The sequence below is a fragment of a genome, unplaced genomic scaffold (assembly GCF_019419815.1).
Source record: "Pyrus x bretschneideri cultivar Hongxiangsu unplaced genomic scaffold, Pyrus_bretschneideri_v1 Contig23, whole genome shotgun sequence".
NCBI classification, from domain to species: domain Eukaryota; kingdom Viridiplantae; phylum Streptophyta; class Magnoliopsida; order Rosales; family Rosaceae; genus Pyrus; species Pyrus x bretschneideri.
In genome coordinates, this window is record NW_025999535.1 from 5798637 (window position 1) to 5859584 (window position 60948).

Here is a 60948-nt window from a genome sequence, read left to right on the forward strand (position 1 = left end):
AATAAGCAAGAAAGGCAGGAGGAGAAGGATCAGGAGATCATGTCCCAATGTCTCGACAATGAGTAACCTAATTCAAAACATTTTTTAAGAAGTGAAAAATTGTGTCATGAGAAGAATGTTATCTACGGAAGATGAGGAAGTTCCATACACTCCAAGAGAAGATAGACCGAGTTACACTGATTTTACCCTCTAGGTTAAAATTAATTAAGTTTGTTGTAATCCTATGCTTTTTTCCCTTGTATTTGAAATAGTTTATTGGAAATAGACTTTATTGAGAAATAACGGCATATATATATGGAGGAAAAGGCCAAGAAAACATAAAGGAAAAAAAAAATATATATATATATATATATGTGTGTGTGTGTGAATGGTATTGCATTTTCCCTTGTCCTCCCTCTTCCAAACAAGTGGACTTGCACAAAAGCAGTAAGAACAATTTCATTACCTTGCCCTTGTCTTATCCTTACCCTCCTAAAACGGGTAGACTTCCTCTAAATAGAACCAATCTAACCCAGGCCAACCCAGTTCATGTTAATTCTTATAATTAATTAGTTCAAATCAAATCACTTTTATGTAACAGACGTGCCCTTCTAGTCATATATAAACGAGCCACCTAAGATGAATGAGGATCCTCTTCGGATTCAGGGGTCTTTTAATTATGTCTGTTCATCGTAAATTGTGCGGTTAGTTTTCGTCAGGTACTATTTGTATTCAATTTTAAATAAAAAGTTTAAAATAATTTCTGATCGCACGATTTACGATGAACGGACACGATTAAATAATCTTTAGGATCCTCACAAAGAGGATCCGGAAAGAATCCTCATGGACCTAAGATATCCAGAAAGTTCCTAACTGATGTTTATTATAGCCACATATATATACGTTTTCGTTTCCTAAAGAGGGAAGTAATCATAAGTTTAGTGTGACGTCTAGACCAGAAGCAAGGAGAAAAAATTGTGTAAACTAGTGTGAGCTGACGCATGCAAAACTCAATTACACGCAGCATGATTACTTGGGGACCATATGGATATTACTTTATAATTGTGGACGGAGGAACACCGAAAGTTGAAGATTTGCATGCACTGTCACTTAAACCAAACGTCGACCACAAATGCGTAGATCTCTTATGATCTATTATAAAACAAATAATAATAGTGTTCAATACTAAATCCATTCACGGTACGTAAAAGCTAATCAGAAATGATATCCGATCGAAGTTAGTTGGAGCTGAATTATGAATACATCATAGCAGAAATTTCATAATACATGTTCAGGTACGAAGTCGATGCACCAAATAAAAATTAAGTTGGTGAGTCAAAGCCTACAACAAAATGGCAATTGATCTATTAGTATAAATTCTCCACAAGCAAACCTGCCTTATAGTTATGACAAGTGTATGGTAACCATATTAAGTATAAGAGATGTAGGCCTACTACGATTTAAGTGATAAGTGAAGGAATATTAGTGTACAAATGTCACAATTGTATTGAACATTGTCCATGTCAGCTAAAAGCTGTTGGATTGGCTGAAGTTTGTTAGGAGTCAGTTAGTTTGTTAGTTGGTTGTAACGGCTAATAAGCCTTGGGTTTGCTGCTATATATAGCAGTGTGTAATCTCTCTCTCTCTCAATGAATTGAAAGCTCAACAGTTTATTCTTCTTCTTCTCTCTCTCTACTGCTAAAGTTCTCTCTCTAAAGCTTCAATCTTGATCTCTTCTTCGTCCTTCATCTTTTTATTTTTTTCATCTGTTAATATGGTATCGAGCCAGCAATTTTGTTGTGGTTCGTTGGTTTTTGGGGCTCTCTGATTGGCTTCTAGGATCTCTTCTTGGAGTTTGAAAGCTACGATTTGCATCAATGGCGGTGGGCAATTGGCGGTTGGCAGTTGGCATTTGACGATTTGAGATCTATTTTTTGGAGAATTAAAGCTTCGATCAGGTGATATGGCTCTTATGTTTCTCGATTAATCCATTTCTCAAGTATTTCTCTGTGCTATATGGAATTCTGGTTTCTGGGTTTCTGGTTGTGCTATGATAAAGTAAATCTTGTAGTGTAGTCTATGATTTTTGTGTGTCATTCAATAGTTAAAGTTTGAGGCACGAAGCCATTAGTAGTTAAAGATTTGTGGGCACGAAGCCATTGATTGATAATCTTGAAGTTCTTGTAGTTATTTGGTTGAAGGCAAGAAGCCATTTCTGTGATTTTCTGCTCTTTGTGAAGATTCGTTGGCACGAAGCTGTTTCTGAATATTTCTTGATAGTTTGAGTTTTTCTAGTTGTATAAAGATGGCATCATCATCATCAGTGAAAATAGAAGGGTTGTTGGGAATGTTAACCATAAAGTTAACTGATAAGAACTTTTCTAAGTGGGTTTTTCAATTCAAGTCTGTTATAAAAGGATATAAATTGTTTGATCACTTTGATGGCACTGCTATTTGTCCACCAAAGTTTGTTATACACACTGAGCATGGAGTTACAAGTGAAATTACAAATGCTTATCTTGAATGGGAGTCAACTAATTTGGCATTGTTAAGTTTGCTTATGGCAACATTATCTGATGAATCTAGAAAGCATGTTCTAGGATGTAAAAATGCACATGAGGCATGTATTAGTCTACAAGATAGATATGCTTCCATTTCTAAAGCAAAAGTGAACACACTTAAGAAAGAATTTCAAACTATATAAAAATGGGCTAATTCAATTGACCAATATTTGTCTAGGCTCAAGAATATTAAAGAACAGTTGCTTGCTGCTAGAGAATTTGTGTTAGGCAATGACTTTGTTGTTGCTGCTTTTTCTGGTTTACCAATGGAGTATTCAACCATAAGGATTGTCATACTTACAAAGGATACTTCAATTTCCTTAAGAGAGTTTAGGGAACAGTTGCTCTGTGCAGAAAGAGAATGAGTCTATGGTTAATAGTCTGTTAAACAATTTCTCTTGTTTGTATATGCAAGGATCTGTTAGTTCATCATTGTCATAGGGTTCTGGTATGTCACAAGACTTTGGTATGTTTCAGGGATCTTCAAGTTGTTATGATGGTATACCATTCTCTATTAGTGGTACAATTACAAGAGTTCAAAATGGTATTCCAAGCTTTCGGGTGTCATCTATGCCTTATCCACAGCAAGGTCCATATTCTGCTATTTCAAATGTTGCTCCCCAAGCATATCCTCCTATGCCATTTCCACAATAGGGTTATTCTTCATACTTGGGAAATTAATACATAGATGCTCCACCATTTCCTAAATCATCAATACCAAATTTTTCAAACAACTATGGCTTTGTTGGGCATGCTGGTCCACCAAGGCAATTTCCAAACTCTAATGCTTGGAGTTCGAATATTGGATCTAGATAATATTATGGGCCAAAGTCAAATGGGAATGGAACCTATAAGCCACCAAATGGGAGAGGTCAGACTTTTGGCAACAGACAGTCAACTGGATCGTGGCAGACTTGGGCTGGAAATACATAAGCAAGGACAAACATTGTACCTGAGTATCAAATATGTTCAAAAAGGGGACACACAACACCAAATTGCTGGAAGAGGTCAACTAATCCTAGTTCTATGGGACATGTACTAGAGTGTCAAATTTGTGGAAAAATAGGTCATAGTGCTCTAAACTATCATCATAGAAACAATTTTACATATCAAGGCTCTGCACCTGCTCCTTCCTTAAGTGTTATACAAGCTCAAGCTCCACAGTCTTTTCAAGCACTCCAAACATTTTAAGCATCACATTCTCATCTTCCCAATGATTCTTGGATAATAGATACTGGAGCATCTCATCACATGATAACTGATGTACGTTCACTGCAAAATGTCACACCTTATGAAGGCAATGATAAAATCATTATTGGCAATGGTGAAGGTTTGCCAATTACACATATTGGTTCTGCAAAATTGTGCACTGTACCAAACTCTTTAGTTTTGAGAAGTGTTTTACATGTTCTAACCATTGTTATCAGTTTACTATCAATAAAACAATTGTGTAAATACAATTATTGTTGGTTCATCTGTGATGATACAAATTTTTATGTGCAGGACAAAGTAACCGAGGTTGTAATCTACCAAGGAATGAGTAATGATTGTGAGTTGTTTCGGATACCAACAAAGCTACTTACAAAGGGTCTAGTGTCTTCAGCAAAGGAGTCTATGGGGTTGCTTGGTCCAAAAGTGAAGTCTATATTATGGCATCAAAGGTGTGGTCATCATAGCAATGAAGTACTATTTGCAATGTTGAAGAATTCTGATATAGTTAGTTCTGTTGATGATAAACAACATTTGTGTTCAGCTTGTATTTCTAGAAAAATTTCAAGATTACCATTTGTAGATGGGAAAGAGTCTTCTGTTTTTCCTTTTCAAAAGACTCATTATGATCTTTGGGGTCCTTCACGTACAAAGTTGATAGAAGGTTACAAATACTATGTGAGTTTTGTTGATGATTTTACCAGTTATATATGGATATACCCATTGATCAATAAATCAGAAGTTTTTAATGTTTTTCAGAAATTTTATAATCTTGTTCTTACTTTGTTTGGTACTAGTATTAAATGCCTGCAAACAGATGATGGGGGAGAATATGTTAGTCACAGATTTGATCAATTTCTCAAAAATAAAGGCATTGTACATATGGTATCATGTCCATATACCCCTCAACAAAATGGAATTGTGAAAACTGCAATATGTTAGCATAGACACATTGTGAAAACTACAATAACATTGCCTCAAGAGCTATGGTTTCATGCATGTGCTCATTATGTTTTCCTCATAAATAGAATGCCATGTAAGGTTTTAAGAATGTAGTCACCCTATCAACAACTATTTGGATGTAAACCACAATTGTAGGGTCTAAAAGTCTTTGGTATTGCAGTGTATCCATATATTAGACCTTATACAGAAAACAAGTTACAACCAAGAGTTTCCTTGTGTGTATTTATTGGATATGCTATAGGTTACAAGGGAGTAGTGTGTTATCACATACCATCTCACAAATTCATTATTTCTCGACATGTAATACATGATGAAGATATATTTCCATACAAGACTCCAATATCTAGTTCCAGAAATTGATAGGAGCATATTTAGGCGACTTACTTAGCTTGTTTTCGTGCATCTATGTTGTTAATTCATAGTTGTTTTAGTAGTTTAAGCCATTTTCATGTGTTTTTAGGTTCATATGGCTAAGGAAGCAAAAAGATGCATTTTGGAGCATTTTGGAGCAAAATTGGGCTTGGAATGGATAGCATATGATTGGAGCCAAAGTGTTGGACGAATTTGAAGGCCTTGTATTCATTTTGGACATAAAACAAAGGGCCTAGCCCATTCTCTCTTAAACCAACCCCAAGGCCATGCATTTCCTTCCAATTCCAAAGCCCACAATCACTTCAAAAGCCATGCAAAGAACCATCCATTCCATCAAAAACAATCCATCAATTCACATGCAAAACCACCATTAACACACATGCACCCAAACAAAGCCAACCTAGCTAACCCTACATGCATTCTTTATGCAACTCTTCATCATTCCACCATTCATTCTTTATTCCACAAACAAGTCACATGCATTTCCACCTTCCTACTTCATCATTTCACCACATTCTCCCTCTTTAACTCATTTCATTATTCATTCACTTTGCATTCATTCAATTCCACCCCACATGCACCCTTTATTCTTCATCATTGCAACCATGGCACATTTACACCAACAAAACAACTCCCATGCCATGGCCTACTCATATTCCCATTTCCTTTCCAACATCTCACATGCATTTCCACCTTCCTACTTCATCATTTCACCACATTTTCCCTTTTATTTCCACATGCAATTCTTCATCATTGCAACCACAAACACCTTAAACAAATAGCCATATACATCTCCACTTCTCCTATAAATACCCTTGCATTCATTCATTCAAAAATCATCTCATTCACAACACAACACTCCTCAAAATCATCCATTCTCCTCCCTAGCCGTGAGTCTCCCTTAGAATCCAAAAACCATTCTTCCATTTCCCCTCCATTTCATCCATTTCCATAATCCCCCAATCCATTCAACACACCAACAACATCCCTTAGTCCTTGTGCCACAATAAAGAGGAAGATAAGAGGGCCTAAACGTTCATACAATTCAAGATTGAGTTGTTGGAATGTTTAGGCGTTTCTTTGATTTCAATGTTTAATTTCAATTCTCTTTGTTTTGTACGAATAAGGAATGGAAGAGAAGAGGGCCTAAACGTTCATACAATTCAAGTTTGAGTTGTTGGAATGTTTAGGTGTTTCTTTGATTCTCTTTGTTTTGTAAGTATGAGGAACTAAACCCCCCTTGGCTAGGGGGTGATTCGAAATATATGTTTATGCTTGCAATATGATTTGAGTACTTCTAATTACGTTTCATAAGTTGTGAATTCAATTTGTTTAACTATTTGATTGATAACCTATTTATGTATGTTTATTAAGAATGAACGCTTAATTTTCATGCATGAATTTGACGCTAGAATATAAGTGAGTTTCACATAATTGTCACACACTTATATTCACAAGTAGTGAAGGTTGCTAGTCACAATCGCGTTAAGTTCAATTCTTAGCATAAGTGTCATGATGTCATAGTCACAAGTGCTTTGTCAATGCTTATAGTTTTCATTGAACGTAATGATCTTTGATTGTATCTTTATTATGATGTCATGTAAGGAACTTTTGAAGAATGCTTTGGGTTGTCGTATGCAATCATCCAATTCATTAACTTAAGGAAAACTTGACGGTTAATTTAAGCGGACCTAATTAACCCGGAGCGTTGAGAATTCATAGTTTATTGAAAAGCAATTAGAAATCGTTTTGTATGCAAGTATAACATGTGTGGAGATGAACCCCTTAGCTAGCTTCCCATCCATTCATTTCCGTCAAATCCATATTTACAATTTGTTTTGTTTCCAAGTATCCATTTTAGTTTAAATTCGTCCAAATCCAATTCCCCCCTATTTCGTTGAAGTCTTAGTCTTAATCTTTCTTATTTTTAGTTTTGCTTTCTTCAAGCATTAAATAGTGTTTTATATTGTGTTTTTACGTTTTTAAGTCAAATCCAAGTGATTAACAATCCCTCCTAATCCCCGGTCCAGAACGATCCCTACTTATACACTTCACTACAATTGACAAAAAGAGGGTTTAATTTGTGTGCGCATAAATATTCGCATCAAATTTTGGCGCCGTTGCCGGGGATTAGCAACTTTGCTAATCCCTTGGATTGTTTTATTTTCGTTTGTTTTTATTTTTCCAGATTCTTAAATTTGTTTTGTTTCTTGTTTTAGGTACTAGTTCATGACTCGGAGTTCTCATCCGATTCGTGAAAATATCCTAGAGTGATTGGGTTCTTCGTCCGGCTGCAAGACGTAAAAGAAAGCGCTACTTGGGAGGCAACCCAATACAGTAAATAAAACAAAGCTTGTTCATTGATTTTTTCGATAAATTACAATTGTATCTAAACATGGCAGAAAGATGGAGCCTTTACAAAGGTTGTGTACGTGAGGCCTCACTACGTGGCAACACTCTCGGAGCAAGAGGCATCGGAGCAGGAGGCATCGGAGCAGGAGGCATCGGAGCAAGAGGCATCGGAGCAGGAGGCATAGGAGCGGGAGGCACCGAAGATAGATCATTCAAGGCCCCAAACCTTGGTGGAACGCTGGATGACCCAGGAAAGAGGTGCCTCTGGAAGAAAGCTGCAAACCGTTGACGGTCATCAAGCTCATCAAGCTTCCTCTTCATGCCTGTTGAATAATTGTTGGCAAGCACGTGCAAACTTCGGTTCTCGTACTTAAGCTGTTTGATCTCCTGCTTAAGACTCTCCACCTCCGCCATCAAGGATTCAACCTGACGGGAGCGAGCAAGAAGGCGTTGGCCCATGTTGGACACAGAGCCAGCGCACTGAACACTCAGAGCCAGGGATTCTTGAACGGCCAACTCATCGGACCGTCCTGAAAGCAGCTGACTGTCTTTGGGAGTGAGGAGGTTCCGAGCCACTATTGTAGCCGTTGTGGGATCCGACATCACGGAGTCCTCATCTGTAAGAGGGCCATGGGAAGATAAGAAAGACGGGCACCATACCTTACCCTGACGAGACGCGACCGGGTCACTGCTTAGACTCAAATCTAAGCAAATGTTCGATGGGTTGGATGAGCTAGCCATTGTTCAAGAAGTTAAAAGAAAAGGGTTGGATGGAGGAAATCTCGACGAGCCGAAGATGATTTTTGGGAAGTCTTCAAAGTGTGCAGATAGAGGTGATCGATCACCTCTATTAAAGGATAGGCGACACAATCACCAATTCAGCATTGAAGAGACACCGCTCTTCAAAAAACCGGATTTTCTGGCGTAAAGATCGCCAGCTCTTCAGACGCAATCCAAGCTTTTCAGAAAGCGTGTGCAAATTTGTCAAAAGCTCCCAGCTTTTCAGAAGACGCGTGGAAGGCGAGAAATCAGCTGCACACTTTAGCCGACAAACGTGGGTGACAAAGCCGAAAGCTCCCGGCTTTCCAGAAAGCGAGTGCAACTTTGTCAAAAGCTCCCGGCTTTTCAGAAGACGCGTGCCACTTTGTCAAAAGCTCCCGGCTTTTCAGAAGACGCGTGGAAGACATTGCCGCATCCGTACTGCCATTTGCCATTACAATTCCTATATACATCAACATTCATGGCAAGGCATACACCCAGAAGCGCATAACTTTCCTTCTCGGCCGAAAATGTAAGCTGCAACCAACCCTCTCAAACATGCTCAGATTTCTCCTTCTCTTGAGAACACACTTTCAAACATGGATGTATCCCCCAAAGAAGATACCAAATGCCTGCAGTACGAATGAGGAAGAGGAAACGGTGGATCGAAACATGTGGATTCATTCGCTGCCTCTTCGAAAGCAAAGGTATCTCATATCATCAAGGGCGAAAGCAAAGGTACCTCATATCATGTTCTTTCCCTGTCTTTTCCTTTGTCCTTGATATTACTTGCATGGCAAAATGAAAGAAGCAATCAGCCGGCACTTGGAGTCTATCTGGACTCTATTCCCTGGTTGCTTACCTAGCTTTGCTGAGCTATCCTCTAACCCTCTTCAATACGAATTGGAGAGATTGAACAAAGAAACAGATAAGAGGAGGAAGCTCAGACCTTCGGGGGAGACCAAAGGAAGCCTGTTGCCCAGTTCAAGAGTAGCACAAAGGAAAATCAACGATGGGAGCAGTGCAGTTCAAGAGTAAGCCTGTGGAATCACAAAGATCCAAGCCTCACTGCAATCACCAAGGAGAAGATGGAACGAACACTCCATAACCAGATTTGCATCTCTAAACTCTTCTCTTTGTTAGATACATTCTGCCATGTTTAGTATGTTTAATTGCTGTTTATATGTTTGTTTGTGTTTAGTGTGGTTTTTAACATTGAGGACAATGTTTGATTTAAGTGTGGGGGAGTTACTAAAGTGTTTTGATGCAAATTCGTAGGGTTTTATCCACCATAACTTCAAATGTTGTTTCTTGCTGTTTTTAAGTGTGTTTAGTGTGTTTTGACTTAAAAATTCAAAAATCACATAAAAATTTGAAAAACATGTTTTGAAAAGCCTAAAAAGAGTGTTTTGAGTCGTTTTTGTGTCGTAGGTCACCTTCCAACACAATGATAAGGATTTGGTTTCTAATTGCATGACTGTTGAAAAGAGTTATAAACATGGAGAAAAGTTTGATTTACTCTTGGTATATGCTTGGTTATGGTTATAATGTATGACTTCACATGCAATCATAAAAGAAAAAAATTAGTTATGTAACATGCTTGAAGGAAGGAACTCAAACAAACGCTACAACCTTGAGAGACTTGAGCCTATAACGTTCTTTGGAGAGTATAATCTGTGATTTCTTGTTTTCTAAAGTTGTTGCATGATCTCATTATTCTTTGCTTGGTTACTACTTAGAAGGCGTTTCATCATATAGTTCCAAATGCTAGAACTCATGCCCATTTCATTCAAAGCATGTTATTGATTTACATAACATATTCAAGATGAAGTTGTGTAATTGCCACCATAGCCAAATAACCTCACTTCCCATATTTCGTTTATGTTGTAAGTTTTACCCCCGTTGAGCTTTGTTTAGCCTTTATTCTTTGTCAACCCACATTATCCTCACCTAGCCTAGTTTAGGACAATCCACACCTTTGTTCTTAGAAGATAGTGAGCATGACTTAAATGAATTCCTTTTGAGTTACATTATGCAAGAAAATGAGTGTGGGAGAAGGAATGCTTGTTCTTAAGTATGTTTTGAGTTTCAAAAGAAAAGAAAAATAGAAAAGAAAAGAAAGAAAGAAAAAAAAAAAAGCTTGAAAAAAATGAAAGAATGAGTGATTGAAGTAAGGGCTCAAAACACCAATTCTGGCCCTAAATTGTCTCCCTTTTGTTCCAAAGTTGAGTTTTCATTCAAAAGTGAATTCTAAGTTGATTCAATTGCCTTGCTCACTATTTCTTTAAGAACCTTTGTTTTCCATATCCCTTCTTTGTTATCCACACGCCCCAAGCCCCATTACAACCCGTGACTTCAATCTTGAGTGTTATGTATTTCAATTGTGGAGTTTGAATTTGGTATGAGCATATGGTGTCACTGGTTCTCGCGTCTAAGTAGTAGCATTCCATTCATGAGATCATATCTAAACATGCTTATTAACTCCAGAAATTGCGTTCTTTGTGATACATATATGTGAGTGTTCGTTTTCATGTTTACATCAATCTTCTCACATATGACTAGATTAGGGTGTGTAGTTAGAAATTCTGAGTGAAAATCGAGTGCATATCTTGTAAGGAATTGAGCAAATTCTCTAAGGCATGTTACTACATTCAAAACATGGTTTTAAATGCTTAATTGTGAACTAGTATGTGGTGACTATGATTAAGAATGTACTTAAGGGTAAAGATGGCTAAATTCTGTGGGAATAATAATTTTTAACTTGTCATGTGCATTGGAAATCCCTGAAACGATTGTTGGAAGGTGTAGGTTGTGTTTTACGTGTTTAGTGTCGTTTTGTTTATTTGTTTTTATTCTGTTTTGCTCGAGGACTAGCAAAAGATAAGTGTGGGGGAGTTTGATAGGAGCATATTTAGGCGACTTACTTAGCTTGTTTTCGTGCATCTATGTTGTTAATTCATAGTTGTTTTAGTAGTTTAAGCCATTTTCATGTGTTTTTAGGTTCATATGGCTAAGGAAGCAAAAAGATGCATTTTGGAGCATTTTGGAGCAAAATTGGGCTTGGAATGGATAGCATATGATTGGAGCCAAAGTGTTGGACGAATTTGAAGGCCTTGTATTCATTTTGGACATAAAACAAAGGGCCTAGCCCATTCTCTCTTAAACCAACCCCAAGGCCATGCATTTCCTTCCAATTCCAAAGCCCACAATCACTTCAAAAGCCATGCAAAGAACCATCCATTCCATCAAAAACAATCCATCAATTCACATGCAAAACCACCATTAACACACATGCACCCAAACAAAGCCAACCTAGCTAACCCTACATGCATTCTTTATGCAACTCTTCATCATTCCACCATTCATTCTTTATTCCACAAACAAGTCACATGCATTTCCACCTTCCTACTTCATCATTTCACCACATTCTCCCTCTTTAACTCATTTCATTATTCATTCACTTTGCATTCATTCAATTCCACCCCACATGCACCCTTTATTCTTCATCATTGCAACCATGGCACATTTACACCAACAAAACAACTCCCATGCCATGGCCTACTCATATTCCCATTTCCTTTCCAACATCTCACATGCATTTCCACCTTCCTACTTCATCATTTCACCACATTTTCCCTTTTATTTCCACATGCAATTCTTCATCATTGCAACCACAAACACCTTAAACAAATAGCCATATACATCTCCACTTCTCCTATAAATACCCTTGCATTCATTCATTCAAAAATCATCTCATTCACAACACAACACTCCTCAAAATCATCCATTCTCCTCCCTAGCCGTGAGTCTCCCTTAGAATCCAAAAACCATTCTTCCATTTCCCCTCCATTTCATCCATTTCCATAATCCCCCAATCCATTCAACACACCAACAACATCCCTTAGTCCTTGTGCCACAATAAAGAGGAAGATAAGAGGGCCTAAACGTTCATACAATTCAAGATTGAGTTGTTGGAATGTTTAGGCGTTTCTTTGATTTCAATGTTTAATTTCAATTCTCTTTGTTTTGTACGAATAAGGAATGGAAGAGAAGAGGGCCTAAACGTTCATACAATTCAAGTTTGAGTTGTTGGAATGTTTAGGTGTTTCTTTGATTCTCTTTGTTTTGTAAGTATGAGGAACTAAACCCCCCTTGGCTAGGGGGTGATTCGAAATATATGTTTATGCTTGCAATATGATTTGAGTACTTCTAATTACGTTTCATAAGTTGTGAATTCAATTTGTTTAACTATTTGATTGATAACCTATTTATGTATGTTTATTAAGAATGAACGCTTAATTTTCATGCATGAATTTGACGCTAGAATATAAGTGAGTTTCACATAATTGTCACACACTTATATTCACAAGTAGTGAAGGTTGCTAGTCACAATCGCGTTAAGTTCAATTCTTAGCATAAGTGTCATGATGTCATAGTCACAAGTGCTTTGTCAATGCTTATAGTTTTCATTGAACGTAATGATCTTTGATTGTATCTTTATTATGATGTCATGTAAGGAACTTTTGAAGAATGCTTTGGGTTGTCGTATGCAATCATCCAATTCATTAACTTAAGGAAAACTTGACGGTTAATTTAAGCGGACCTAATTAACCCGGAGCGTTGAGAATTCATAGTTTATTGAAAAGCAATTAGAAATCGTTTTGTATGCAAGTATAACATGTGTGGAGATGAACCCCTTAGCTAGCTTCCCATCCATTCATTTCCGTCAAATCCATATTTACAATTTGTTTTGTTTCCAAGTATCCATTTTAGTTTAAATTCGTCCAAATCCAATTCCCCCCTATTTCGTTGAAGTCTTAGTCTTAATCTTTCTTATTTTTAGTTTTGCTTTCTTCAAGCATTAAATAGTGTTTTATATTGTGTTTTTACGTTTTTAAGTCAAATCCAAGTGATTAACAATCCCTCCTAATCCCCGGTCCAGAACGATCCCTACTTATACACTTCACTACAATTGACAAAAAGAGGGTTTAATTTGTGTGCGCATAAATATTCGCATCAGAAATCAAGGCTCATGTCATGTTCAGGCATCCAAATTATCAAATGCTCCACTTGTAGTCATTTTACCAGAGCAATCTATGTCTAGAAGATCAGAATCTTAATCTGAGAATTTGAATCATAGTGTAAACATGAATATTCATGCGATGAATGACACAAGAACACATGTACAAAATAATATTTTGTATTAATTTTGGGGTTACAATCTCTTTTACAATTTGATCCTCTGATTTTATTTTCGTAAGGTGTAGATTTGTGGATGGGTTGTTGATCCAAAGGGCCGTCGGGGCTTGATCTTAGGATGAACGAGGATGAACGGATCTTCTAGGGCCTTCGGGGCTTGATCTTGATAAACAGTTGTGTGGATTTCTTCAAGGGGTTGTTGGGCTTAATCTTCATGAACGAGGATGAACGGATCTTTAAGGCCTTCGGGGCTTGATCTTGATGAACAATTGTGTGGATTTCTTCAAGGATTTGACAAAGAACAAAGAAAACTTTCTTGATCCTTCGAGATTCTTGGGAATTTGGGAAGTTGGATACTTGAAAGTTTTAGAGTTTCATAGCTTCAAGGATTTGGGGAATTCTCTTCCAATTTGGGAGTAGAGATATGCATATATGAATTGGTTCTTGAAATGGAGGAAATGGCCTGTATTTATAGAATTTTTCAGGGCTTAATTTTGAATATAATATTCAGATAAAATAAATCATTTCTGCCAGGTGTTGACACGTGTCCTATTTGATAACCCTTCTGATTTTTTATTATTTTTTCATTGAGTCACACGACATGTGTAAAATTTATGTGACACGTGAACGTTGAAATTTTAATGCATTGGTCAACATTTCTTTCACTGAAATTTCGATGTCTACAAATACCCCCACTTTAAGGCGCATCGTATACTTGTTCTTGTCACGTGTAGAAGATGTGTTTTAAAGTCCCTTAATGTAGATGTCAATCCAAGGGTCATTGAGGTTTGATCTTGATTTAGGCTGGAAATTTCTTCAAGGGCCTTCAGGGCTTAATCTTGAATTTGGCTGGAATATTTTCTGGTTTCCTTCAATTGTTGATTTTCCACATGCTTAACCTTGAACGGGGGCTTGATGGTTTTCTGGATTCCTACAAAGGTTGATTTTCCACAGGCTTCATCTTGAACTAGGCTGGACAGTTTTCTGGATTCCTCCAAAAGTTGATTTTCCGCAGGCTTATCTTGAACTGGGCTGGAAAGCTTTTTTTTTTTTTCTTTTTTTTTTTTCCTGCCAGACTTCCTTCAAAGGTTTGAATTTACTCCTATTATCTAGAGCTAAATTTGATTCAAGGGTGGTAGACATTTGATCTTGATTCGAACTTGTGATTCCTTTCAAAGGTCGTCAAGGTTTCTCGAGCTCTTCAATTAAAGCAACGATGTCGAGCTTAGATTTGACTTAGACTCCTCCATCTGGAACATGACTTCCCAGCGACTCATCCATGTTTGGCAGCTTCAGTGTAAAGAGCTAACATCATATCAACTGTCTTGAAGTATTCGCTGAGGAAATTAAAGACATGTCAACAGTTGAAGACAAGCACTCGAGAGCAATGCTAGATAAGCAACCAGGCAAAGGTTCCGGGCAATCAGTTCCAGATCGGAAGTTTGATTTCAGGTTCCGACTGATTGTTTTCTTTCTCCTTGTCTTACATGTAAGAGCAAGGGCAAATAAAAAGACAAGGAAAAAGCATGATATGAGATACCTTTGCTTTCAACCCTGATGATATGAGTACGTTTGCTTTTGAAGAAGTAGCGGATAAATCAGCACATGTTTTTGTTGCACTTGTCCCCATATGCTTCGATATATCATTTTCACTTACCTTATCTATTCTCCAGGCAGATGTAGTATCTTCTTTGGAAGTACATCAACAGTTGAAGATGAGTACTTGAGAGCAGTGCTATGTATGCAATTAGGGAAAGGGTTCTAGGCAATCGGTTCCAAATCCGAAGGTTGATTCCAAGTGCCGGCTGATTGCTCTCTTTATCCTTGCCTTGCAAGGAAGAACAAGGATAAAGAAAATGACAGTGATAAAGCCTGCTATGAGATACTCTTGCTTTCGACCCTGATGATATGAGATACTTTTGCTCTGGTGTGACTTGGTTGAAGAGGTATTTTCAGGGAGGAAGAAAACTGAGTATGTTGAGGGGTTTGGTTGTAGATGCATTCTTGGCAAGGAAGAAGAGTCAGGCATTTTGGATGTGTGCCTTGTCATGGAGGATGAAGGTTGACATATATAGGGATTTCCCACTAGCAGGTAGTGGTGCGAACGTGGCCTTGTTACCCATACTTGTCGACAATAACGTTGTAGTTGGAATAGTAAAATTCACGCGTTTTCAACTTTGTTAGAGATATTTGACAAAGTTGCACATAATATCCAAAAAGCTGAGATTGAGTTTGAAAAGTGCTGATGGACTTTATGCAGGAAAAATCCTGCTTTTGAAATTCGAAGAGTGGCGTCTTTTCGATTTTTTGAACAAATGGTTGTGTTGCCTCTCCTTTTATAGAGGTATCGATTGTATTCAAAATGCACACTTTGTAGATTGCCCACTTGTGAAAATTGTCCTTGCTGTATTTCTGAGATTTTACTCTATCCAACCTTTTTCTTACATCATTTTTGAAAATGGCTTACCCATCTAACATTTGCTTAGATTTGAGTCTTATGAGTGATGCAAACGAACCGCCTCAGGATAATATATGGCGTCCGTCCTTCTTATCTTCTAATGGCCCTCTCACAGTTGGAGACTCTGTGATGAAGGATGAAATAACGGCTACAGTAGTAGCAAGGAACCTCCTCACTCCTAGAGATAATAGGCTTCTTTCCAGACGGTCTGATGAGTTGGCCGTTCGAGACTCCCTAGCTCTCAATGTTCAGTGTGCGGGCTTTGTGTCCAATATGGGTCAACGACTACTTGCTCGAACTCACCAAGTTAAATCATTGACGGCCGAGGTGGCAAACCTTAGACGAGAGATCAAACGTCTCAATCGCGAGAATAGAGAGTTGCACATGCTTGCAAATAATTATTCAATGAGCATGAAGAGAAAGCTTGATCAGCTGCAGAAATCTGAAGGTCGGATTCAAAGTGACCATCAAAGGTTTGTAGCTGTGTTCTAGAGGCACTTTTTGCTGAGGCTTCACGTGAGCAACCTTTGTGAAGACTCTCTCTTTTCTTTTTTTTTTTCCTTTTTTTTTTTTTTTTTTTTTTTTTTTTTTTTTTTTTGTTTTGGTTGTTGTTGTTGTACATATTTATAACTTCTCAAAGATGTCGATAGACAGTCTTTATTTTATTTAGTGTATTATGCTAAATACCATAGAGCATATATTTCAATAAGATATGGTACTTCCTTTTTTTTTTTTTAGATGGTGATTGATGCACCATCTTCCCCTTACTTTCTACTTTTCAATTATTCTACTTTTTTAGGAAAACTAATGACAAAGGTTTGAAAACTTTAAGTTTTAACGATAAGGACAAAATAAAGGGTAAAGTGAATAGTATCAGGTTCGACTTTTTAGTGTAAAAATATGATTTTTCGTTAAAGTGAACAGTACCGCGGGCTTTTCGTTTAAACCCCATTTTCTTTTCCCTTCTTGACTTGCTAATGGTAGCATGAAATTGTAAGTGGCTTGACGATAGCATGGTTGTGTTCCTTGGTGGGTGCTTGAATTTGCATAAGATATCATTCCTCTTTAGAAAAATGTGAGCTCCACCTTTGAATTGGCATGGGAAACTCACGTCAAATATGTAGATGGTTTACTTTTGAAGATATGCCTTTGTTCTGCAGCTTAATCCCACCTAGAACCATTCATATAATTTATTTATTTTTTTTGGTGGGCCAACACCTTTCTTTTCTTTTTTATATATCCCCCACATGGTGCAAGGAGAAATGCAGAGGAGCTTGGAGCAACGGGAGGCTAGGCACGGAGCAAAGAGGCAAGTATATGTAAGTTGGCAAACTTTGGTTTTGTTAATCACATTCAAAGCCAGCAACCATGGAGGAGGTGCAGAAGCAGTTGGAGCTTGAGGCAAAGTGTAAGGCGTCGAGCTTCACGACTAGCTAGTCGTTTGATAGCGACCACTGAAGCTCTTCACTAATTATGATCATGGTGGCTAGAATGACGAGCTCGAGGTGGTGCAAGGCGTCGAGCTTCACGAACGGCTAGTCGTTTGATAACGATCATTGAAGTTATTCTCACCCTTAGAGATAGCAGGATGCACAGAAGCTGGAGGAAAGATACACAAAAGCTAGAGCAACGGAAGGCCAATGAGCTAAGAGCGTCGTAGAGGATAACTAAAAGATAGTGCACGGTCGCAAGGAGGTTGATGAATGAAGGAAGGCCAAAGAGCTAAGAGCGTCATCCGTGAGTCTAATGACCGCAGCCTACTCCCTTGTCTCAACTAACAGCAGTGGAAGGCAGTCCCCAAGCATCCAAGACGTAACGAAGTGACACCAACCCAAGTCACAACCTAAAGCCGAGCAACGACACCAATCTAAGTCACAATCTTTAAGTCCAATAACCGAGCTTGAAGATGGAAATCATGAATCCTGCATCACCAACCCAAGTCACAACCTTAAGCCGACGCCGTGGCACCTCGTCGATACCTTCAACTTCTCTGCATCCTTTCGCCAAAGTTTACCACGCTCGCAACGTCCTCACCAGCCAGAGCGTTGTCATGAAAGCCATTAACAAAAAGAAGCATACCAGCGCCAACCTCATATCCAACATCAACAAGCTCTATGAGGTTCTCGACCTTCGAAGTACAGCAACTGCACAAGCATTGCACAGCCATTGCACAGCCACTGCACACATGTTACACTATCTACCGTTGATGACTGGCCGAACAGCAATGGTGTAAACCAGAGACTGATGAAGCTGCTCTAGACCTTGAGTAAAAGCCTATTCAAGATGCGTGACATCTGGTGTAACAAACCCAAGCAATATGTGATGAAGAATAGGTTTAAAACTCTGCCATCCGGAGTCGGCATCTGAATCAGAATTTCAAGCTCACGTAGTACTTTGGTAACATTGTGGAGTGAGCCTCTCTGATCGTGGCACCAAAACTTCAACATATAGACCGAAGAGGGCGTTGGGAGATGTTAAAGGAGAAGGAAGTAGGGGGCGACGACAGCAACTCTTTGCGAAACCCCTTGAGGTGGAGCTTCAACTTGTCCTTGGCGGAGAAGTTGAGTCGACGAAAAAGCTCCGGAGGTGGAAAGCGATGGTGGTGGATTTGGCAGCTGAGGAAAAGAGAAGAGCAATTGCAGTGCTGCCATTCTCCTGTAAGAAATCTCCTTTGCTTTTGCTTCCTCACTTTGGCGGTTTCGAATCCGCATTCGGATGCTCTTCCAATTGGCTTTCTGTAGTTCCTCCACTGTGTAAACAGACAAGGACTCAACGACATACCGAAGCCCTCTGGAAGAAACAGCAATAGACGACCACAATTTATGTCTGAAGACGAGGTTGTGCGACTAGCTTGGACATCCACTTGCTCTGGGTGTGCGCACCATGTGTAGCAGGTGGGGTTTGGGTGGAGTGAGGAAAAAGGAGACTGGCATCACCGTCGCAACTACTTCGATTCATGGCGTCTGATCTTGGAACCTTTGGTGGTAGAGACGGGTTTGAGGTAGACAGTGAACTGAGAAGAATGAGAGAGACAGCTGGAGACGAGGAAGCTTTGGGAGAGGATTTGGACCAACTTGAAGTCAAGTAAGGATGGGCCACGGGAGTTGGGCTCATTGCTGGTGGACTCGTTGATGGTGTGAACCGTGCTGGGCCGAAGCAATTCCAAATTTATATATATATATATATATATATATATATATTTACAACCTGTATTTTTTATTATTATTATTTTCAATAAGCTGTAATTTAATTTCAGTGCAAAGAAAACTTGTATTTTTTTTTTTTTTTGTAATGAAATTGACTTTAATAAAATCCTTATTTTTTTATTTTGATGTGACTGAACTCAAAGTTGAATGTTCGAGCTACCTACATACCCTTCAAAAGAAAAGATCAAGTCATAAAGTAGTTCAGATGAGCGATGGATTGCTTTTGACAGTCTTAATAATGATTTTGATGATGATTTTGCCATACCCAGTTTATGCTCTTGTGGGCCAGGAGCATGGTGCATTTGTTTTAGGGGTAGTAAGGCTTCAAGAATATGCCATTGATGGGGCCAATCTTCAAGCAGTCTTCCGCCATGATTAAGGCATGGTTTGGTACTGAGGTGATTCTGAAAAAAGCTGGTGTCAAAGAAAGCTGGGAGCTATTTTTGTGTTTGGTAAACATTCAGCTTCAGCTTTTTTTCACAGTTTTGGGTGAAAAAAAGCCAAAAACAAGAAGTTGCAAAACCCAGCTTTGAAAAACTGGCTTTTTTTCACATCTGTTTTACATAAAAGTTTACCAAACACTATAATACTGCTTTTTTTTTTTCAAAAGCACTTTTACAAAAAAGTTTACCAAACACTCTGCTGCTTTATTTCACAGCTGCTTATTCTCACAGCATAGCAGAAGCAGCTTTTTTTCAAAGCACAGCAATACCAAACCAGCCCTAAGTAGGCGTCGTTGGTGTAGATTTCTTATATTACATAAGGTCCATCTCACTTTGATGTGAACTTTCTTTTTGTTTTGTGAGTTGTGATGATAGGCCTACGCAATGCAAGGACGAGATCTTCCACTTGAAAATAACGAGGGCGAACTTTCTTATTGAAAGCCTTGGAGAGTCTTGCTTGATAACACTCCAAGTGTTGATGAGCTTCGAGCCTTCTTTCATTCAACGCTTCCAGCTCTTGAAGACGTAACTTTGCATTCTTTTCATCAGTCAAGCCTTCTTGTATAGTCATCCTTAGTGAAAGGATTTGACTTTCGAGCGGTAGAACGGCTTCCACGCCATATACGAAAGAATAAGGCGTAGCTTAGGTAGGAGTCCTATATGTTGTCCTATATGTCCAAAGTGTTTCGCTTATTCTTTCGAGCCAGTCTTTCTTTGTTCGGCCGATCACCTTTTTTAGAAGGTTGCATAATGTTTTTTTGAATGCTTCTGCATAACCGTTGGCCGAAGCATGATACATGGAAGACTTATGCTGCTTGAACTTGTATTTCTCACAGAGTTCATCCACGAGTCGGTTGGAGAACTATTTTTCGTTGTCAGTGATAATGTACCGAGGCACACCATATCGGTGGATGATATGCTTCTTGATGAAACGGACGACAGTTTCCTTCTTGACTTCCCTTAAGGGTATAACTTTAGCCCACTTAGAGAAGTAATCTATTGCAGCTAGAATGTAAGCTTCTTCTGCAGATGACTTTGGTGCAATCGGTCTTACGACATCCAATCCCCATGCATTGAATGACCATGAAGCAACTGTATGGTGTAATGGTTCAGGCGGTTGATGTATGAAATTGGTGTGGAATTGGCAGGCTTGGCACCTTTTGGCATGTTCCAGGCAGTCTGTCACCATGCTTGGCCAGTAGTAACCCATTCTTTTGAGCTGGAAATGTAGCTTTAGTCCAGACTGATGCGCCCCGTACATACCTGAGTGTGCTTCTTCCATGGCTTGATTGGTTTCTTCCTCACCTAGGCATTTCAGGAGCACTCCTTCAAAAGAGTGTTTGGTATAGTGTTCCTTTGTATTAGAGGAAGTGAGGTTCTCGTCGACGTATTTCAGAGCGATGTCTAGGATTATCTGGAAGCCTTCCATGCTCCAAGTAAACGATCAACAACCGTATTCACTCTTCAGTGTCGATCGGAAGTACTGAGATGATGTTTGCATCATCTAGTGGCATTTCAGTGACAAGCGGGATCACCCATCTTTGGCAAACTGGCATGTCTGCAGCTTAGTATTCTCCTAGTGTCATACTCAAGGCTAGGTTAGCAAGAGTGTCTGCCATTTGATTTTCTTTTCTTGGCATATGTTCTAGTGTCACGGCTTCAAACTTTTGTAGTAGTTGAGTTACCAACTGGAAGTATGGGACGAGATCACCTTTCCTCACCTCATATTCAATTAAAAGTTGATTGATTATGAGCTTAGAGTCGCCATAAACCTCAAGGGATGTGATTTCCATGTTGATCACCATTTGGAGCCCGATGATCAGTGCTTGGTACTCAGCGACGTTATTGGAGCATAGTTCGCTTAGTTGGAAGGAATAAGGTAGTATTTGCCTTTTTGGTAACATGAATACTACTTCTGCCCCCGCTCCGTTTGCTCATGCGAATCCATCGAAGAACATCGTCTATGTCAGGAAGATGTCAATGTAGAACACTTCATCGTCAGGCAAGTCATTTAAGATTTTCCAATTAGCTGGGATTGGGTGATCGGCAAGGAAGTCTGCTAGCGCTTGTCCTTTGATGGCTTTAGCTGGGTTGTAGATGATCTCATATTGATTAAGAAGCAACATCCATTTAGCGAGTCACCCTGTCAAGACTAGTTTGGACATAACGTATTTGACCAGGTCAACTTTAGCAACCAGGTGGATGGTGTACGCATGCATGTAATGCCTGAGATTCTGGATGACGAACACCAAGGCAAGGCACATCTTTTTTATTGGGGAGTATTTCAACTCAACGCCGGTGAGAGTTCAACTGAGGTAGTAAAGCGCTAATTCTTTCTAGGATTCATTTTCTTTTGCCAAGAGTGCTCTAACTGAACTTTCCTGAGTGGTGATATACAATATAAGCGGCTAGGCACAGGTGCCCCCAGGACAGGTGGATTTGATAAATATTTTTTTATGCCTTCAAAAGCATTGTGGCATGCTTCATCCCATACGAACGAAACATTCTTCTTCATGAGTCAGCTGAACGATTGACAGCGCCCTGCAAGGTTGGAGATGAAACGCTTGATAAAGGCTAGCCATCCTTGTAGACTTTTCAGCTCGTGCATGTTTCTTGGCTCAGGCATGCTTTGAATGGCCTTGATCTTTGATTGGTCCACTTCAATGCCACGGTGCTTGACAATGAAGCCGAGGAACTTTCCAGAAGTGACGCCAAATGCACACTTTAACGGGTTCATCTTGAGGTTATATTTTCGCAGCCTTTCGAACACTATTCACAAATCCTTCAAGTGACATGATCTTTTCTTTGTCTTGACCACCACATCGTCTACGTAACATTGTACGTTTTTGTGTTACATGTCATTGAAGATTTTTTGCATTATGTGTTGATATGTAGCTCCAACGTTCTTCAAACCAAAGGGCATCACCTTGTAGCAGTAGATACCTTTTGAAGTACGGAAGGCTGTTAGTTCCTCGTCTTCGAGAGCCATATAAATTTGATTGTATCCAGAAGAGCTGTCCATGAATGACAGTGCCTCGTGGTCAATGGTTGCGTCCACCATGATTTCGATGATTGGCAAGGGGAAGTCATCCTTCGGGCAAGCATAGTTGAGGTCCTTGAAGTCTATGCGAACACTTATTTGTTTAGATTTCTTAAGGACAATGCGATGTTGGAGATCCACTTAGGGTATTACACCTCTCGAATGAAGCCTGCTTCAATTAGCTTGTCAATCTCGGCCTCAATTTGTGGGATGAGCTCGAATCAATAGCGTCTTTGAGTTTGCTTTATCGGTCGCATTCCAGGCTTGACTGCAAGATGATGCGCAATGATGATAGAGTCAAGGTCAGGCATTTCTTTGTAGGTCTAAGTAAAGACGTCTTTGTACTCTAATAGCAGTTGGTAATACTCCTCTATCTCATTCGCACTTAGTAGTGCACTTACGAAGATAGGTTTTAGTTCCTCACTTGTGCTTAAGTTGAGTTCCTTGAGATCATCCACCGTTGCTTGCCCCCCATCTTCGAGCTGTGGTGGCGCAGCAGTGACATCTTCTTCAGGGATTTCGTCTTCTTTGCTTTCTTAGATCATGATGTGGAAGACATCTTGGACCTCATCTTCAGTGATGTTCTCTTGAGCTTGTTGACATGAAGATTGTCCAGTGTGGATGATAGTGCACCTTTTTACTTTTAGTGATCCATTTATGTTAACCTTCAAGATTACTTGGCACTTCATCCTTGAAGGAATCGAGCTTCGAACGTCGCCTTTTTCTGTTAGCCCGTCGAGTTTTTATTCCTTTAGCGTTGTCTCCCTCTTTCTAGAAGGCTTCTTATTGTCTTCAAGTTTTTCCAAAGCTAACCTTTGCGGAGGAGAGCTAGCCGTGTTGTTTTGTTTCTTAGGTTTTGATAACCTTTTCAAAACAGAGCTTTGGGATGTTGGCGTATTAAGCCTCTTGAAGGCGGAGGTTCGATCTTGACCATCAATGCGATTAAGTGTCAAAATACTAGGTTTTGAACGATTCATCTTATCGAAAACTGACATCAGAGGGGTGAGTTTAGGCTCCTCTTGATCTTATTTAATGGCACGCTGATATGTTGAACGCTAGCATTTTTCGCTTTGCTTTAAATCTTCACGGGTGCATTTGGTGTGAAGCCAAGTCCAGCTTTGTTGTTGTCAACTCCATAACCATGCTCCTTCAACTTCTTTTGAGTCTTGGTGAGGTCACGGTCTTTATTGTTGACGATGTTTGCAACCTTTTTTCCAGGATTTGAAGAGGAAGCGAAGTCGCACCTAGCCTTCAACATGAGTTTATAGGTGTTTGGATCAAAACCTTCTTTGGTCTTTTTGGTTGGAAGAAAGCTTGGTTCCACCTCCTTTGGCAAAGCTTTTATGAAGCTTTATGGTGGTCTTGCAACCTTAGCATTGCCTAGCTGTGTTAGAGGCAAAACTGCATTCGTCTTGAGCAACTTTACATCATCCTTATGCCATTGTGTGTTGGCTTTGCTTGCTCCAGTTTCGAACGGCGATTGACCATTCTTTCTTCTCGACATCGGGATGTATTGGAAAATGGGTGTGTTCGGTTCTTTTGAGGGCGTCCTACTCCTTTTGGTTGTTGCAGGTTTAACAAGCTCATCATCGTTTTTGCTTGAAGATGGCACGACTTCTCCTTCTTACTTATTGGGCATGGCTTGCCAATCATATTTTTTATATGTTGATTTGCCCATGGATTTAATCTCTTTTGGAAGAGCTTTGGGCACCATGTTTTCCTCCATGTAGAACTTGGTGTCTGCGAAGTGTGATTCGGCTTCGGTGAATGGCTGGGTATCGCCTTGGATCACCTTCACTCCTCCTCGGTAGAATTTTAAGCATTGGTGGAAGGTAGATGGCACTACTTCATTCTCATAGATCCAAGGCCTTCCTAAGAGCAAGTTGTAAGAAGTTCTTGCATCAATCATGTGAAATATTGTGCTTGATTTGAGTTCACCAATGGTTATCTCCACTCGGATCATGCCCATCGCTCTTTGTCCTCCTTAATTAAAACCTTGGATTAGTAGACGGCTTAGGGATAGTTCATCCACCTTGATACCGATTGTGGTCATTGTTGACTTTGGCATGATGTTTATGGCTGATCCATTATCCACAAGCATGCAGTTGACTTTGTGCTCTCTTACGTACCCAGAGACAAAGAGATAATGGTTGTGAGGCTTGGATCCTAGCAGCAAGTCTTCATCGATGAAGTGGATTGCGTCCTAGGTAGCACAACACATGGCATACGCATATGGTTGAAGTTTCAAGCCTTCGTCCTTACTTTCTTGCACTTCATGGTTGTCAGGACTTGCCAAGACCACTGCTAGTGCTTTTTGCATCTTCTTTGGTAATCATAGCGCTCCTCGATGCTAAAGTGTGTTGGTAGACCTTCTTTAGGCGTAAGGGTCTTTTCTTCCTCAATTGCGATAACTTTACCTTTTGAGGGCTCTTCCATCTCTACTTCAACCATGTGACAGGCGACGGTAGTGCACTGTTGGAAGAAGTCCTTCGGGAAATACTTGTGCAAGGAGACAGGAATGCGTGGCTCTTGCTCTATAGGTTCCCCACTGTATGTTGACTTAGCAACTCTTACGTTTCCTTTGGGCTTCCTGTTGTTGTGGGGGCGGTGATTTCCTCCTTGTTCCACCTTTGGCTGTGTAACTTGTGGTTTTGGTTTCCTTGTCTTTTTGTAGGTCACCAATATCCATCCTTATTCATTGTCGATCAGTGCATTTTGGTCACTTACCCCCAACGATGCTTGTGCAGAAGGTGTTGTGTGGCTTGAGCATTGACGGGAGTGGTCATGCATCATTTGGAGAGGAATGAGATCAAATGATCCAAACACAATCACAGTAGTGTGCGTTGCAGCATTGTCTTCTAGGTCGAGTTCGATTCGCGTGCCATCTTCATGATGAGCTCTTTGAGGATGAAGCACTAACGGGATGACTTACAATATGATGGTACTTGCAGTACCTGGGATTGTTAATCCAATTCATCTTTTCAGGACGCTTGTATTTAGGCTGCTCGATCACATTTTTCTCTAACAGGTCATCTAGCATTGCGACCATGTCAGAGTCCAAAAAAGGGTATGTCTTCTGCTCCAGCTCCATCAAGGTGTTTTTGTACTTATCTTGGGTGTGAGAAGGCTCACCTCTCTTTATCTCCTTTGCTTTGTTCTTAGATGAGATTTTGACAGGAGCATAGGAGGTCTTGGTAGGGGTAGTGTTGATGGTAAAAGCTTCATTGGCAGGCTTCTTCCCACGATAATCCACATTCGGAGCAAACAGTTTGTCCTTCTTGAAGTCGGTGATTGGCTCTTTTTTTTCATGATGGGCGATGCCCAACTCCAAGTCATGGGCGCGGATGGCTAACTCTTCGAAGGTCCGTGGTTTGATGCCTTGAAGGATGTAGTGTAATCCCCACTGCATGCCTTGGACGCACATCTTAATCGAGGAGATCTCCGAGAGTCTGTCCTTGCAGTTAAGGTTTAGAGTGTGCCACCAGTTGATGTAGTCAACAACTGGCTCCTCCTTCCATTGCTTTGTACTTGTTAGCTCCAACAGTAGAAGTGGTTCAAGAACTCCCGCTCCAATTGCTCCCAACTTAATGGACTCATGCTCTAGATCCGTATATCAGTCGAACGCATTCCGCTTTAAAGAGCAGACAAACTATTTTGCGAGGTAGTCTCCTTTAGTCCACGCATTGTTGCAAGTTTCGACGAAATGGGTGACGTGCTTCTTTTCCCTTTCCATCAAACTGCATGAACTTTGGTGGTTGATAACCCTTCGGCATCTTCAGGGCGTCAATTTTCTTGGAGTATAGCTTCGAGTACAACACGAAGGTATGTGAGCTCCCTTCATACTGCACCTTGATGGTGTTGGCGATCATCTTTTGCAACTGCTGGATAGAGAGAGATCCTATGAGTGTCGCTACTTGGTCTGGCTCCAGCTTTTCTTTGACTTTCTCCACCAGAGGCTTCTCTTCTTCGTCAACTTCACTTTTTAGTGGATCAACCTTTGGGTCAATTTTCATGTCGTGCTACGCCTCTAGTTGGTTAAGTGCGGCGATTTGCAAGTCTTTCTCTTCCACAATCCGTGTGAGTTTTGTAATCGCTTCATTCATTTAAGCTAGCTGCTCCTCGATTGAAGTCGCTCTGGTGGTCATGGCTTGCATGGTTGTGCTGCTGCTCGAGTCGGCATCGAAGAGTAGGGACCTGGAGTACCTCCTCATTAATATGTTTTTTAATTTAATTGCAACAAAAGCCAAACCCTATTTTAGTGCTTGTAAATTTGGATCGAGAGAGGGAGCAGAGGAAGGGAAAAGACAGAAGAAATGAAAACCCACATATAAATCAGAGAAATGATAAAAAATCAAAAATAAAAAATGAAGGATTTTGGTCTCTTCCAAGAAACACCAAACCAATCACTTCAACTCCAAAAATTCATCAATCAAAAAGCAAACTTAAGCAAACCCAGTTCACAAAACCTACAAATGAAAAGGTAAAAATCGAAGAAGATGGGTGGGTTAGAGAGAGAGAGAGAGAGAGAGAGAGAGAGAGAGAGAGATCTTGCTTATATTCGAAATGTAGAGAGAGAGAGAGAGAGAGAGAGAGCTTGGATGAAGAAGATGGGTAGGTTAGAGAGAGAGCTCTTGGATGAAGAAGATGGGTGGGTTAGCTAGGGTTCTTCGAACTAGAATTGGGAGTTTGTTTCTCTCTCTCCAAAATGAGAAATGAAGGCTGAAATTTCTAGATAAAAAATTGGGGTTCTTTGAAATGTTTTATTTTTTTCTCAAGATTAAAAAATTATCCTATTTCTAGGTATTTTCAAAAAAAATATTGAAATGTAGTTTCTAGGGAGTTCCATAACAATGAGTGGCCAAAAGGAGATACAGATCTTAGGTGTACTTATCCTATTCTACAAAAAAATAAGAAGTTAAGAGCCAATGGAAGTTGTGCATATCTTAGTTCCTGTATAAAGTAATGTTTGAAAATACTCTTGTCGTTTGGGGTAAAAGCCACTTAATATGTAAGACTAGGTTATTAATTAATTTATCGTATTTGAGATCACGATACCAGACACAATTTGTTATATGTCATCTCAAATTGTGGAGTATACAATTTGTTATATGTCATCTCAAATTGTGGAGTCTACTTTAAATGGCACATGTTGAGTGTATAAATCTTATGCTGAAATAAATTAAACTTTATGTGTGTATATAAGTAGTTAGATACTTGATAGAGCAAATTATTTTTATGGTAGAATCTTAATTTTTTCATGGTATCACAACCAAATTGTTCTAAGTATGAAGCTCAATGTCTACATATCATGTGCTTCACGTATTGTGTTGTCCACATGTTAGATTTGAAATTCTCCACAATGAGTGGGGATGTTGAGAGTATGATTTCCACATCCAACAAAGAATAAACTTTGCATGTGCTAAGATGTATTGTCAATTAGAGTGGTGTTATTCACAAACCTATTTGTTCCACACACCCTTCTCAGTTTTTTATCGTTAGATCAAATAAATTGAAAGAATTAAATGACATAAATTAGTAAAATATGTATGAAAGTTAAAAAAAAAAAAATAAAATAAGTGTATAGATAGCACACCACTCTTGATTTTACGTGAAACCTCAATTCTTCTTTTTTTTTTTTTTTTTTAGAAGGCTACGATTTATATATATATATATATATATTATACAGAAATTATATTTACACATTACAAATTACTTTTCTTATACTTTGTTATTTTTTAATATTTTCTACACACCACTAACACTTGATAGAAAATATTAAAAAATTAAAAAAATGTTGGAGAAGTAATTTGAGTTGTGTGAATATAATCTTCCATTATATATATATTCATCGTAAAATGTTTAAGCAGTAGTAAATACAAAAAGCTGAGAAAAGATTCCAGCACAATTACATGCTGCCATCAGTGAACAAAACATCAAGAATGATATCTAGTGACTCTTTAAACCAGGCGCGCACACAGTGGGAGGAGAGGGCATAACGGACAAAACGATGAGCAGTCTCGTTTGCATGGCAACGCGCATGGTCAACAGTAGCTCCAGTAATCGCTCTCTCTCGATCCAAAACTTTCGGATTAGGTAACTGTCACAAGCATCTATCCAAAAGGAGACAGACCACACACAATCCACGATTCTATGGTCCTTGAAACACCATTCAGTAATAACTTTATATTATTTGAACACATAAAATTAACACATCCACAAAATATTCTTTAATATAAATGATATTTATAGTTGTATGTAAATCTTTATTGCGTAAAAAGAACATCAATATGTTTGTCGACTTGGTGAGTTTAAGCATCACCAACAATCCTACAAATGAAACAAAAGATGCACCAAAAGACGCCTTGGATTTTTAGAACGAAGACCTCTTGGTCTGGTCACCATGCATTCATGCTACGAGATGTTAACAAGATTGATAATCCTCAAGGGTCTGCTAAGTTAGGCTAGCTAGCTGCCAGCCCTTAAAGCCAACTTGGTCCAAAGTCTTTGCTTTTGTAGATCGTAATATTAGGAGCTAGAAGCATTCGTCTTTCGTTTTCTGAATAGAATATTTAAAAGAGGTAGCGAGCTAGGTCGAGCAAGACTAAGTGTGGAAAATGCATGTAGATTACATTTATATATTAAATCTGTAAATTAAATTATGTATCATCAATAAGAAATGAATACGTTTATTAACGTTTAAGTAATAATTCAATCATTAACTTTCATGTCATTTAGTTTACAAAACATGCATTATTTAATCCCACTAGAAAATCAATAAGATGAATAAATCACAACTAGTTGTCGCCTGCTTCATGATCTGACCCAAAACATCGAACCATCAAATGGGGTTTTAACGAACCAACTTTCGTTTGATTGGATTAGTGGTTATGAGTGTGCATGTTTTCCATAAGTGAAAGGTTCAGAATATGATGACCTAATGGTTGACTGAAATAATTATACCGGGCCCATTGATATCTTCAGAATAAATTGATTGATTCCTAATTACATAATCATCAACTGGTGAGTTACTGTTCTTTTGGTTAAAGATTATTTTTATGCTGTGATTTGAGTTAGGTCGATAAAGTGTCTGTTTCATTGTATTTGAGTTCGGATTATCTTCTCATCAATATAAATATGAAATGTATGCAATAAACTCGAAATATATATATATGAAAATAATTGTTTAGTAATTGTACACTACACACTGCCTCACTAGTTAATTTAACTTTCATAGTTGTCATTTTTCACACTGTAGCTATCTACTAGGTGTGTATAACTTATAAGTACTCAAATCTTGAGCCGTATAGTTCTCTTTATGCAAGCTATATTTGAGGAGTAAATTGCGATACGGATGTAGAAGATGTTTATGTTTGTCAAAGAAATATGTAAGAAGTTTATGTTCAGTTTTGAACAAGGGTGACAAGAATCCTTGACCGCATACAGAGATCTCTCCATCTTCACAACTTTTATTATATATTTTTATTGACGTGCTTTCAAACTTCTCCAAACTTCACTGTACAATGACAATGCTATGTATACATGCTACTTGTCATTCCATTTTCACATGCAGAATTTTCTTTCTGATCAGTTTTTAACTTTTTGATATATTGTTCTGTATATGTCTCATTTTGTTATTTAATTGCAAGAAATTATGAATGAATCATATATATAAGGAGTGAAAAAAGTGTTACATTTATCTGTGTAAACAAAAACAATAATTTCTCTTTCATTAGTTAATTAGATTATTAATTTAAAATGTGCATTCAAGAAAAATTTAGGAAACTTCATTTTAATCCTTAGTAAAGATGACTTTTAGACTAAAATTATGAGTAAGATCAAAATCTAATTTTAGTCCCTTGATACATTAATCACCTCATTTATTAATTATATATTTTTTTTGTTTTAATTTTTTTTTCTTTCTCTTCCTAATTTTAATGTAGTATATTTCATTTCGGCTCATTAATTCAATATAATATATTTTGGTACTAACATTTCAGTGCATACATTTTGGTACATATATTTCAGTGTATACATTTTGGTACATACATTTCGGTATATACATTTCGATACATACATTTCGGTACTAACATTTAGGTACATTAATTTAATATAATACATTACGGAACAAATATCTTGGTACATACATTTGGGTACTAACATTTACATTAATTGAGTCTTTCAAGTTTAAAGAATATTAGATTAAATGTCACATCCCGGCCCGGGACGGATCACTTCCCGGGCCCGCTCCACCACCGTAGCACGATATTGTCCGCTTTGGGCTTACCATTCCCTCACGGTTTTGTTTTTGGGAACTCACGAGCAACTTCCAAGTGGGTCACCCATCATGGGATTGCTCTAGCCCCCTTTCTCGCTTAACTTCGAAGTTCCTACGGAACCCAAAGCCAGTGAGCTCCCAAAAGGCCTCGTGCTAGGTAGGGATGGGAATATACATTTAAGGATCACTCCCCTGGGCGATGTGGGATCTTACATTAAATTAATAAATTTAAAAAAAAAAACTTTTTTTGGACAAAAAAATAAATTAAAATGTGTATATTAATAATTTTAAATATTTAAGGGGGGAGACATTGAATAAATTACACATTAATTAATCTGAATTAAGGATACGTAAAGGAACTATAATGGATATGTAATCTAATACCACATTTTTATTAAATTTTAATCTTTTTCAAGGATTAAAGTTAAATAACCCCAATCAAATTCATCCCATGAACGTAAATACATTTTATAGTATGAAATATACGATCATATCTTTTGATAAGACATAAAATCTTCCAAACAATACTGCAGACAATCAAATGGAAGGGCGGAGCCAAGTTTGGCTTGGCTGAAAACGTAAAAGCATTTTAGTAATCTACCTTCTACTTCTAAATTAGCCATATTTTTCAATTTCTTTCTTTAAAATAACTTATAAACAGTGATGTGTCCATTGTAATCTAATTCTTCGTACCAAACGAGGCCAAACATAATGAAGAAATAACAAATTGCAGCTGATTGGCTTGAAGGCTGGGAGACATGCATGCATGCATGCGTGAAACTGGTACTGCCTGGAATCTGGCTATATAAGATGTAATGTGCTCTGTAGCAGTCTACGATTTCGTCGGTGGGGGATAACGTGGTGACATGATTTTGGTGACAGCTACTAATTGTGATAATAGACATTACAAGGGAAAAGGATCTTAATGTGTCACACGCAGACTGTTAACGACTTTAATTTGGATAAAATCCAGCTGGTCAAAGTACCTCGAGGTTGAATAATATTGACATGCATTATTGTGCGAGCATGGACAGTTAGATGTTGAATATATTTCTATTATATTTGTAGTTCCAGTTGCTATTTTAAGTCATGTGATTATTTAACTAGAAATTGACAAGTTTTTTCAAAAGAACCAAAATACTTTACGGTGAATAAATTTGTGAGAATGTGAGGATCAAATCCCACGTCGGTGAGCAACCAAATTATGCAAAGACTTGTAAGAGGTTGTGCTACTTCTCACTTTATCAATTAATTTATAGTAGAACCTCAATTTGTTTCATAATATCTTCGCCAAAAAAGCTAATCGCTCGGTGATTGATCAATCTTGGTATCTACTGCTTCCTTTCTACATCTTCGAATCTTGAATCTTGATTCTCGATTCCATCTTGATTCTTCATTTTTTTTCATTTCTTCAAGGAATTATTTTCTACGCACCAAGTAGTTTGAAATATCAATATATCGTTGCTTAAAAAAAAAAAAAAAATTGAACTAATTATGGTGATCGAGCTTTTGCCACTCCATATTCGAAGGAATAAGTTCTCTATTTATCAATTTTACCCGAGCCACGTACCCTAAGTAACTCGTGTTTGTAAACAACCAAAAATGCTCTTTATAACAATCTTATGCGAAGTAGTCATTTAGTTATTTGAGAACAATTTCATACGTGTTGGAGAATAGATCACACGTTATGATAAAATATTCTTCAATTAATATATGGGAGTTTTCATCCTTCAGATGGCTTTATGATAAAACTCAACACTTAATAATAGGTAATAAAGTTGAAATAATATCAATGATATTGGTGATGGACCATACTTGAGTTACAAAGTTTATCAATACGTACACCCTAGTAGTATAATACTTTTTTTTTTTTTTGTTAATATTTAGGAACGTAATATTAGGCAGCATAATCTTGCATGCAGCTTACGTGGCCTCATTGAATAAGAGAGGTGATTATATAACATATACTTGTCCTTCTAACAAGACACGTGTCGTTGGAATGGTGAACAAGCTAGGGTGGTACCGAACCCCATTGACTTCCCAATTTGCTTCGCTTGCTTTGCTCCCTTATTGTATATTTATATACACCTTAACACTTCCCCTACAGCAACATTTCTGCTCTTTTGCTTCTCCTCTCTCTCTCTCTCTCTCTCTCTCTTCCAAACATAGATTAACTTTTTCTTGACCAACTAATATTATGGGGAAAATTCCTTGTTGTGAGACGAATGAATTGAAAAAGGGTCCATGGACTCCGGAGGAAGATCATAAACTCGTTCATTACATTCAGAAACACGGGCATGGGAGATGGCGAACCGTCCCCAAGAATGCAGGTTAGTTTTATTACAAATTAGTAATCATCACGTCTTAAATTTTCTTTCATGGTGGATTGTTCCATGTTTACTTATATATAGTTGTTTAATTATATATAGTTGAATTAAGTACAAATAATTCACTAAATTTGTGAAGTTTCCTGATCATTTATTGTTTTGTGTATAGGACTGAAAAGGTGTGGAAAGAGTTGTCGCCTTCGGTGGGCAAACTATTTAAGACCTGATATTAAGAGAGGGAGGTTCTCACTGGAAGAAGAAGAGACCATAATACAGTTACACAGTGTTTTGGGAAACAAGTACGTACATATACACTAGAAAATATCTTACTAAAATTTTGTTGTTCATGTTTTAGTTTTCCATTTTATCAAAAACATTCTACTCATGCGTGTGGTCTCATATCCTAGTGGACAAAGTTCTAGGTTTCATGTTTTGTTTCAGTCCATTGAAAAAAAATTCTTCTTTTAACTGATTTTTATCCAAAACAATTTTGAACTTTTGTTGGCATGTGGTCTCATATCCTAATGGAAAGGGTTCCGGGTTTCCACTCATGCGTCCTGAGTCAAAACTTCTCATTTTCCTAAATTTTTGTAATCGTTTCGAATCCTCCCCCACCCCTTAATAATAATAAATTTAAAATTAAAAAAACAAAAAAGAACTTTTGTCTACTCCATAAATCTTTTAATTTATAAAGATTAGGTTTGTCGCTATGTATCAAGAAGGGAGCTTAGGACATTTTATGTCATCACACTGTCAATTTAAGCTAAGCCATATTTAGATAAGTCTTGATTGAAGAGTGGACAAAAGTAGTGTACAAGTCAATGCCAATTTTTCATTTCAGTACTTAACTATAAGCTAATTAAGATGATCTCTTTCTATCTAGGTGGTCTACCATTGCTTCTCGCTTGCCAGGAAGAACAGATAATGAGATCAAGAACTATTGGAACACACACATCAGAAAGAGGCTATTAAAAATGGGGATTGATCCTGTCACTCATACTCCTCGTCTCGATCTTCTTGAACTCACCTCCCTTCTCTCATCAACCCTTTGTAACTCATCGTCAGATAATTTGCAGCTTAATATTCCGAATCTGCTCAGTATTGGACCTATAACGGATCCAGAGCTCCTCAACTTAACCGCTACGTTGTTATCAAGCCAACGCAGACCGCAATCATCGTATCCTGAATTTCCTTCAAAGAATCATGCTCAACAAAACCCACTTTCCCTTTTACAAAACAATGATCAAAACCAATTTCAATCAAACCAGCTCCCAAATATCGCCCCATTTCTAAACCAACCCCTTATCACTGATTTTGGCCACCCTTGTTCTACAAATGGAGCCGATCAGAGTAGTTTTGTTCCTATAATAACAAACCAGGTGGGCTCGTATGACTCTTACTACGAGTCAATCATTAGCCATAATATTCCAGGACAAGATTACCAGCCGGCGTGCATTTCTGATAACGTTAATAATCAAAGCTTTCAAAATATGTGTAGTTTTGGTTCGCTGCTATCAACACCTTCCTCAAGTCCGGCCACCACTACCTATGCCAATTGTTGCACAGAAGATGAGAGGGATAGTTTTTGCAGCAATATCTTAAATATGTATCATGACATTCCCAATGACTTAAACGTTACCCAACTTCTGTGAGAAAAACGTTATTAATAATTATTAGACGAGGAGGCTGTGTAGCAAGCAGGAATATTGTTCGCTCATGAGTCATGCGAATCAAAGTTTGTGTGAACTTTTTAATATTGCACTCTGATTTTAGCTAGGGCTTTGAAGTAATCTGAAATTCACGTGAATCTCATCATTTATATATTTTTGAAAAATGACTTGATACTTGATACGATGGTTAATCTTGACTTGATTTATGATGGTTTTATTATTTTGTTTTAGGCTAATTACGTCTTAGGTGACTTTTAAATGCATCACAGAATTTTAGTTCCTCACATTGCATTATAAAGTTTTAGTATCATATCAATTAGTGAAGGATGTACATTGGGACCGAGGGGGTCCCAATACCACCCAAAGTTCGGGAAATATACATGCCGGCTGGCTTGAAGTCGGGCTGCGTGAGGTTTATGACGAGGGCGAAGAGGAAGCAGAGATCAAGGGAATGGAGCATGTCAGCGATTTGAATGTTGGCAGCGATATCAGGAGGAAAGTGATTGCACGAATAAAAAAAAGTGTAGAGCTGACTATTTTAGTATTAAATAATAAGCTAAAGTTTTAAGTTATACTTAGAGTTTAAAACAATGAATCCAAGATCAACTTATTTTCTTGTTAGACCTACATTTCCTTAAAGTTCATTTTTTTTTTAAACGATAGGATAATCTACGTTAAATTTAACTAAACCACAGAAAGAAATTCAAACACATGACCTCGCATGCCCGAGCAAATGCTTTAACCGAGCCATTTATGCTAATGTTAGCTAGTGCCATTAGCCTTATTTTGGAACACTTTAAATCTTCATAAAATGTCATAGTAAATTTAGAGTGCAGGATTACAACACAAGTGATAAGTTAAAATCTCATATAATGGCGCGGATGTACGTGCGAAGAAGTTCAAGATCTTGTAGTAAACATTTAATATATATATATATATATATATAATATATAATTGTGTACCGAACAAAAACACTACTTAATGACCCAACAAAAATAAGAATGGACTTCAAGATGGTCCTTGTACATGTTACCGTTCATAAAAAAATTTCTTAAGTACAAGAACTTCAATAAATGAAGAAGAAACTTGGCTAAATCCGAATGCGGAACCTCAGCAATTGGCATGAATCTATGTAGCAAATTCAAACACCATCCCCCAGCATATTGGCAAAATTACGCAGTTTCAGCAAATTCCTGCACTGCCTCTTTTACACCTTTGAACATCTCAGGTCTCATCTTCCAGTGTCGACAAATGTGGTGTCCCTCAACTTAACTACTAAGTCTCTCAAAGAAGTAAAGGTATCCCATGTCCTTGGGAGGATTAACGGAAGCTCCAACTTTGTCATCATTGAAAATAACCCATCTGCCATCTTTCAAGATGTGAGCAACATAATGACCACATTGAGTAGATGTTCCGATGTGGCTTACAATTCCAATGAGTCTATATCCTGCATAGAGCCAAGCGACAACAGTTCTCAAAACCCTAAAATTGAACACATCGGATGTCTTCATGTAATTACTGTTTAACACGTATCACATATGCATCACATATATACATCTATCAGAGGTCTAAGATACTTACTCCCTGCTCCATCAGGCAGTCCAGCATCAATCACAGTAGATGCAGTGTCAGATGTTGTCGCATCCATGTCCGATGAAGCAGAAGCATCAGGATTGTTGAATATCCAATCCGTGGCTTTCTCGATGTCACCACCCTGTCAAATATACATAATTTAAAGATAAGCAAAGGTTACCAAAATCTTCTGTAGTTAGACAAATACACAAACAGCTGCCTATTCTAGAAATAAAAAGGAGCTCCTAAAAAGTTTTACCGATGCTTTCAGTGCCTTCCGAGCAGTGTCTTCTTGAAAACCAAATGAAATCAACATATCAACTTTTGATTGGTCAACCGCACACTGTCCCCCTTGAGAAATGGGAGCATCTATATCTGCAAATGGAAGAGTGCATCAGTATCATTTTGTTCCCTAAACATAACAGCTCACAGCTCAAAAGCTAACTCTTGCTAGAAAGATGACTACTTTCTGAGATGAAAGACATTCTGGCAAGAACCTTGTTGCATTACCTGCAGCATCCATGTGAGAAAGTAGCCAATTCATTGCCTCTTCCACTCCAGTATTTGACGTGTTAATGGCAGCTTTCTGACAGTGAAAATGATTAAAACCCATTGAAACAAGCTGGAAAACAATACTCTCGTCAGCAACAGGCTCATTTGGTTCCTCCTCTTCCCCTGAAACTGAATAGTCTAGTCAACGCATAATTCAGAGAGAAGCACAAATATCATTTTAAATTAGCCAAGCGCATGTATGCAAATACCATAAAAGACCAAAATATGCAAAAGAGACTCTCGTGGTGCTTGCACATTTTCTAAATTCAATTAGTAAAGGACATGTCTAAGGAGCATAATGCAATTACATGCTAAAAACATGATTTTAACACTTTTGTTTGGCTGCAAGTTCACAGACTTCCAAAATATGAGAGTACTTAGGTTTAATTATGATATGACAATACAAAGATCCACTGAAATGCACTACAACTTGAGTGAAAATTCCACGTAAAATGCACTTAAGGGAACATCCACGAACATATGCAGGCACCATCGAGAAGTTTTTACAATTTCTCCAAAAAATATTCAATAAGACATTGGGAAAATAAAATTGTAACACATACCGCCCTCCGGCAACAACTCTTCACCAGGTTGGAGTCCCTTGCTGCGCATGTGACTGATATCTATGATATCAGGAACATCTATATATACATCTGCAGAGACGGATAAAGAAAACAATGAGAAGCCTATAAAAAACCAGAAGTATTAATGCATAACAATTTAGGAACCCAGCAGAAAATACCAAGTTTTTTCGGCACCCAACCCACTTCCATTACAAACTTTCGCATGTGCAACACCAGATAATCAGGGAACGAAGTTAGACCTGCACTCCTGCAATGTATTAAAATAGATTTAAGGAAGAAAATATAATTTTTCAGTAGGCATCAAGATTATTCAAGACATGCTTAGTTAACAGTTCGGAAATACATGATAAAAGAACATCTTAACTTGTAGTGGAACAGAATTAACCAATTTTCCTTCCTAAACATCTTAACTTGTAGTGGAACAGAATTAACCAAAATTAGTGGACAGCTCCATCATTTTGGTTATCCAAATAACTTCAAGTCCTCCACATGCATTCTTGTCCGTCAATCAGCCTTTAGCAGACGAAAATAACATAACCTAAAAATATTTTGACACCAGCAATCAGAAAGCTTACTTCACAGCCGTTGTCTTGGCCTTCAAACCAGTGCTGTAAAAATCCTGTATCTCTTCGGGAGATGAAAAGCTTGCAAGGCATGCTTCTAGAGGAACCCTTGGACGTACAATCTCATCACCGGATCTGGAAGAACTCACATTCTTAGTTCAAAGTGTGCAAGGAGATCAAAAACGACACCATGATATTGAATTTGAAACCATATAAACTTACACTTCCTTGCCTTCCGCAATCTTTTCTGCTTTCAATTTCTGAAAGGCTTCAAGTTCTTCTGAATTTTCAAAGTAAGAAGAAAACAAGAGTATCAGCTTCTGGATCATGTTTCAGCATCAATAGTGATTAGTGACTCAAGACCATCAACAGTGGCCCAAGAAGAAACTCACCCTTATTAGTGGCAGCATGAAGTGGGATGTTTAATGAGAGAATGTAGTCAACCCTTCTATTGTAAGCAACTTTCCCAGACGAACACATAATACGATCTTCGATGCCAAACTTAAAACTCCTCGCAGGATCCACTTCAGGTCTTCCAGAATGAACTCGTTCAACTTGGTCAAGAAAATGAAGGAAGAACTCCAAGGCATCCTAAACAAAATTTGGTTTCAATTATTTACATTAAACAGCAAAAGTCATATGTGAGAGGATCAAATATTGTTCTCCCAGTTGCATATGCTTTTAATTGTTTACTGCTTTGTTAGCTGTTCATTACAATTTAAATGTTGTGGATTAGTTTCTAACAGCTAGTTTCTTAGTCGCTTCTTCTCACATGCCAAGTGTAGGCCACGTGTTATAATCGCAATGGATGAATGGTTGAGTGGCTGATATAGGATCCTGAGTAAGGAAAATATCATTATTCTTGTACCTCTTGCTCAGATATGAGATTTACGGAAATATAGAAACGTTCTCTCTGCCATTTTCTTGCTTCATCCTTTTGTCATTTACATTATAAATTCACACATGGATATTAATCGAGGTTTTAAACTTCAATTTTTTAGTAAATAAGACAATAAAAATATTAAAAAAAAAACACCACGCATCTTCTTCAAGGATAAAAAAAAACAGAGTTCTGTAAAAAATTGCAAATCTTTTGTCATAGATCATAAGAGATGGTGAATGTACCTGTTGTCTCATGGAAGAAAATTCAGGATGGCTGGCAGCTATAACCGCCTTAAACATACGAGGAGGTATCCCTTCCTGTTTCTAATATTATTTGAAGGTGGATTAAAACAAAAGAGAGACAGAACAAGTCAAAAGGAAATCTCTGAATGAAGCCTGGCATATTAAATGGGGGAAGCATGTTCTTTTTATTGATTTTTTAAAGTATAAGTAATTGAGGTAAGTATTGGGAAAGTATCGAGAAATATGCATACAACAGTCTCATCAAGATTCAATATAAAAGTGAACAGGATACAAATCACTAGCATGTTGAGTTCAAATTTACACAGCAATACCAAAACACTAACAATGAATAAGCATAGATAAGTACGGCACTTAGAATGCAGATGCTTATCGAGAGAGCTTACTAATTTTGTTGTAGGGGCAATGGCATTTGTACGATCTTTTTCCTGGACAACATATAAGAAATCTCAGCCACCATCAAGCAAACAGAAACCGTCAAATCAAATAAACCATTTTGCTAATACAAACATACCTCGGTTACAGGAACGGAGTATTTACCAGACAGCAAACCATGCGCCAGCTTTGTTCTGCCATATAACACAGAAATCTTAAGTACAAATGACCTTGCACAGAAAACCTTCCTAAACCAGTTTTTTTATGACTCAACTTAATTTTCTTAGAATGATAGGCCGAGGAAGAGGGAAAAGAACTACTTGCAGAAGTATAAAAAATAAAAATAAAAAAACAGACCTACACATGCAGACACTTGTGTTTACACCAATAATTGCAAAGCAATTAATGTCGAACACAACACTCACATTAACAAGTAACACAGCTTAGCTTTCTTAGCGTGAATAGCAACATATAGTTAACCACAATAGATGATAGAAATGCACATAGAATCAACACTAACAATCCGCTAACTACTTACAACTGCATGTTCAGGTCTACAGTGGGGTCAGCTGGTGCTTTTTCAAAAGCCATTTTCAAACTTTGATTCTTGAAGTATCTGATCAAATGTAATAACAAAATATTAACCGGTATGAAACATTTCTCTTCTAAATTGATTTGTTTTCATTGAAACTAAATAACATAAAGTGTAAACTCGCCTGGAATAGAAAGAGTGTGTTGAAAACACAACTTGCATAGTCGCTGCCATATAACAGCTGCAATAAAACAAAATGAGAAATCAAGACATTGTCAATAGATACAATGTCTTCAGAATACCAAACAGGTACCAAATATACCTGTTTCCAAGATTGACAAGTCCATTGTAACCAGGTCCAAATATCGGTTCAACCTCCTGTCCACTTTCTTGAATCCGGTTCCAGTCAAAATTGGTATTCTGGTCAAGCTCTCTTTCAGCAGTTGTCATTTCTGTCTGAAAACAAGAATGGTATCAGCTATTCTATCAAATTTAACACTGACAGAATAATATTACTAAAAGCACAGCAATCCAAATGCACAATTTCCAAGAAAACATTTGGAATGTTAAGAAATTTCAGGGAAACAAAATACTGAACTTCAAAAGCAAATCAGAAGTCAGAGATATCTGGTTTTCATTGGAACATTCACGATTGACCATGCACTTTAACCAAATGGTCCAGCAAGGGAGTGCTTTAACCAAAGGTAAGAGGAATATGTGATCAATCCCCCGTTCGGAGAGTGCTGACTCTTCTGTGCAACACAGAAATGCAACCAAAAGAGAAAACTTCAAGACCTGTTCAAAGAGCTAGAGTCCAGAAATTTTCTGTAGTTGTTACAGAACTTGATATCATTACTGTATTTAAAATCCCAACCATTAGATTACTGGCATGCAACAGATTTCTTCCTCTTAAAAGATGAACATTAGATCTTTCATACCTCATTGTATTATTAAAAATTTGACCCAGTCAAACATTTCACAAGTTTTGTTATCCTGCTAGAACATTATAATTGTCTTCAATTATATCTAAAAGATATCCCTAACACACTAAAAATTGAAATTTTCATTCATAACGGGAAATAAATTTATTCAAATGTGTATAAAAATACAATACCACATGTTTCATTTCAATCTTTGCAAGGAAAATCAACTGGTATATAATTTGACAATAACTGAATCATTTCACATTTGGTATATGAGAATGCCACATAAAGATTTAATCCAACTAATAAAAAAATAATAGTTAAACTCTCTATATTAAGAACATTTTTTAGCATATGTTAAGAATAGAGGAGCCCTGCTTGGAAAAAAAAAAAAAAATAGAGAATTAGGAGGTCCAAAACACATTTCAGAAAAGATGAAACTAACCTTCAGTAATGATGAGAAATCAATGCCAAAAAATGCCAGATGTTGTGCTAAAAGTGGGTCTAATACACTATCATCCTCTGGGTATGAGAAAACATCTGAGCTGCCACAATATGTTAGTTATCAATAGAAATCAATACATGTAACACAAACTCATTCATTTGAAATAATCAACTACTAGGTCATGTTTGCCAGGATTTGTCTGCTAAACAGCATGTTTTTCATTCATGAACATGAACCAGATAAAATTGCGTAACTTTTATGTACTTACAAACACAAGCACATGATGAATACGATAAGTAATTGCAGAGATTTTAACAACACAAGGCAGCATTACCTGCTCCTTCCAGATCAGCTGTAATTGTCCCCAGCTTTACAGCAAGAGGATAGCCTGTTTCCTTATAGTGTTCAATGGCATGGTCGTTGCCACCAGTTCCATCCCAATTTTTCCTCCCACAAAGGATCATTCCATCAGTTAGATTTAACCAAAGGTTTTCTCTTTTATCACACTTGCAACATTTCCAGCCAGATGAAGGAATAATAATACCATTGTCAATCTGTTGCAAATTCGTTGCATAAGCACTAACTTGCTTCTTCTCGGCTGTCCATGCTGCAAGTTGTTCTTTCCTCTCAGCACCCTCAGCCAATAAAATGGCATCAACTGCCAATCTTACCTGCAGAAAAAAGTCATAATTGTTCCCTATTTGCTCTCTTATTTATTCACATCAATAATGATCTAGAACAAATAGAAAGGAATGAGCACCTTCTCTGGTAATTCGACAGAAGGAAATGGAAGAGTTACATAATCAGGCAGTAGGACTATATTGTGTGTTTCTTCATATTCAGGCTCATTGTTATCAAATCCCCCATCGACACCTACAAATCATGCCACAGGTTAAAATTTGTTTCGCGACAACAGAACATCTACTACTAGTACACAGTACGATAACCATTGGGTCTTGCGGAGCAAGCAATATTAACACTAAAAACATGATGAGCCTGTATCAACCACATCAAATAATACAGATACAAATTGTAGTAGTATGTACTAAGGAAAGATCCATAAAATTTGCATCTTGTCTATTTACCTCAAAAGTTTTAATAGAAACATTTTGGCTTATATAGTTTGGAAAATAGGACTCAGCACTACTATACTAGAAATAGAGAGATAGAGCGAGCGGTTCTTCAAATTTGAATAAGATTTATTTGCAAATACTAACTTATTTGCGTGTGTTCCTCGCCAACAGACATTATTTGCTTCGATATTAACAAAGAGAGATCAGGTTCCTTTTTCTCCTTTGAAGATTATACACATTCATTTTGTTTTCAGTGAGAACTGTTAAAACTCTTACTGTTCGATGACTATACATATCCTGCATGCATTTTAGTCTAAATACTATCAGATCAGGATATGTCATCCAACATGCATAATGGTGCCTCTAAATAGCATAGATTGCAAAAATACATCATCCAAACTCAGTAATTTCCAATACCGCAAAGGCATAGATCATTTTGATTAAAATTACCTATAGCCATGAGTGTGGGTTTCTTCAAAGGCCTATCTTCAGGAACCAACACTTTTGTTTGCTTTATATGCAAATAAACTGGATTTCCGGTCTTTTCATAGTTCCAGCCCACACAATCCTTCCCAAAAGCAAGAAATGTGTTCATGTCCACAAACAAACCACCTTCTGATCTCTGAAAACAATCACGGAATAACCATTAGAGAAAACAAACCCACAAATAAAACAAATTGTATGAAATTATTTAAGCGAATTCCTGATACAACCAAGAACTTTTCAACATTTAAATGTCAAGGGAAATTGAAGCCTCTTAGCCCTTATAACTTCTTAAAAAAAAAAAAAAAAAGGGACAAAAAATCAATCACAACAACCTAAAACCAAACACTATTCATTGTATAAGAAACCAAGTAATTGAAACCCTACGAATATGTTTCATACTAAGTTATTTAGGTATTTGCTTTTATGAACATACAGAAAACTTCACCAACTATATTGAACTCGTAATTCATAGTTACTTTGCATGTATGTCAACCAAGTATCGTAAGTAAATTGCTCCCAGTTGTTCAATCATTTGATAACCAGAGTCACTTTCCTTCTGTACACCTTTCCGGCATCCAAACTATGCAAGTGGAAATTGCACCAGCAAAATACAAGGAAAAAAGAAAACGAAACAAACACAGTGATAAGCCATAAAAATCATTGAAGTGCAGCAAAAATCAAAGCAGCATTTGGAAGAAATACTCAAATTTGAAAACACTAGCTAAATCAAGGGAAAATAAAAATTAACACAAAGGGCAGTATTAGTATAGTGAGCAAATCCTGAATTCGTCGTAGCAGCTTCTAGTTGTTTCCTATACTTCCTCAGCAGCCAAACAGCACCGGCGGAGCCACATTAAGGGCTAGCTTTTGGTAGAAAATAAAATTTTACATGCAGTTTTTACTGATTTTCAAATGTAACCCACCATATATTTAGTTACGGATTTGAATTCTATTAGTTTAATTATATAATACAGTTTACAAATCATCTCTTTTTCTCACATCTTTTTTCTCATCGCTTCTTGTACATGCACAAGTTTGAATTTGTTTGAATAACGAAAATTCTTGGCTCACCTTGTGAAAATTTTCTGAAGTTAGCTGATACTGTCAAAAAATTTCTTTGTTTATAAAGATTTAAATCTTTAAGCTAGCCCATCTGGGAAAAAATTTCTAGCTCCGCCATTGCCAAACAGAAGACAAGTAAACATACTAATCCCCTGTTTGGCCGGCGAGAAAGCTCGAGAAAATTCAACAGAAGAACGAAACCAAATTCTAAAGTATCGAGCTTGGAGTAGATAAAGTGAGTGAGAGCAAAATTGGAGGGAAATTCGTTACCGGAGTGTCAAAAGAGATGCAGCATTCTTGCTTGTAGATGCGGTTGGTGGGTTCCGGGATCCGAACCCGGGAGAGATTGAATAGGAGCAGGTCCATAGGATCCAGCATCGCTCTCTCTGCAGAAACAAAGGGTTTTGAAATTGGATAGGGACGAGAGGGAGAGACAGATAGGGAGAGAATATGGTTCTTTGCCCTAAGTGCAAAGTTTCTGTATGCTTCTTGCATACAAAAACAACACTGAATATGTTTTGAAAAGTGTCATCTATTTAAACTATATTTTATAAATTATATGATTTTGTGATTGAATTTTATTTAAATCTAATTTCTAATATGATATAAAAAGTTAATTTCCTATCATTACTTTTTTGAAATTTCTTTAGTTGTCTTTTTCATCTCAAGAAGAGTTGAAAAAACAGATAATGTTAGAAAGATCAAATTTTTAAATCAAATGTCGTATCACCAATAAGAAATAACACTTAAATTGATGTTTAATTAATAATCAAATCATCTACAATCACATCATTTGGTTTGATTTAATTTGAAAAATTTAGTCTTCTTAACATTACTATAAAAGAAGTTAGCAATTTGGTAGAGAACATGGGGCTCTAGTGGTTTTTGTATTGTATCATGGGGTTTGAAGTTAGGAAGCCTACTATATATAGGCCCAACAAAATGTACTTTATTTGGGTTTAACTTGATAAAATTCTTTTTCTTCAAGTGTTACTTTAAGGATAGTGTTATTCATACATATTTTTACTTTTCACACATCCTTATTAATTTGTGGTTATTGACATTCTTCAACTCATTCATCTGACGATCAAAATTTGATAACGGTGTGTAAGAAGTAAAAATGAGTATGTGAATAAAACTTTCATACTTTAAAACCTCTTCAACCTTGACATTACAGAACAACATCATAACCAATAAAGGCACAAACACGTTAAAAAAATTAGAAAATAAAATATGAAATCGACTGTTTGGAGGCCTCGGCATAAGATAAGACTTCATACTTTTTTCATATTGCCATTTAGGTTGAACGAATCATCATGCTTGTTGAATCCCAAATCACAATTCAGTTTTTCAGTAAGTTCCTACTAAAAATTTAAATGTATTTCAGTAGCTCTCTACCGAAAATGGAAGACATTTCGGTAGATACCTGCCAAAATTTTCACCATTGCATTTGCTACGTACTCTTTGGTTGGTGCTAGGGCTGGGTTTGGTTGGCAATCGTGCCAAATTCCTTGTGCCACCTGTTAGCCACATATACATAATTACCGAAAAATCAATTTTTTCTAGTCAACCGTCTTCTTGAGGTTGCTAAAAATCTGTTCAACCAAAATTATTGGTTGGTTCGATTGATAAATGGCACAACCAGTGGTTTCCACTTCTTCCTCGCTATCTTCCAATTCCAAGGGCTCATTTTGATTTTCAGATTGAGGTGCTTGTTCGGTTGCATTGTGTGGTTCATTTTGGGTTAATCTATGTTGTGCACTAGCGGTTGATTGGCTAGACTCCATCATCCTAAACATAAGCAATGCATATACATTCAAAATCATTTATATGTACGTGTATATATAGTATCAGTAATCATGATGTTATCAATTTTGTTAACAATATTTTCTATATTTATTATGGCATGAATCATATACATATACATATATTTTTTAAACCCTAAAACTAAGGAGTCATTTATTTTCTGAACCCTAAAACTGAGGAGTCAAACATGTAAAAAAAAACCTAAAATATCTAAATAGAAAAAAAAAAAAAAAATATATATATATATATATATATATTGGTAGGTATGGCATACCATCGGCATACAAAATCAATTACCAAAGTCATGCCATTAATTGTTGGTTCGGTAAAATGTCAACCAATTATAAAAAAATACCAAAACTATACCATACCATTATGAGCAGATCAGTATGGTTCGGTCGGTAAATCGGTTTATAGCAAAATTTCCCACCCCTAGTTGGTGCCTACTGAAAATATGCATAGCTTCGGTATATACCTGTTGAAAAGTTATAAGGTTTTGACATTTTCCTGATAAAATATTTCACGGTGTTGATAAACTCGGTAACGACCTACCGAATCTCAATTTTGATGGATATGAGCAGGTTCTCTTTGCAGAAAATGTGCGAAGTAGGTGTAGGGTGTGAGGTAGTTTGGGCAAGTAAATCAAGTGTACTACGATAATTTTTAATTTAAAAGAAAGTGTCAGGTGATTTTAATGCATAATGTGTATTAAACAATATAAAGGATGCCAATAAAATAACCCAAGTAATGTGTATTAAACAATATAAGGGATGCCAATAAAATAACCCTAGAAAAATATATAGTAACCAAATTATCATATGTGGGCTTTGGCATGAGTTTTTTTTTTAACAAACAATATTATCTACATTAAGAGAGAAGAACTCATACTTAACCCTGACTTTCTTGATTCTGGGTTACTTAAAGCCAAATACTTCCCCCGCAACTCCCTTTGGGATGCTTCTTTAGGCTCTTGCCCGTTAGCTTGCTGGAGAGGAATAATATTGGAAGCTCGTCTAATACTGGAAAGAGGCTCACGTTGGCAGGTTGGTAATGGTAATTCAATTCGGATATGGCATGACAGGTGGGTGGACCGCCCACATCTTTTCTGGTCATTTTCTCCCCCTCCAGTCGGCTTTGATGGCGAGTTTGTCTCCTCACTGATAACTCCAGGCACGGTCTCCTAGAATTTCCGTCCAGTGAGGTTCACTTGATTCTCCTCATTCCACTCAGCGGTAGACTTCCACCGGATCGCTTGATATGGCACTATGATGCTAAAGGTATTTTCTCGGTTAAAAGTGCATAAAAAGTAGCTTGATCATTATACGAGAGGCTTTCCACCTCGAGGCCACATATTGAGGACCGTTTTTTTGGAATCTAATCGGGACGGCCAGCTTTCCAAGTAAAATCAAATTTTGTATTTGGCAGGCTTGCTTGGACATCCTTCAAACCGTTCTAATTTGGGGAAAAAGGGTATTGCGATGGACAACTTTTGTGTTCTATATAGCTCTTCTCTCCGGAGTCGGCACTACATGTGCTTATCGAGTGTCCATTTGCATGTTTAGTGTTTTTCTCTTCTAGCATCAGCCATGTCACCCGAGTTGCTGCCCTATCTACTGTCCGCGACTGAGTTAGCCACCAAGGTGCTGCTCTCTCATTAGGCCAGTTTGCCCATTTTCTTATGTTTATTCATGATATTTTGCGGGCTAGGAATTCCCTCCTATAGGATGGCAAGGTGGACAACCCAGCCCTCGTGGGCCATTTGGCAGGCCTTCATCTCTCGAACTTTTTAAAAGAGCAGCCACCTTCCAAACCGCAGCCACTCAAGTCCCCTTCACCCTAGTTTCATCCCCCTCCGCAATGGATCAAGATCAATGTCGTTGGGGCTTTCAATGCCACTACAAATACTGGGGTGTCGGGGATATATTTCGTGATGAAGTTGGTAGCTATGTTGGAAGTTTTGCTCACAAAATATCCCACGTCACCTCCCTAAAGATGTTTGAGGCCCTGGCAGCACGTAATGGAGTCTGCTTGTCCTGGGAACGAAAATGGCAGCAAGTCATAATAGAGGGCGATGCGCTGCACGTTGTCCAAGCTCTTGGTAATCTGCAAGGAGGTTCATCAGGTTCTAATTTTCTTGTTGAAGATATTATAAGTAACCTCCATAATTTTGTTTCTTCAAAAGTTTGTCACATTCATAGAACCACCAATGTAGCGGTAGATAGAATGGCCAAGTTGGCCTGAGGAGGCTCCGGAGATATAGATTCGTTGCCTTTTAAACACATTGTACCCTCTCAAGGCTACCGTTGGACACCATTAGCTATTCTTTTTCAATTAATCTTCTTCACCATTGCAGGCTTGCAGCTACATAGCTTCAACCCTTCAGTCGGAATATTAAGGGCTGGTTTGGTATTGCTGTGCTTTGAAAAAAAATTGCTTCTGTTGTGCTGTGAAAAAAAACGGCTGTGAAAAAAAGCCAGCAGAGTGTTTGGTAAACTTTTTTGTGAAAGTGCTTTTGGAAAAAAAAGCAGTATGATAGTGTTTGGTAAACTTTTATATAAAACAGCTGTGACTGTGTAAAATGACCAAAAAGGGTATAATACTAGATGTGCCATTAATTTAATTTTCTTAACCAATAAAGGTGAATTACTAAATATACTTTATTTGTAAAACAAACATATTTATAAACTTTATCTTAAATATTAATTAGTATGACAAACTACTTCAATTGAAATATTTTAGACTGAATAGTTAGAATTCATTAGTACAATATTGTTAATGTACTTAAAAGTAATCTAATTAGATGCATTCATCAAACTTGCCGCTATTCTATTTCTTAATAACGAGCTCAACTCGCAAATACAAATAACGAGCTCAACTCGCAAATACAAATCATCCAAAATTACAGGGGAATAAAGAGAAACTGAAACAAGTGTGGCTTCCATCTGCACTGCTTTGGCTGTAGAGGCACAAGGACGATCCCTCTCTCTCCCTATCTACAGATAAATATATCTTATAACCACTGTTCAATGCTTGGTAAACTTCCTGAGGACTTCAAAGTAATCGGGGAATGTTTTTCTGGTACAACCGGGATCCTTGATAGTAACTGGAATGTCTCCACATGCAGCAAGAGAGAAAGCCATGGCCATTCGGTGGTCATCATACGTGTCTATTGCTGTCACGTTTAATTTTTCTGGTGGTGTGATTATGTAGTAATCTGGTCCCTCTTCAACAGTTGCTCCCAGCTGAAATTTAGGTCCGAAAAATGTTAGAGAAGTAATAAGCATATGAAGGTGTGGGACTATCAAGTGTGAGGGCAGCCAACTAAAACGAACCTTTCTTGGTTCAGTGCAAAGGAGCTGCCATAAGCAAAGCAGTCAGGTATTGACTACTAATTGATCCAGAGAGCTTCACCTGAAAACAACAGATAAAGTGTGGATTGAATTGATTAAGTGCATCAAAACTACAGGCATTACAGAACAACCATAAATATACAAGACAATGCAAACCACACCTTCCCCCCTGGAAGGCCTCCCTTTCCAATCACATGGACAGGAGGGCAGTTTGTTCCAAGAAAACAATCAGCATCCACACCAAGCTGCTTAAGACCATCAACTAATTTCCTTCTTTAGCTCATTGATCACAAATACACCGACTTAACAAATCAAATTCTTTCAAAATTTCATCTTTTCTTTCATCACTCTAATGCACATCACAGCAACTATCCTTTTGCATTTAAAACCTTGAAAACCGAAATACCCAGCATTCTAAATCACCAAATTTGACTAAAAATTGAAACAATATCCTAAAAGAAATTGAATCCAGACATCACCAACCCATAAAAGTAAGAGATTTTCAATAATCAACAGAGTCAACAACAAAAGAAACATTAAATTAACAAATAAATGAATAATTAATCAGTTATGTAGGAAATCGGAAGTGTAAAACACACCTTGAGGGGTGGTGGGGGGAGGAGAATCGACGAATGGGAGGAGAAGAAGAAGAAGGAAGAGGAGAACAGGGAAACGAAGAAGAGAACATAGGCGAGAAAAGGGCAAAATCGAAAAAATGGAAAAACCAAAATAAGGGTATGAAATTTTACGAGAAACAAAATCTGGGATAAGAAGAATTGCAACGCAGCAAAAGAAAAGAGCAGCCAAACCCTAACCTAAAAATTTAATTAATTAATTATGCAAAATTGAAGCAGTCGAGATTGCCGGAAGGCGACAGCGTTCGTGAGAGTGACGAGAGAAGAAAAGAGGAGGGGAAGGGGCACGGGGGAGGGAAAGGGGTGTAGAGTGAGCGCGGAGTTTTTTGCACGAGAGGAAAGTGCAGTGTAGGACGAGAGAAGGAGAAAGGAGAAGAGGGGATTTTGGTAAATGAAAAATTCATTAATTGGTACTGTAGCTCGCGTTTTGAAATAAGCGGCTGGAGCTACAAATGCAGCTTCCACTTTTTGGCTTTTTTTCATGAACTTTGAATAACTGTTTGGGATGTTTACAACAAATCCTTATCAGCTTTTTTTCATTGCAGCTTTTTAAAAAATCACCTCAACCCCAAATTGGGGCTAAGTGTAATCATACTAGCTAGCTAGGGTTACCATGCAGATATTTCACTCAAATATTCGTTTTCTGATAATTTTCAACCCCAGCGCAGCGGTTCTTGTGAATTGACTGGTAGATTTGTCACAATGACACAATCTATCTTAAACTCAAGATCAAATAATTATTTTTCTTTCTGAAAAAACAAAAAGACTAGTCAAGTTTATGTTTGTTAAAACAAAATCATTTGTTGTATTCAAGTCCCTTTTTTGTTGAATAATTTGTGAGTTAGAAACTTAGACGAGCAATTTTCTATTTTCTAACTGCAAATATAGTCCTTATGCTTTTATTAGTCTACAAATAACTAATGGAAGTTCCTTATCTTTTTAGAAAACTAATTAAACTAAGTTGGGTACTAGATGGTGTATGATATATTCTGAAAAACACAATAAATGTTAGAACTGAGAAACTAATTAAACTAAGTTCCTTATCTTTTGATTGTGTATGAGAACAATCATTGTGAGAACAGAGACAAGCTTTTTATATTAATTAGGGTTTTTCTCCATCCATCCTGTTATAGGAAGGAGAGATTTACCGAATCATAATCCAATCAATCGGTGTTCCACTTTGACATATATTCACATAATTAGTTGCATGATATTAAGACTCCACGATTCTTATTCTTTAGGATCTTAAGATCACTTGAGTATCTAAGTAACTTAAATATCAAATTTCTCAATAATCAAGTGACTTGGCCAATAGTCCATTGACATTCAATGAGTTTTACATCTGGTACCAAATTAAGTTGTACCAAGTAAAAAAATATTCGGTTTTGTCCCGTTTTGTCCAAAAGGAGAGCTAATGCTCTGAAAGGAGACCGACAATTGAACTCAGTTAAACACTCTCAACCATTGAAGTTACAACCAAATGAAATTGTTTTAGATATAAAACAAAACAAATTAAATTTAGCAAACAAAGTAATGAAATTGTTGAGACGTTGACAAATGGCACAACTCAATCCACGTTGGGTTACATTGGTTGATTCGTATTTGAAAGCTAAAAACAGAAAACCACAAAATCCATATTTGTCAAAAAATAGAACACTTTGCAATCCAATTTTTTTTATATAAATTTTGACGTAAAGGAGCAAACTAAGCGCGTACAACATGGCTTACCATTGAAAATCTCTTGCAAGTTACAAATACAAATTAACTACAAACACATGATGCAGATGATTGTTATTAATTTTTGACACCAAAATGGCGCACCACACTGTTCCCTCCCACCCTCGTTTTCTCGGATTCTTGAATCCCAGCTTTCTTGGCTGACAAACACAAACTAGCCCCCCTAAAAATTCCATGTCAACGGAGCCATGCATCGCGAAAACTACAGCCCGCTTTGTCACGCTAGCACAACAAGTGCCAATGGATATTCTACAACGACCCAAGTGAAGACGAAGAAGAAGAAAAAGAAAGCTACAAATTTCTTCCTATGTTTTCGATCGTTTGATGTGGTCGGTTCAGAACCTGGACGACCTTCTAGGAATGTTTTCACATATGTGGCTGTGGGCGAGAGGGAAGGTGGGGTGTTTCCCAAGGTGGTGCCAGTGTCGTCGCTGGCAACATCAGATAATGAAGGAGACGATGAAAAATGTCGTAGTACTCAAAATGAAAAGAAAACACGATGTGGATTTTATCAAGTTTTAAAGGCAGTTTTGTTCAAAACAAAATTGGTTAGTTGCTTTCTCTTTTTAAATCTCTAATTAATAACGTCATGCATGTGTTTGCCACAGTTTTGTGATTATATCAAACTTGAGTATTGAAATTAATTTTTTCAATTATTAATTCTTCCCACACAAAACCCTAAAATAGATACACGGTAGTGTTTAGGGGATGTTGAAATGCATCTGTGAGTCTTCTCGGCCCCTAGAATGATGGATTGCTGTGATGAAGCCACCAACTTATCTCTTTTAAAAAGAAAAAAAAATAATTAGGGGCACCATAGAGAAATTCCCTTTAGTGATATTTCTTTCTATCTCATGTTAGAAAATGTTTCGAATTCGATTCCCCTCCCTTTTCTATTACCAAAGAAACAAAGGAAAATTAATGAAAAAGACTTAAAACTTTGAGTTTTAACAATAAGGACAAAATAAAGGATAAAGTGAAGATTTTTTAGTGTAAAAATGTGGTTTTTTCTTAAAGTGAACAATACGGGAAGCTTTTCGTTAAAGTTCTCAAGAAACAACCTGTATCGTACTTCTTGGTCTCTTTTTTTGGAACAATACTTCTTGATATTTTAAATTTAAACATTTCTTTTTTTGCATAATTTTCTAGAAGGGGAGCGTTGGCTCATTATTATTTTTTCAAATAGTGACCAAATTAGGAGAGATTTTTTAGTGTGCCTAGAACACAAAGCGAAACATCACATGTTATTATACAATTGGAAGGACACTTGAAAAGAAAAAAAACTTTTTTTCTAATTGTATAACGACATATAATGTTCCAGCTCATGTTCCTGATACACGGAAAAGTCTCTCCCAGATTAGGTCAAGTAAACCTTTTATTTTGTTGTTTACTCATGTTATCATTGTTATTAATATTGCATGCATGCATATCTGTAAACATTGGCAGGTCAATAAGATTAAAGAAAGAAAATCTGAAAAGAATTTTGCAAACACAACACATGAGAGTTCAATTACCTCAACTCCTAATCGACATCGGTCGGAGGATGTGCCGAAAGTGATCTCCAAGAAAAATTCATACGTTGGCGTGGAAGAAAAGCGAGGTGTGGTGCTCCCGAAGGTGTCACCAATGGCTTCACCATTGCTAGGTAATGAAGAAAATGAGGAGAAACGTGACAGTCAATATTGGAGAAGCAAAGGCCGACGTAAATTATCTCGTGTTTTGAAGGCGATTTTGTTCGAGACATCTTTGGTGAGTTTATGTTCACTTCAATCTCTCTTTTGTTGGGTTTTTTTGGTTAGTTTTCTAGTTTTGGTTTCTTTCCACATGTTTTTTTTTCTTTTCAAACCCTATTTCTTGCTTTTGCAACCGTATTACGTCTTTTCTTCTGAAATGCTATTACGTATTTCACCTTACTCTAGCCAGTCAACTTTGTACAGTAATTGTTAACTATTTCTCCATGATACCATTATGATATCAATAATATAGATGAAATAATGACGAGATTAAGTATCTCATAATTAAAAGTGATAGTCTACGAGGTAATGAGAGACACAAAGTGATAGTCTATAATCTTAATATGTCCTATGATATTGTACTCACTCCTACGTAGATTTATCACTATTGATAGGCCAATAAGATTCAAAAAAGAAAGAAGGGAAATAAACTTGGAAGAAATGAGAGTTCAAAGTACAACTCCGAGGAAGATGACCCAAGAGCGATGTCTGACACTGCTTCTTCTTTAACTAACTGTTCTGTCTTCATTTCATCTTCTGTAAACTCTTCATCAAGTTCGTTATCGCAAACATCCAATTCAAGCATCAGGTCTTTGTCCAAGAGGATCAAATCTCTTCGATCAAGCTCATCGCGTAATTTTAAAGCCAATTTGAAGTACTTGTCCGGCAAATTTCGACCAACTTCGACTAGTAACAGTTCAAGATCTAATTATGCTAAAAACAAGTCGTTTGAAGCAAATACAAATGCTTCAAAAGAAGGGCAAGGACAACAAGACCTAGATGTAACCAGGATTGAGAAGAACAAGTATAAAAAAGGATGTTACAGATCCATCGCGAGTTTGGGTTTCCTGCTCATGGGTTTGTTGGGTTTGATATTTTACGGTAAAATTTGTGCCATTTTATGCACCTGGTGTCGCTCTTTAGTATGCCTCTTTGGTGTACCAGTGTTGGACAGCACCATGGTTCAACAAACAAGATTGACAAGAAGAAATTCATCATTGGAGGATTACTACCAAGAGACTCGAACAATTCACTGCAAATGACAAATTAAAGTTGATTGGTTCATTTAATCATCACACTAATTTGGTTCTAATTTATATTTTGGTGCTATTTTTATTTTTAATTTGTTTTTATAAGAAGATCATATTAGAGATAAACTAATCTCTAGCTTGTATAAATTTATTTTGTTTCAATTGTTCTCCAAAAACTTGTATCAAATCGAATTCAACCTTGCAAGTGCACGAATCGTATTATTGTATAGCTTATGCAAAGTGCCAGTTCTTTAATTTAAGTAACTAAACTAACATGGATGTAATTGATGGGTTTGTGTGCTTTTCTCCGAAGCAGATCCTCTCCGGACCTATACCTCCATAGTCCTAAAGATCAAATAATTCTGATCTTTAAACTTTGATCATACTATCAAAAGTAGATAAGTTAGTAAAAAAATTTGAAAGCTACAATAGCTTTTGGCCGCAAGATCAAAATTTAAAGGCCAAAATTTTTTGATCGTTAGGCTCTGAGATATAAATTCGAAAAGGATCTGCTTGAAAAAATTTTAAATATAACAAGAATACGAATAGTGATTTTAGATTAAGCCTTCACGTGCGTAAGCACGTATCTTAAACCCTCAATTGCCACTTATCTGGGTTGGGTTCTGATTTCCCGGCAAAACAGAATCAACTGAGCAACAATGGTGGCCAAGCTCGTTCTCAGACCACCTCACTCTCTTCCCCTCTCCACTCTCCCCTCAAAATTCCTCATCTTCCCCAAAATACCCTCCCTCCCCAAAAGATTCCTCATCGTCTCTATCTTCTCCGCCACCGCCGCCGCTCAAACCCATACCCAAATTTCAAACCCAAACAATTCCTCGAACTTCTACGGACCCTCCCTGCGCAAGGGTACCCACCCCTTAACTCTCCGGTCTCATCCTCCCTTCACGAAAACCGAGGACGACTACGACGACGGCGATTTGTTCAACGAAGAGAGCTTCAGTAGGGTTTTCGACATCGCGGCGCTTCGAGTCCCTGCAAAAGACTGTTTCGCCCTCGAGAGCCGACTCCGGGGCCACTTGCTGAACTGGCCTCGCATTCGCAACATCGGCAGAGTCCCCGGCGACGAGGTGGAAGCCGAGCTCGCCGAGCTTCTCGCCAATCAGGGAAGAGACCTCGAAGACGAAAATGCCCTTGCCTCGTTGAATCGCCGAATGTACGGGAAAGCGGAGGGCGACGGCGAGCCCTTTAGTCCGGTGCTGTACAGGGAGAAGCTTGCGAAGACGTTCGATTCGCGGGGGTACGTGAAGTTCCGAAACCTTGCGAGGATGTCGAGGCCGAACCAGAGGAAGAAGAGGGGGGATGAGGAAGGTGAAGGCGATGAAGGGAAGAAGAGATGGGGGAAGAGCGAGTTTTCGGTGCTGGAGGTTGTGGATGACGAAGAGGGTGAAGGAGAAGGGGAGGACTTGAAAGGTTTGTTGGGGGATGAGTTTGAGGGCAGGAGGAAATGGAGAGGATCCACACGGTTGCTGCTATTGGATGAGCGATATGCGAAAAAAGGGGTGGAGGAGTTGCCTGAGGCAATCAAGGTGTTGTTTTGATTCACAATTGCATATTGAATTCGAATAGTATCTATTAGTTTTCGTTTCTAACTTACGAGTGGTAGTGAGTTTTTGTTCTTGTAATGTGATTGGAAATTCTACAGCTTTGGTAGGCTTTGTATTAGAAAAGAGTGTTTCTTTGCCTTTGCGTAATGGGACAGGCTCATGATCCGAAAATGTGAAGCATTCCCTCGGGCAGAGTCAGTAGCATATGGGAATTCTTTACCTTGTTAGGAACCTTTTGAAAGAATCTAAGTTAAATTGTTGCTCTTGATTGTTGCAAGACACACTATTTTATGACCTTGCAAGATGGTGTTCTTGTTGTCTGTATGACTTTTCGTTTTAAGGGTAGTCTTGACCCATTTAAGGGAGCTGTGAATCATGGCCATTTAAATGGAAGGGTCCCCTTAGATCCCCAATTATCTTTTGGTTAGGTCTGATGCATGATACGCCTGGACAAATATTTGTGATTTTGTTGCATCTGCTAGGCAGGGGAATTAACATTCAATCCAATTTCCTGTATATGGAAGATTTTTCTCTGTAAATTCTGGTGCGTTACATGACTTATTTCCCTTATGGCCTTATATTACATTGGCTTGTGACACCATATTCTATTGTCAAATGTTCGTGCCCTATCCTTTAGGTGGCGATGAAAGAAAATACCGGGACAAGTATGAGGCCGGCTTTTGAGCTTGTGAGATGCAAACTGACTGTTTTTTATGAGTACTGGCAGATGAATGAGGTATTTCAACCAAGGATATCTTAGGTGTGTTTATTAAGTCTGCTACTTATTTTCTTATTCCACATTACTTCCATCTGCTGTGGCAGTAACCCAGTTTTATTTACGCTGACACCAAGTTGAACTAAAAAACCTAATTGAACGGAAAAAACTAGCTAATTTGTTCCTCATTTGAAGGATTTTTCTGAGTTTTTATATCGTGTACTGGTTAATTTCGGTCCAAAAACTTATGCACATCAGTTGAATGTTTCATGCTTAGCTTCTGTGTACGCTCTTATATTCCATGATTGACTTTGAAAAGACTTTGTTTAAGGAATGTATTTATGATTGAATGTGTACATCGGATATATGTGATGCACCAAATAGTGCTGAAAGATAAAAAAAAAATCAGTGGGTTTAACTTTTTTGGCAGATATTGGAGGCTTTGCTGCCTGAAGGTATGATTGTTCCTTCAGCCTTTGAAACTGTCGGGCATATTGCACACCTAAACCTGAGAGATGAACATTTACCATACAAAAAGCTTATAGCAAAGGTACTCAATTTTTTAATATCTTTCAGTTTCCATTTTCTTAATTTGCTGCTCAATCACTGTGTTCACTAATCAGGGAAGAAATCCTTCCTTTTTACAGGTGATTCTTGATAAAAATAAACCAAAGATTCAGACGGTTGTCAATAAAATTGATGCCATTCATAATGACTTCAGAACAATGCAACTCGAAGTTCTAGCTGGGAATCGTTCCCTTGTGACTACTGTAGTTGAAAATGGGTTGCGCTTTCATGTTGACCTAGCAACAGTGTATGTTCCATTCCTTAGCTTGCAAGAAAATGAAAACTCCAATTGAGTTTTTGAATGACTGTCTTACTAACGGGAAACTGATCGATTCTATGCTAATTATGCTACTGTGTAATATTCGGATATTTTGTTGATAACATTCTCATCCCCTATCTCGTGAGTTTATTATTTCACACTGCTAGGCCCTTGTTTATGGACATGGGACAAGATAGTTGGGATCATGATGTTAGTCTACGCCAAAGTTGGTTTGGTTGTAGATTTTGGGGCAGGTTTTTTTTTTATTTATTTTTTTATTTTTTTTTTTTTTTTCGGGTGCTGGGGTGTTAGTGTATAGATGCAAATTGACTAGAAGATCATTATTATTCATAGTTGTAAATAAAAACTCAGATTCAGAGGTGAAATTAATGTGAACCATAATCATTGTGCTTAAATTATTTCAATGACTTAGTGTTTCCTCCTTTCTTTTGTTCTAAGTAGTAGCTGGTGTTTATTTTATGAAAATGAATGACTGGCAAGGATCACAGTCTCATGTTTCTTTTGGTGCAGGTATTGGAATTCCAGGCTTGCAACTGAAAGACAAAGGCTTGTAAACAGCTTTACACGGAAAGATGTTGTGTGTATGTCCACGTCCTGTGCATCTTAAAAGATATTTTATACTGTCTGGGCCTTTGATAATGTCTATATTGCTTCTTCTTCTTTTTTTTTCTTGTTTTTTTCCGGAGGGTGTCTTCCTGGGCCTTAGATAATGTCAATATTTCTTTGCTGTTGACAGGTGATGTTTTCACTGGGGTTGGCCCAATAGCAATGTCTGCGGCAAGGATTGTGAAACGGGTATATGCCAATGATTTGAATCCCAACGCAATTGAATATCTGGAAAGAAATAGTGTGATCAACAAACTTGAAAGGAAGATTAAGGTATGATTATGAAAGATGTAATTGCAGTATGATGATAGTATCTGAAAACAGTTGTTTTTTTTCTTTTTATATTTTGATTGAGAGGATTCATGAGAGATACACGCACAACTTTTTTCCCAAAAAAAAAAAGAAGGTGCAGCATGTAGATTCTAACAAAAAACTGGCCAAATATTGATGAGTTTAATTTGATTAGTGATGCAATACTTGTTAGCTTATTTGGTGCAGATCTTAGTAAACACAATCTGTTTTGTATATTGATTAAAATTCTCGCAGAGCTTGGACTTTAAACTGGTACGAATAGTTCTGGTTGATCAAAGGAAAAAGGACAAATCTATAAGTTAATTGTATTGTAAATTCACCAGCTTATGAATATAGCAGATTTTGTGAGTTAGTAACTGCACCCACTCATCAAATTGTTTCAAACTTTCTATTCTTTAATTGTTATTTTGTAGACTCTCCAGTAGCCATTCCCTTCCTATGCCCCATATCTAGCATGGTTGATCACGTTAGCAACAAATTTTCCCTGTGATTTATTTATTTATTTATTTTTATATGGATGTTTGACTTGAAGAATAAAATGGTATGCTTCATTAAGGATCTGTGAACTGTTTACCACTCACTAGGTCTTCAACATGGATGGAAGGAGGTTCATTGGTGCTATGTTTGCAAGTGATAAGCTAAGTCTATAACTCAAGTGGTAATGAATTTGCCAAATGATGCTGCGGAGTATCTTGGTGTGTTGGACTTATTCCCTTTTTACTTATTGATTGCAATTAATTTTCATCCCTTTAACTATTGGTTTGTGTAGTTACTCGTTTATACTTTGTGACAGTTTTTTTTTTTTTTTTTTCCGCTTGTCAACTTGCAATAGTGATACGTGAAGGATGGAAGGGAAAACTAACTAATTCTTTGTTACTAAATAGAGTGATCACCTAGTTCTTGGGCAATTGGGTTATATTTTGGGCTAGTTGGATTATCTAGGGATTCACTTTTCTAGAACCTATTGAAGTAAGAGACGCCTTAGTTGATGGCCACTTTTGCTCTACTGTGCTTGAAAGAGTAGTTGACGATAAGATCAGTTGGTTTCTGAAATTGTTCAATTTGGATTGCTGTAGACTCCTATTTCTCACTCACTATGTGAATTACCTTATGAACAGATGCATTTCGGGGAATATTAGTAGATAGACCAACGGAAGAAGAATTTACCTTGCCAATGATCCATGTTTATGGATTCTCCAAAGCTCAAGATCCGGAGTTTGACTTTCATCAGGTACGGTGCCAAATACTCACGTGTTTGTGTTATTCGGTTTATTTCTTAATGTTTACCTTCATCAAGTTTTAACTCTTACCTCATCCTTTCTTTTTCCCCAACTAATGCAGAGAATAAGAATTGCGCTCTCAGAAGCGGCAGTTGATGTAGAAATGCGTAGGGTACGCCTTGTTGCACCAGGAAAATGGATGTTGTGTGCGTCATTCAACCTCCCTAAGAGTGTCGCTTATGCAAAACCAACTTTGGATATGTAAATATAGGTAAAGTTTTATAGCGCGTGAGCATCATACACCCTCGAGTTTTGTACATAAACTATGTTGTATATCTACGCGGATACACTTAGGTAGGGAACTTAAGAGATGTTAGTTTATCCCACCATTTTGAAATAAAAATTTGTCATCTTAATTTCCATTAATGGAGTTGTTGAAATTCAACTTTTCTTGGTATTTTGGTCTCAAAAGATAAATCGTTACTCGCATTTGCTAGCTGTGGGAGCAAACAAACATCTCCTACTTTCAGATGATTTCTCTCTTAAAGTCTATTGCTGCAGAAACCTCCCTTATTTCTGTGGGTCGTATTCCACATAAGGAGAAGAAGAGAAGATAAGAAGTGAAGAATCTTGCTGCCCAAATTGGTAGTTTTCCAAATTAGGAGAGAGAAAGGAAAAAGAATCTTGCTTAACCCAAGGGTTTTTCATTTTACCTCTTTTCTTTGTCCCTTGACTAAACCTTGGGGTTTAGGCAATGTACTTGTCCGTCTCCTTATACTCAAGTTTGAATAATGATTTATATTAAACGGGTTACGGGTTTACCGTCACATGGTATCCCTTTCCAACAATGCATCATGTGTATGTTTTTCTTTACATGACAATGTATTATTGAATTTAGACGTCACATGGTAGTGAATCAGTTTCATGTAAGTTTTTCACCAAATTTGAATTTGCTTTATGTATATTAGATTAGTTTAAAATATCATCTTGTCAAAAAGAAAGAAAGAAGACGATGATCAGAAAACATTCTTAAACTAAAAATTCATTATTATTGGTCTCTCACCTCATTAAAACGTACAGCTATAGTTCCTCAACTAAAAATTTATTACCAGCTGTCCCTCAACTTTAATCCAACTGGAAAAATGGTCCCTCAACTTTAACCCAAATGGAGAAATGGTCCCTCAACTTTAACCCAATTATAGCAATGATTCTTCCAATATAGTTCATTTTGACAAAATTCTGATGAAGTTGACAAAAATGACCATAGT

The 60948-nt window shown here is 37.5% G+C and overlaps 4 protein-coding genes and 1 long non-coding RNA gene across 6 annotated transcripts; 4 read left to right on the plus strand and 1 right to left on the minus strand.

The window, feature by feature from the left end:
• Nucleotides 1–1447: 1447 nt before the first annotated feature.
• On the plus strand, nucleotides 1448–4505 carry LOC125477986. The gene is made up of 2 exons (XR_007258815.1): nucleotides 1448–3129; nucleotides 4044–4505. It is a non-coding gene; the product is annotated as an uncharacterized LOC125477986 (long non-coding RNA).
• A 28438-nt stretch (nucleotides 4506–32943) lies between these two features.
• Nucleotides 32944–35004, plus strand: LOC103965960 (transcription factor MYB41-like). Its single transcript, XM_009379064.3, has 3 exons — nucleotides 32944–33146; nucleotides 33313–33442; nucleotides 34027–35004. Exons 1-3 carry the CDS (start codon nucleotides 33014–33016, stop codon nucleotides 34793–34795), a joined length of 1032 nt encoding a protein of 343 aa, XP_009377339.2. The 5' UTR covers nucleotides 32944–33013; the 3' UTR covers nucleotides 34796–35004.
• Nucleotides 35005–35720: 716 nt separating this feature from the next.
• On the minus strand, nucleotides 35721–44633 carry LOC103965929 (ubiquitin carboxyl-terminal hydrolase 14-like). 2 transcript variants are annotated; one of them, XM_048585530.1, is made up of 20 exons: nucleotides 44394–44633; nucleotides 43026–43197; nucleotides 42263–42375; nucleotides 41837–42173; nucleotides 41503–41597; nucleotides 40457–40590; nucleotides 40319–40375; nucleotides 40141–40218; nucleotides 39742–39796; nucleotides 39614–39655; nucleotides 39210–39290; nucleotides 38477–38675; nucleotides 38307–38364; nucleotides 38097–38219; nucleotides 37680–37768; nucleotides 37501–37590; nucleotides 36896–37060; nucleotides 36645–36760; nucleotides 36395–36527; nucleotides 35721–36260 (listed from the first exon to the last, which is right to left on the minus strand). In XM_048585530.1, the coding sequence occupies exons 1-20, from the start codon at nucleotides 44616–44618 to the stop codon at nucleotides 36082–36084; spliced, it is 2541 nt and encodes an 846-aa protein (XP_048441487.1). In that variant the 5' UTR covers nucleotides 44619–44633; the 3' UTR covers nucleotides 35721–36081. The 2 variants fall into 2 exon arrangements, with proteins under 2 accessions (XP_048441487.1, XP_009377308.2); XM_009379033.3 differs by having other exon boundaries at nucleotides 36896–37066.
• A 7030-nt stretch (nucleotides 44634–51663) lies between these two features.
• Nucleotides 51664–54612, plus strand: LOC108868601. The gene is made up of 3 exons (XM_018652044.2): nucleotides 51664–52199; nucleotides 53098–53400; nucleotides 53780–54612. The coding sequence occupies exons 1-3, from the start codon at nucleotides 51840–51842 to the stop codon at nucleotides 54425–54427; spliced, it is 1311 nt and encodes a 436-aa protein (XP_018507560.2). The 5' UTR covers nucleotides 51664–51839; the 3' UTR covers nucleotides 54428–54612.
• Nucleotides 54613–55000: 388 nt separating this feature from the next.
• On the plus strand, nucleotides 55001–60102 carry LOC103965928 (tRNA (guanine(37)-N1)-methyltransferase 1). The gene is given in 10 exon segments (XM_009379032.3): nucleotides 55001–55962; nucleotides 56618–56716; nucleotides 57126–57245; nucleotides 57343–57509; nucleotides 58053–58123; nucleotides 58279–58421; nucleotides 59045–59096; nucleotides 59099–59155; nucleotides 59579–59691; nucleotides 59802–60102. Coding segments are annotated over 10 exon segments (1854 nt in total). The 5' UTR covers nucleotides 55001–55074; the 3' UTR covers nucleotides 59946–60102.
• The last annotated feature ends 846 nt before the right edge of the window (nucleotides 60103–60948 follow it).

Coding starts and splice junctions, on each gene's coding strand:
- LOC103965960 (XM_009379064.3), top strand. CDS start 33,014: ATGGGGAAAATTCCTTGTTGTGAGACGAATGAATTGAAAAAGGGTCCA. Junction 33,147..33,312: donor AACCGTCCCCAAGAATGCAG/GTTAGTTTTATT, acceptor TTTTGTGTATAG/GACTGAAAAGGTGTGGAAAG. Junction 33,443..34,026: donor CACAGTGTTTTGGGAAACAA/GTACGTACATAT, acceptor CTTTCTATCTAG/GTGGTCTACCATTGCTTCTC.
- LOC103965929 (XM_009379033.3), bottom strand. CDS start 44,618: ATGCAAGAAGCATACAGAAACTTTGCACTTAGGGCAAAGAACCATATT. Junction 39,656..39,741: donor ACTCCGTTCCTGTAACCGAG/GTATGTTTGTAT, acceptor TATGTTGTCCAG/GAAAAAGATCGTACAAATGC. Junction 37,067..37,500: donor AGAGTTGTTGCCGGAGGGCG/GTATGTGTTACA, acceptor TAGACTATTCAG/TTTCAGGGGAAGAGGAGGAA.
- LOC108868601 (XM_018652044.2), top strand. CDS start 51,840: ATGCATCGCGAAAACTACAGCCCGCTTTGTCACGCTAGCACAACAAGT. Junction 52,200..53,097: donor TTTTGTTCAAAACAAAATTG/GTTAGTTGCTTT, acceptor AAACATTGGCAG/GTCAATAAGATTAAAGAAAG. Junction 53,401..53,779: donor TTTTGTTCGAGACATCTTTG/GTGAGTTTATGT, acceptor CACTATTGATAG/GCCAATAAGATTCAAAAAAG.